The sequence below is a fragment of the Thunnus maccoyii genome, chromosome 14, assembly GCF_910596095.1.
Source record: "Thunnus maccoyii chromosome 14, fThuMac1.1, whole genome shotgun sequence".
NCBI lineage: Eukaryota > Metazoa > Chordata > Actinopteri > Scombriformes > Scombridae > Thunnus > Thunnus maccoyii.
In genome coordinates this window covers 27,825,712-27,897,800 of record NC_056546.1, presented here as the reverse complement: position 1 = coordinate 27,897,800, position 72,089 = coordinate 27,825,712, and the positions used below count along the sequence as shown (strand labels likewise).

At 39.1% G+C, this 72,089-nt stretch overlaps 1 protein-coding gene and 2 long non-coding RNA genes across 5 annotated transcripts; 1 reads left to right on the top strand and 2 right to left on the bottom strand.

Annotated features, from left to right (window-relative positions):
• Nucleotides 1-36,797: 36,797 nt before the first annotated feature.
• On the bottom strand, nt 36,798-42,858 carry LOC121911327. Of its 2 annotated transcripts, none has more exons than XR_006099831.1 (3): nt 42,704-42,858; nt 41,739-42,502; nt 36,798-41,305 (listed from the first exon to the last, which is right to left on the bottom strand). It is a non-coding gene; the product is annotated as an uncharacterized LOC121911327 (long non-coding RNA). The 2 variants fall into 2 exon arrangements; XR_006099832.1 differs by having other exon boundaries at nt 36,798-42,316; nt 42,406-42,502.
• Nucleotides 42,859-47,466: 4,608 nt separating this feature from the next.
• LOC121911945 (parkin coregulated gene protein homolog) lies at nt 47,467-49,293 on the top strand. 2 transcript variants are annotated; one of them, XM_042433918.1, is made up of 2 exons: nt 47,467-48,897; nt 48,930-49,293. In XM_042433918.1, exons 1-2 carry the CDS (start codon nt 48,286-48,288, stop codon nt 49,017-49,019), a joined length of 702 nt encoding a protein of 233 aa, XP_042289852.1. In that variant the 5' UTR covers nt 47,467-48,285; the 3' UTR covers nt 49,020-49,293. The 2 variants fall into 2 exon arrangements, with proteins under 2 accessions (XP_042289852.1, XP_042289853.1); XM_042433919.1 differs by having other exon boundaries at nt 47,822-49,293.
• A 15,561-nt stretch (nt 49,294-64,854) lies between these two features.
• On the bottom strand, nt 64,855-71,644 carry LOC121911306. Its single transcript, XR_006099826.1, has 5 exons — nt 71,608-71,644; nt 67,393-71,069; nt 67,176-67,264; nt 65,574-66,709; nt 64,855-65,458 (listed from the first exon to the last, which is right to left on the bottom strand). It is a non-coding gene; the product is annotated as an uncharacterized LOC121911306 (long non-coding RNA).
• Between the last annotated feature and the right edge of the window lie 445 nt (nt 71,645-72,089).

Below are 72,089 nucleotides of genomic sequence, written 5' to 3'. Positions count from 1 at the left end.
AGATGCAAGTCAGCAGCTGCAGCAGTCAGGGAAGAGAAAAGGCTGTTGACTGTCTGGTGCTCAGCTGGCATTTCTGGAAAGATGGAGAAAACCTATTCTATGATAGGGTTTGGACAGAGTCACAGAGTAGCTCAAAAAGATTTGTATGTAGGATTTACTTAAATGTATAACATACCTGATAGAATACAGAAGCTATTTATCCAAAGTTACATAAGTCACTGAATTGCAGTTATCATTTTGCCTCTGAATTAACAGGACTAAGAGTCTGTTTCTTAAGAGACAGTCCCAAATGGACCAGCCCCTAGTTATGCTGCTGTAGGCCTAGACTGCCAGGGGACTTTCTATGATGCACTGAGCTCCTCTCTCCTTCTCCCCCTGGATATATAAACTAGATAGGGTACCACTGTCCAGCCTTGCAGCCAATTTTTCCCAGTGGTCACTTGCAGTATTGCAGGGAAAAATCCCCCTGCAGCCCAAAAAGCATTTTCCCCATAGACCACCATTGTAAAAGAGACGTTTGTAAAACTGTTGACAGGATGCCTCGAACTGAAAACAACATCAATTATGTTTCTTTCTATTATGAACTTTTGATCCATGGAGGTTTTATATTTGTAAAACTTTCCTTGAGCCGAGAAAAGCGATTTTAAAATCTGTGGCGTCATCACAATGTAAAGTCTATGGGCTGAGAGGGAACTCGCAGGTGGGGCCAGCGGGGGAAACCCAACCTTGCATATTCAGTGGGCTGCACAACATGGAGGTAAACCCGGAAGCTAGAAACTTTTTTTTGGCGCCAGCTGAGCAATTCCTGGGTGCCATTTTTAGCCCGGTATCCAGCTCTTAAAATACATCCATGCTCCTCCCCCTCACCATCTGTATGCATTCATGTCCCATTAATGCATGTTACTAACTTGGCTTCTCCAGAGTTTTTGTACTTTTTTGTCTTGCAGGTTTCTTTGGATTGTGGACCTCCTAGTTATGGATCACAGGCGTTCATGGATCATGGTTGTGGACTGCCTGCTGCCGTGGTCCTGCTTGACACCCATGCCTGCTATTATTATTATTAGTCATATTTCTATTATTGTTATTGTTATTGTTATTGTTATTATTGTTGTTGTTGCTGTGCTTCTCTGCCTCTCTCTCCCCTCTCCTTCTCCTTCTTTCTCTCTTAACCCAACCAGTCAAAGCAGATGGCTGCCCACCTAATTCTCCTTGAGGTTTCTTCCCATTAAAGGGGAGTTTTTTTTGCTGCTCATTTGGGAATGTTGGGTCTCTGTAAATTAAAGAGTACAGTCTAGACCTGCTCTATGTGAAAAGTGCCCTGAGATAACTTCTGTTGTGATTTGGTGCCTTAGAAATAAAATTGACTTGACTTCAAACACACTCACACACACACACACCACTCCCTTTCTTGGCTTCCATGGCAACCCACACGGGAACCACACCTGTTGGCATTTCTTACAAACAACTGCAACATTGTTTCAATAGTATATAGAACTTTTCTCGTAGCTCTAGTATATAAAGCTTTATTGAGGCCTTGCTCACAATTCATTCTGTGGCAGCACAATGACCAAATGATATACGGTATGTGAGGCTCTTGATCATATCTTTGATCAGGACACTGGTTAGGAGGAGAGACGCCAGAAAACTGATGGTGAAGATGCATTAGAGGAACAATCCAGTGATGAGGAAGAGTTCCCTGCTGAGGTTGTTGTTATATTCCAGTCAAAAATGGGAATTTCTCCTTTCTCCTTCATCCCCACTTGAGAAGAGAGGTTGGCTGTCGACTGTTATCAGGATGACCCCATGGCCAACAAGATATGCCATATCCCGGGTTGGTGACAATTACTATAGCTCAAATAATCCATAACTTACACTAATTTTACTCAAAAAACAAGTTGCATTAACTCAGGTAAACAAGTTCAAAATATAAATGCAAATCTTGAGTTAATCAATAGAAATTAAGTTAATAAAAAGATCAGTACACAATAATAGATTATAATATAAGGATGATGGTACATTTATAAGCAGCTACAATAGGTCGGTCAAATTTGACTGGGAGCACAAAGTTAGCTAACGTGAAACAAACACAGCAGGAGGGTTAAATACATTTCCTCAAAATTTATAGAAAAACTACATTATGTTTCTCTCAAAATGTAATTATTATTATTATATTTATATTTTAGGAGGCTGTCGTGGGGTGAGTCAAGCTCCAAAAATACTGTCCTACATTTCCCATAATGCCCCTCCATAGCATCATGAGACCCTTCCTGCCTGATAAATGCCACATACTGTATGTTTCAACCTCCATGCCTTCTAGCTCCGAGTCATCCATCCCAAGTCAAGATAACCCTTATGACATCACAAGGGTTACTTTCTCTTGACTTTACAGAGCGTCCTGTTTTCCCAAGCTAAGCTTTGCATCCTGTTATGTGTAAAACTGGTGAAGTGCCTCTTTAAGTTGGATTGTATCATCTGCTAGGGTTGAGAAACAATCCACAGAAGGAAGCCGGCATTCTGGAGGGACAAGTAGTCAAACACACCACAATAGTCTTGTTGAAAAATCAAAATGACTTTACCCTTGAGTGTCTTTAACCATCAAACTAGTTAACTGTCAGAAAAGGACAGCAACTGACACAAGTTCAAAAGTTATAGCGAAATGACACTGCTCATTTAATGTCTCAGTGTAAAAGTCTCTATGGGGTAAATGATATTGACATATTGCCAACAGGGTTATGGATCACCAATAGTTTGTACTCTTGAATTTCTGTTTAAGATGTATGTGATGACCTCATATGAGACAGAGAGCCTTGAGCTGAATTTCAAACTCAACATCAGAAGCCCGCAAATGAGACCAACAGAATTGGATACTTAATCCCAGTGCTGAAGTTAGCATAACTTAGCCGCTGTAATGTAATTTCCCATTTGGCCTATTGTGTCTCAGTCTTTGCAGTCAGCCTGTTGGGGCTCTTGTTGTTGAGGGTATTACACGACTACAGCTGCAAATATCTCCAGTTAAATGTTCCTCTGTTGCAGCTGTGCTGTGCTGGTGTCACCCTGGCAAAAGTGTCTTGTTCACACATCATCAGGGATGAGAGGGTGAGGGGGGCTAACACTGAAGGTGAGATGTAGAGCAGAGGACGGGGACATACCAACAAATGGTGGCAGCTTGTGTTATACTGTATGCACAGTGTGAACATAAAGGAGAACTTACTTAAAAATTCCTAAGCAGGTGTCCAGACCAAAGTTGGGACTGCTTTAAAAAAACATTCAAAGGGGCTGCACTGGTGGTGGTGGTACCAGTGCCGATGACAAAAGTAGATATGCAGGAAGCCCAGTTTTGAGTAAAGCCCGGATCACACAGGGCCTTTAAACAGCAAAATGCTATAATAAAATGAATTCATTTCAATAAAACTGCCATGATCAGTGGATTTTTCTGATCATTGGGGGCAAAGTAAATGTTGTGAATGGTACAAAGTTGTATTTGTGCTATTAACCAATAGCAAACCATCTTGACAGTGCTGACCTTTGAGGGAATGGAGAGCCGGAGAGCAACATGGAAGAAATTATTGTAGCTTATTAGCAATATTGCACCATCAACTTTTATTTAACATTTTTAAAAAATAAAACTGCTCCATAAAAGACGTACGGTTAGCAGACAAATATTAAATAGGACCTTATGGTAGATATATGTCTTTTGAATAAACTGTGTGAACTAATAATCCTGTTAGCTGGTTAAATGACAGTTGACAAGCTAGCTCAAAGATATTGTGACTGACTAGCTCTGCATTGCCCGATAACATTATGATGATGACCCTACATTTTTTTGCCAGAGGTCTCAATAAAATTAATGGGGATTTTTGTTTTTCAGGCCATTCTTATTTTGGTCTGATCACATTACAAGCCACTACATAATTCATTTAAATATTTCATTGAAATCTGTAGAATGTTGGATTTTCAATGTGTTTTTTTTTTGGATTAAATGTCAAATCAAGAGCTAAGTCATATCAGTGGTATACACCTGCCTATTCACAGCACTTGAAGAGTGAGACGACAGACAAGCAAGCAAATCAAATTGACAAACTATAAGAAGGGTTTCCAACTTTAGTCAATGTTGATTTTGTTGTGGGTTGGGGAAGCACATAGTGCCAAAACTGGCATTAAAAACATTACTAGGAATCACAGGTAAAGCACAAACTAAAGGATATATCCATTCAACCAGCACAGAGAGAGTGAAGTAGCCAGGGAGTAATTGAGAGAGAGATAGCTACAGGGAGCGAAACAGACAGGAGAGAGAAATTAGACCACTTTGGCCCTTCATGACATTTCAGTAAAAGCTAGAGTGCAATGACAATGAAAACCTCTTCAACAGCATTGACAAAGAATATTGCAGCAAATGAAAAGATAGTGTTAAGTGCACTTTACAGGAGCTCTCCATTTAGCACCATAAAACTACAACCAGCCAGACGACCAGCAATGTAGTAAAACTAGTATTTTTCACATGAGAGACACAGCCGTTTAACAGGCTGAGTGTGGATGGAGTCTAACCAGCATGGTTTCATCTCATTGACAGTGAAACTTTTACACAACTCTCAAGAGTCTTTCTGTTGAAAAATGAGGTGATCTATGTTGTCTGACATTGGCCGTCTGAATGTTAACGTATCTAACTAGTGTATCACAGTGAGTGTGCCACCTTATATTTGACCGTTGAAAATCTCTCTCATTCACATCTTTGCACTTTTTGTCAAATGTATTTCTTCTCGGTGGTGTCCCTCCCCAAAAAAATGTTAATTGTTTGCTGTATTGTAATAATTACTGGAACCTCAATGACATATATAATATAATCTTTCCAGTACATACCAGGTGTAAAGTGTGAAGTGTAGCTTCACATCTTGAGAAGTTTGTGTTCCGTAGCAGTCAATTCCAGTGGTCTCAAATTGACTGTACTTACAGAATTGTTACCTGATTAATAGAAGATCTGCTTTAGTTTCCTGTGTGAGGATACCAAGCCAGAGAAAGGAGGATTAAAGTAAAGAGACTCACCTCACAACTGAGGAGAAAAGCTGAAGAAAAAGACCACCTTGTCCTGATATTGCTTCAGTGTAATGCCAGAGAAATGCCTGTGTAAATGTCACAGGAACCATCTGGGGTAGCCTATTAACAATATCCCAAAGCAATATCCCACAACCTACCTGATCTCACAGAAATATGTGAAATGACCATGACCTCTTAATATTGCATTACCTGGTGGTGGCATGTAATCTTTTAAAATGATGTAAAGAGGTTGGGGTCATTTCATGTATTTCTGTAAGATCAGGCTATATTTGTCTGTGTTTTCCAAAATCAATTCATTGTTTAAAAAAAAAGATGTTTTATGGTGTGACAACACTGCAGTTAAGGTCTGTTTAGGTTTAGGCACAAAAACCACTTGGTTAGGGTTAGGGAAAGATCATGGTTTGGGTTAAAATGGTCACTTGGTGGTGGTGGTGTGGGTTTAGCAGCCAATAACATAATAATGGATGCATTCTTAATGTAATAAAAGTCGATAATGTAATAACCTACCCATAATGTAATAACATTTCTATACCAATAATATAATAACTTTTTTCACATAATGTAAAAAGTTGTGTGTGTGTGGTCAGGTTTTTGAGCAGCTATTTGAAAGAGGCAACAGTAAGGGTAAGTGTCATGGAAGTCTGACACTTTATAGCTAATAAATAAAACTTAAATAAAGTGATATAAGTAGATTATTACATTATCAGCTCCAGTTATTACATTTTTAATGATTTTTTCAACCCAGCTAATAGTGTAATAACCAGCCAATAATGTAATCACTTATTACATTTTGCCCAAAAAGTTATTACGTTATTGGTTTAGAAATGTATTACATTAATGGTAGCTATTACATTGTTGGCAACAACTTTAGTTATGGTCTTTAAACATTTTAACATCTCCACAACGCTATGCCACAAGCTGGTCACATGTTTACAATGATTAAAGCGTCAAAACAATAATTCAAAATTGCACCTTGTTAATAACAAAAAACGAAAAAGAGCCTTTAAAGAAAGTTACCTTTAAGAAGATTGCCAGGTACTTTATGCTTTGCAGTCTTTCTTCTTAAAGTGTCTTTTCTGGAGCTCTCAGCTCTCAGGGAAACCACCACTTATGTTTGGCTGTCTTAATATGATAATATTAGCATTTCCACCGTGTACGACTGAAAACATACTCTTGCAGTGCTTGCAGAACTCAGCATTTTCATTGCCAGGTACTTTACGAAGGAAAGAGTAAGACTGCTGGAGCTCTTAAGACCTACTCTCTCTTTGGCATGATAGCTAACTGTTAGCATAATGACAGGTTGTCAGAAAGAGCTCCAAATGTCATGGGCTAGCAACAGCCTTGACAACAACACATTGATTGATTGACACACATACAGACAAAGCAGTGTTGAATTCAGATGCATGGTACATTGTTTATATTTTTATATTGGGTTAGGTAATAATGAGTTGGACAGAACATGATAAACGTCTATGTAAGCGCTGAAAGAAAGTATAATATTATAATTACTATTTTAAAACTGGGACAATTTAGTAATGAATGTTGAAAACCAGGACATTTTAGGTTTTTACAGGGACTCCGGACACCCAGCTTGAAACCAGGACGTCTGGTCAGTGGAAGGTAGCAATTAGCAGTTGACAGCTAGCTAGTTGTTGTAATTTTAAAAATATATCCAAAAACGATCTTTCCTTTTCTGTTCTTGCTGATTAATGCTGTTACCTCTTCTTTGGAGTTCTTTCTGAAGATTATTTGAAGGTTATTTTGTAAAATGTGCCACTTTTTAGGTCCAAGTTCGAGATGTATTCAGGAGCTCATTTTCAGTGCAGCTACTCTCTCATAGAACTTTTTTTTCTTTTTTTCTCTGAGAACAGGTTGCCCATAACACATAAGCCCATGTGGGAGCCATTTGCTCATGTATTTATGTATGTATGTATATATGCATCATACAAAACCTCACTGCAAAACCTGGCAGTTTGTCTGCTTTATTATGGGACTTCAGATATGACTGATGACCAGCGTTGAACATCTGCTGCATCAAGCAACATTTCATTTAACTAAAACTACATCTTAAGTGAAAAGCCTATTTTTATTCTGTTCTCCTGTAATAGCAACAGTTCCACATGCAGTACTGGCATTGATTCATGCTAGAATTGAGATACACTATTGCGTCATGCAGTGCAGGATGACAATATATCTAATTGATTTTTCATGTTTCAAAAGGGCACAAGAAGATTTATTGCCTTTGCTTTGGCCATGAGAAGCTGAGCCTCAGGGGAATACACCCATACATCTTTTTCGGCCGAGGTCCACCTAAAGGCTTGGTCTGGCCACTTGCCTGTCGGTTACCGTGGCAACCTCATCCCCCATCCCTTCCTAACACACAGAGGGGGTGAGGGACAGTCTGTTGAATGGCCTGTGTTCTTTTAATTTTGTTGTGTGTGTATTTTTCTGTGTGTGGGTGGTTGTGTTTCAAGGATCGTGCAAGCAACAAGGGAGGAATATGTGGAGAAAGATACAGATACATGTAGGAAATCATTTACTCAGTAACACTGTATCACTTATGATGCAAATGCACATATATGACATAGTTTCTTTTCTTTTTTTTCCTGGTGGTGTTGTTTCCATTGGCCTGGTTGTCCCCAGCTTGCTGTTTCATGTAACACACAGCAAGAGACAGCAGAATGTTGACACAAGTGTGAACAAGCCACCAGCAACCTCTGACAAGATTCCCCACTGAGACTGATGAGTGAGACTCTGCTGAATAGTAGAGGTCTGCTTTTGTCTTCTCATGTGTCCTTCTCTTGTCTTTTCCTCACTTATCATCTTTCTTTTTCTCTTCTTTCCCTTTTTTGTCTCCAGTAGAGCCTATTTTCTCTTCGTGTCTCCGTAGCCTCAGGCCATCACAGCGAGTTGTTGAAAACAGCCGGTGTCAACAGAGGTGCCCGACTCCCAGACAGCATTTCAGCCAGATAAACCTCAAGCACGCCTATCTGAAATTACTGACACCAGACAGACAAGGACACACTCATAGACTACAGATGTCATTCGTTTCATTTGTCTACTTTACCACTACGTTACCACGGTGTTGCCGCGGCGGTAAAAGAGGGGGCAGCACTAGATTGTAGAATTGTAGATGCTAGATGGCAGCAGAGGATTTTAGGATAATACCCCCTCTGACCACAATATAGTTGCAATGGCAGAGTGGCACTGCCTGTAACACTTTGTGAAATGGACATTTTCCAGGGTGGTGTGCAGAAGCATACCACAGTGAAGAGCCTTAGTGTCCTCAAAAGTTATATTAGCAGGAAGACCACACAATCACCATAGCAGATCCACAGACAGGAATCCTCAACAAATAGTACATATACATGTACAATACACGATATAACCATATGACCTGGGCAAGGTCACATCTCATGCTACATCTCGCACACTCAGGTTGAAACTACAGGTGGGTAGGAAGGTGGTAGGTGTAGAACGTTGCTGATTTTCAATTTACAAGAATTTAAGCCCTTAGACAATTGCAAAATCTAATGTTAGAGAGCTAACAATGATTTCAGAAAATAATAATAATTAGTGATAATAATTATAATTATTATTAATTTTGGGGGGGAGCTGAGATGAAATTAAGGTGTATCTGAGCACCCCTAAAGAGTCTAAAATCACCAGTGGTTGAAGCCTTAATTAATGACCATCGTGAGCATGAAGGAAGCTTGTCTGATAAACTTTTGAATAAATGTCATCATTTAACATTATTAAAGAGAGAATTCTGCTGCCTGTTGTATAATGTCCCTCATGCACAAATATTGGATGACAGAATATTAAGTTGGGACTTTTGTTTAATTCCTATGAGCACACATGCTGCATGTAAAGCATTTCGCTGGGTATTCATTTATTCAACAAACAGCATTCTAGTCTCATTATTACTGGGGCTGTATGAGGGAGTTTTTTACCTCTTCTGCTTCAGTCACACTGCGAGGGGAAAAAAAAATTGTAAACTGATTTGATATGAGAAGATCAATCTCCTCAACACCTTAAAATTGTCTCTTTCACTGTGTTTCCTTGTTGATTAAACCTGTGTTGTGAGTAAGAGACGATGATTGAGATATTAAATTCATTACAGTGATGTTAGAAGAAGTTGGAACAAGATGCACATTTCTTTGTCTGAGCATGTTTCATCTTGTGCTGCTGCAGCCTTTGTTAATCTGACGACATTCAGTTTAGACTTGTTAACAGGTCTGTCCGACCTAGTAAGCCATCTTCGTGACTTATTCAGACATGAGACTAAAGTTAAATTCCCATCAGATTAATGTAAAGGGGTTGGAAAGAGTATATGGATTAGCACATACTGTAGCTACTGATGTAAACTACACATTTACATTCATAGCTATAATAGCCCTACTACTGTTTAAAGCTTTTAATGCTTCCAGTGTTATGACAAAAACTGAAATGTAAGCATCCAGGTCCTTCAGATCATTTACTCCCCAGTAGCAGCATGTGGTGTACAGGAAGTATCAATCATGTCTTGTTCTGACATTACTGTCAAGAATGTGTGCTCTCCCTGACAATTTGTCCCGAATGACATGTGCATTGGTGACCAGACATAAAAATGACTAATGGTAAACAAAGCAGTGTACACAGTACATACACAGCTCCAGGAACAAGGAAAATACTGTATTGAAAAGGCAAAGAAATATTGTTTGATGTTGTAATCTCAGGACACTTGTAATAGATGGCTCCTGTTCCTCAATATATTGTTTCTAAGTCTGAGTATAAATACACTGATACCATGTATAAATATTTTTAAATTAATTTTACATGTTTTTCCCTCAAACCCATGAGTATCTGTGACATTGTTCTGAAATCTAGATGCATGAAATAATTTTTCATCTGAATTGTTCAGTACTATTGTAATTAAATGACAATCATAAAATAAAACATGCAGTAAAAACTTGCATTACATGTACAATTCTGGAGTAAAATATAAATAATTATAAAGCAGAAGAATTGAACTCCTGAAGCACGGAGCTATAGCACTAAATCTAGATGACCTTTAGTTTTAATAGCCATTCAACTGCTGGCTGTTGAGGTGGTATCCAGAAAATGACATGGGCTTCATACTGTAGATAACTGGCGGACTTTCTTGGGAAGACCTGGTCTGATTAGGAGAGATGACAAACATCCCACTTTGGATGGAGCTGCTCTCATATCTAATAACATGGCTGAGTTTATTAGTTTACTAAAACCATGACAACCTAGTGTTGAGACCAGGAGGCAGAGCTGCAGTCCTACACACTTCTTTGCGCTTTCATTAGAGCAGTTACCCACCCAAAACCACATAGAGACTGTGTCTGTCCCCCGACCACTTAAATCAACTAAATCTAAAGTGAATAGAGGAGGAGTCATACATAAAAATCTAATAAAAATTAAAATTAGATCTCTGTCTTCTAAAACTGTATTAATAAACAATCTAATATCAGATTATCATGTTGATTTATTTTGTCTCACTGAAACCTGGCTGTGTCATGATGAATATGTCAGCCTCAATGAATCCACTCCCCCCAGTCATATTAATACTGGGTGACTAGATGACTTTAATATTCATGTGGACGTTGATAATGATAGTCTTAGCACTGCGTTTATCACATTATTAGACTCAATTGGCTTCTCTCAGAATGTAAATAAACTCACTCACTGTCTTAACCACACCCCCGACCTTGTTCTGACATATGGCATCGAAATTGAACATTTAATACTTTTTCCACAAAATTCTATTTTATCAGACCATTACTTAATAACCTTTGAATTTCTATTACTGGACCACATGCCTTTAGACAAAAATGTCTTCACTAGATGTCTATCTGATAGTGCTGTAGCTAAATTTAAGGAAGCGATTCCATCAGCATTGAATTCAAGGCCATGTCTCAATACAACAGAGGACCTTTATGCTAACTTTAGTCCCTCCCAAATTGATCATCTTGTTGATAGTGCCGCAGGCTCACTGCGAATGACACTCGACTCCATCACAACTTTAAAAAAGAAGATAATAAAACATAAGAGGTTAGCTCCATGGTATAACTCCCAAACTTAAAGCAAACAACATGAAACTTGAAAGGATGTGGCATTTCACTAAACTGGAAGAATCTCGCTTAGCCTGGCAAGATAGTCTTAAAATATATAGGAAGGCCCTCTGTAGTGCCAGAGCCACCTATTACTCATCATTAATAGAGGAGAATAAAAACAGCCCTAAGTTCCTTTTCAGCACTTTGGCCAGGCTGATAAAGAGTCATAACTCTATTGATCCATGTATTCCTATAAATCTCAGTAGTAACAACTGCATGAGCTTCTTTAATGATAAATTCTAACTATTAGATTCTACAAAATTCACCACCTCCTGCCCTCAACAGGGACTGATTTATCCCCAAACAGGAACCTTAAAAACAGCTGTAAAACCTGATATATATTTAGACTGTTTTTCTCTTATTGACCTTCCTGAACTAACTTCAATGATTTCTTCATCTAAACCATCAACCTGTCTCTTAGACCCCATCCCATCTAGGCTGCTTAAATGTATAATGTGCCCCCTGATGCAAACAAATGGGGAGCAGCATATCATCCAGCATATCCCCTCCACGCCTCCCCCCCAACACACACACACACACACACATACCATCCCATCGCCATTATCACTCACTGAATATAGCCTAAAGCTTACTGTTTGCAGTGTGAATCTGTGCTATGGCGTTGTCAATATATCAAAATGCTATGGAGACATTAGAGACAGCAATAACTTACAAATGAGCTGCACAGATCAGTAAGTGGTTGCACCATGGAGATAAGTTACATCATAACTCTAAGTAACAACTAAATAATGACACACTTGCCCCTACGGTAGGTGTAAATCATAAAATGTCAGAGAACTCACTAATGGTAAATCACTTTTTCTGCCACACAGCATCATTTTTTCGTTAACTGCATGCCATTTTACCATTTGCAGCAGCAGCCGGCTGCTCTGACAGTGTTGGTGCAACTTTCCAAATAGGCATTATTTGGATAAACTGATCACATATTGGGAATCTACATGATTACTTTCTCACCTGAAAAATCACTTAATAAAGTGACATATTAACAGTCCTAGAGCGAAAGCCTGCTAACTTCAGTAGATATCTCTGCAAAACCATACATATAGGTCTTTGACATAACACATTCAGTTGATAATTTTAGTTAATTTGGGAATGTTTTACACTAAAATTCCTACTCTTGATTCAGGGATTTTAGCCAACTATAGACCTATATCTTACCTTCCCTTTCTCTCTAAGATCCTTGAGAAAGCAGTCGCCAATCAGTTGTGTGACTTTCTACATAACAATAGTTTATTTTAGGATTGTCAGTCAGGATTTAGAGCGCATCATAGCACAGAGACAGCATTGGTGAAAGTCACAAACTACCTCCTAACTGCATCAGACAAAGGATTTCTCTCTATACTTGTCTTGTTAGATCTTAGTGCTGCATTCGATACCATTGACCAACACATCCTATTACAGAGACTGGAACATTTAATTGGCATTAAAGGAACTGCATTAAGCTGGTCTAAGTCCTATTTATTAGATCAATTTCAGTTTGTACACGTTAACAATGAATCCTCCATGCACACAAAAGTTAGACATAAAGTTTTGCAAGGTTCTGTGCTTGGACCAATACTATTCACCTTATATATGCTTCCTTTAGGTAATATTATTAGTAAACACTCCATAAATTTTCATTGTTATGCAGATGATACCCAATTATATTTATCAATGAAGCCTGATGAAACCAATCAGTTAAACAAACTCCAAGCATGGCTCCAGGACATAAAGACCTGGATGACCTGCAATTTTCTGCTACCAAACTCAGACAAAACTGAAGTTGTTGTGTTTGGCCCTAAACACCTTAGACACATATTATTCAATGATATAGCTACTCTAAATGGCATTGCCCTGGCCTCCAGCTCCACTGTAAGGAATCTGGGATTTATCTTTGATCAGGATATGTCCTTCAATTCCCACATAAAACAAATTTCAAGGACTGCCTTTTTTTCTATTATGTAACATCGCAATAATTAGGCACATCCTGTCCCAAATAGATGCAGAAAAACTAGTCCACGCATTTGTTACGTATATGCTGGATTATTGCAATTCCTTATTATCAGGCTGCCCTAACAAGTCTCTAAAAACATTCTTTTCCAGAATGCAGCTGCACGTGTACTGACAAAAACTAGTAAAAGAGATCATATTTCTCCCATTTTAGATTTGTTGTACCTGCTCCTTGTAAAATCCAGAATAGAGTTTAAAATCCTTTTCCTCACCTACAAAGCCCTTAATGGTCAGGCACCATCATATCGTAAAGAGCTCATAGTACTCTATTACCTCACCTGGGGTAACCCCAACTGTGGAGCATGGTTGTGGACCACCTGCTGCCATGGTCCTGCTTGACGCCCACATCTGCTATTATTAGTATTAGTCATATTTCTATTATCATTGCTATTGTTATTATTGTCGTTGTTGTGCTTCTCTGTGTGTCTCTCTCCCCTCGCCCCCTCCCTCTTACTATTTCAACACAACTGGTTAAGGCAGATGGCCACCCCCTTAGAGCCTGGTTCAGCTCAAGGTTTCTTCTGTTAAAGGGGAGTTTTTCCTTGTCACTGTCACCAAGTGCTTGCTCATGGGGAAATGTTGGGTCTCAATAAATTAAAGAGTACAGTCTGGACCTACTCTATGGGAAAAGTTCCCTGAGATAACTTGTACTGTGATTTGGTGCTATATAAATAAAACTGACTTGACTTGACAAAGCCTGGTCCACTCAGTTTGTCTGGTAGTGTGTGTGGGCAACTGTCTTGGAGTTGAAGGAAAAGGTGAAGGATTTTTTCTTAATAAAACTGTAACAGCCATGTGTATTTAGTAACAAAAGATATCGCCTAATTAAGTGCAGATTGAATCACTATTGTGTTTTTTGCTTTGTGAAAAAGTCAAGGGATTAATTTAAGTTCTGTCTCACACCATTTGTGGTCTGTCATGTAGTTCCCATGTATTTATGTAAGCTAGGCTAGCTAGAGCAGCTGCTGGCTATCTTGTCAGTCTGGTGGATTACAGGGAGGGCAGTGTATGACAAACGGAGAGGGATTATGATGGAGAAAGGTCTGTCACTGCTCTCCATGCTGGTGACAGCTTTGAGTGTCCCAGGGTTCGACTAAAACTGATTTATAGCCGTTACAATTTGATAAGAGTGAGTGGTTCAAAATGAGCATAATTAACATTAATCTCTGTCTCAAGAAAACTGAGAGTCAAGAAAAATGAAAGAAGAAAGGTCTACACGTTAATTAGCAGTGCAACGAACTTGTGTGAAATGGTGATTAGCTTTTTTTCTGGCTTTGATGTATATAATAAGACCAAAGCTATGAAAAAATGGAAAATTCCTATAAATATCTGGTTAAATATTTGTAGAGATGCACTCATCTATTTCCTTCACAAATTGTCCTTTTGTAATTTGTACAGAACACAGTGTAACAGCACAACAACAACAACAACAAAAATCCTTCATCGAACACCATAATGTTGGCTCCCCACCGGTAGCTATTCATAGTCAATAGCATCACAACAACACCAGACTCATATCAAGTGAGACACCAGAGCAGAGGACATGAACACAACTGTAAATGAAAAACATTGCGTATACTGATGTATTTGTGCAAACTGACTGGAAAACAGGAGATGTCATTTCTCAGGACAAGAAAGGATCCAGTCACTATTTTGGAACTGTAACTGGACAGCACTATAATGAGTAACACTATAGAATTTTTTAAAACTGACCAAATAACATGAACGCCATCAGTTTTTCAACCAGTCTGGGGTACTGACTTGTCCACTGTTTAGTGAATTGAAGGGGTGTTGCTATGCAGATGGTGTGTGAGACAGAGACGTAGTAGAGGATAGATATAACATTAGTCTTATGTTTGTATTAGCAGCAGTAAATTAATGTGTAAATAAAAGGGAAAGTGAAATCCATTTTATTTTGTTAAAATAAAATGTTATTAAAATGTTATTACTTTGTTAAAATAAAATGGGTCCTTTTCTAAAGGTTTTTCAAATGAAGTAATTGTAAGGGGCTTCATTTTTGCCTTTTGAGAATCTTATAATGACACCTAAAATGGAAAAAATAAGGGATTTGTAAGTGTATGTTGATTAAGGTCTGGACTAAGGAGTTTAATGTCACTTCAACATCAACTTTAATCTGTGGGGATGGAATAAACAGTCTGCTATTTTGAGTGGTCACTTGCATACTAACCATGACCTTTGATTGGCTGTTTGGTTTGGTTTACCACTCACACTTATGAAAAAGTGTTAGGCATCGCAGCAAAAGCCTTAACACTTTGACACTTGACTTTTTTAGGTGATCAAAATGTTACAATTAACTTTCATGAACCGAAAACACTCTGAAATAGCGATGGCTACATCTACGCCTATACTCTGTGAATCTGGGGTTACAACATTTTTACATGACATAACCAACGTTGTCGCTATGGTAGCGACTTGTCAATCATACTGTGGCCATGCCCTAAAGCATACCCTGCTTCATCATCAAATGTAAATGGGACCATAATTTACAAAATGAACATCATGCCGTATTGAGGAAGACTTGAAACTAGTGATTGAGAAGAAGTATGGTCATTTTCTTATAGACTTCCATACAATTGCACTTCTTTTTGCAGCCAGTGGAGTCGCCCCCTGCTCGCCATTAGAAAGAATGCAGGTTTAAGGTACTTTTGCATTGGCTTAATTTTTCAGACCTGGAACCACCTGCTTGGTTTACATACTGTGGATTTTGGCCCCCATCACTTACACGAAAGCACATTTGAAGGGAATCTTTTAATAGCCAGTATGAACAGGAGGAATGATTACAGTGAGGAAAACCTCTTTCACTGTTCATATGGACACCTGACTGTTGATTTAAGACACACTTGAAAAATTGTGAACCTGTCCTTTAAGAGTTGTAAGTACAACAGTGCTAATATGGAGATGTTTATCACTTTATCACAACTGCACAAATAGCTGGCTGGTCTGCAATAGCAATATGTATAAGCATATAAATACTTCACTCCAGTGTACACAACTCTGATGCAAATATGAAGCACACTAAAACATAGGTATGAAGAGCCAAGCATCATATGATACTATAAGTTAGCTGCAGAAGTGCTGGGCAGTATCATGACATTAATTTCTGACTTTACAGTTTATTACTGTGTATTTTTTAAAAAAAGAAAAAACTCTGTGAAACTGTGAAATATTACACAAAATAAATAGGTGATTAAAACACATCTGGTGACACTGTAAACACTAATTACAATCTGTCTGCACCTTGAATGTTGTCTTTATTATGCAGTTATGCAGGGACTGAATATGATGTATGATATGAACACTAATGCCCCATATGGAGGCTATGTGCACAAGCATGAATGGACACAAACTCACCAATAAATAGGAGGTGTTCTGGTTATTGCTCCGGTGTGATGCATTATGTGGTCTTACAGTCATCCCATTATGCCCTTTGAGTCAATATCAATTTATTTTCAGTGTTTGTTTGAACCTGTTTAGATGTACAGATGAGAGAGTGCTGTACTGTATATAGATAATTCAAGCAGTGTAAAGGAATGTCATCAATCTGTATTTGAATTTAAATACTCTCCGGGGATTGCTGGAGATCTAAGTGGAAAGCCCCTCTCATCTCACATTTCAAGTAGGGTAAAGGAACTCTTTAAAAAGCATCGTAAATACTTTTCCATCCTCGTCTGCCACATTAACAGGTACAGACTATAAAAATATGACAAATAATACTGGATGTGGTTTCTCCAGCCTCCCTAAATTATGTCCTGTCACTCCCCCCATCACTACATATATTTTGTAGCACACAGACGTGAAACAGGACCATTTTTCCAAATGATGGATATGTTAATCTTCCTTTATCCCAATTCTCTCTGTAGCCCATTAAGGTTATAGCAGAGCCCCTGACCCTGACAACCTCTCATCTGTACCTCTCACTACTCCTCCCCCCACTTCAGCTTTCCCTCTGTCTCTGCTTCTCCCTGCAGACTGAGTTATCAGCATCACATTCTGTACTGAGTTATGATGTGGTGTTAACCCTTGAACCCTGCCATGTGAAAGGTCATGGCGAGGGGATAAATAATCCCCCCAGCGAGGACGATATTTCCAGTGGGCTGGCATGAGGCCAATACGTCAGCGATCCCTCAGGAGAAGATGGAGCTTTTTGTACACAGAAGGTACAACAGTGAGGTAATGCACAGGTACTGTTGCTATGTCCGTCAACTTTTCCAGACTAGCATTGTACATATGCAATTTACAGTGATATCAGTGGCAGATTAAACTTTCAAAATTTGTGGTGATTTTTTAAACAATGGGTTCAGACAGAGGCAGACAACTGTGGCCAGCTAACAAGTCAGTCTCAGGCTAACTTGTTTCCAGCTAACTCTCATCTTAAATATGCATTTCATGGCTAAATATATGATTTCATGCTAACTCAGCACTTTGTAATGATGCAAAAAAGACTGAGGCAAAAGCTAACGGGTAAATAGCATGCTCTCCAGCTGTGATCCATGTAGAAGGAAATAGACTAATTGTCAGCGTTATTCTTGTATTGCAGGGTAGATTTTGTTAGCCATAATATTCTACTACAGTATAATAAGAAACTGAACTTTTTCAGATGTTTATTGTAGAAATACACAGCAAAGTTACTGGGAAAAATAACAAAAGGTTAGATTTGTGCTTTATAATAAGTACAGTATATTGTAAGTATTATCAAAGAATGTTTCACTTTTTTAAGAGAAAGAGCTTTGAGGATGAACGTTATATCAGAAAATCTTCACTAAATCCAATAAAGAGCAGGACCTAAACTCTGATATACTGGTTAGCATCTGGGACTGGAGTTACAGTGGCTCCCATTCATTTCAATCATCATCATTATTAAAAGTAAGAAATTTAACCAATAGTAGTGCTAAAACAATATCTTATATATAATGAAGGAAATCAAAGTTTTCATCCAAAGTCATTTAAAAGAGTGATGAAACTGATCACATTAAAGTAATTTAGCAATATTAACTTTATGAATGCGCCTTTGATTGCCATTTTACAGATCGATTTGTAGACCGCATAAAAAATCACATCACCAGTGTAGCTGATTATCAACCTTAACAATTGTACTATATTTAGATTCCATCTCTCACCTTTTGTTTCCATCTACACCTCATCATATAACCAGCTGACTCTGGATAAACGTGTGTACACTGGTTTTTGTCTGTGTGAGGTGTGCACATTCACCACACATTCTATTATAAATACCTTTATGTCTGGGAAATGGTGCATGCATGTCTTAGTAACCCATAACCCCACATAGTAATACAGTTTACTAATGATATGCTAACAATTTGCCCTGGAAGTAATCACTACTTGATATTCCATCTATCAAATCTGTTATCTATTTACCTACTAGAGGTAACTAAATAGCAAAGTATGCTAATGTTAGTAGCATACATTACAGCAGACTAACTCTCTTGAGTCCTTTCTTTATACTTAATGTATACTCTTGTATTTTTTGGTTTTGAGAGGCAATAAAAAAAGTCACAACTGTTCAAACTCTTTGGATCCTGAGCATCTCTGTTACTACAGACTCCTGCAACCTGCCTCAGCATGTGAAGTTTGTCAGGCCTGCCATGCACATGGCTGCTGAGAGGTTTAGCAGTCAGTTACTCTTGTTGTAAGGCAATAAAGAACTCTCCTACATTTCAATTCAATACCTCTACAAATTATGCTTTTGCAAACTTTTTGCACTTTGAGATATTAAGGGTTATTTGAAGCATTTCCTAATTAAAACACTTCAAATGGACTTGTCATGATCAATCACTAATGATACATTTCTGATATATTAACAAAAGCCAGAGGATTTATTGAAAAGTAAAGCATGTTTCAGTGAGCAAGCTTTTTTCTCCTCTTTGTCCCTGACGTTCAGTTTTATAGGCCATTTTAGGACACGACTGACGGCTCCTGGTACATCACATCTCTTCTCCTTGCTGTGAAAACAAACAGCTTGTAAACAAGAGTCACAGTGCAAACATCATCAAATCAATTCTCTACAGCCTTCACTCCAACATCATGAACACTCAACCGCAGTCTTGTGTTATTTCCCCGGTGAGAACAGAGGAAATTGCAGTAATGAACAAGGCCAAACAGATTTCTTGTGGAAATCTCCTTCACTCTGTGTATGAAAGCACCTAAAAGGCAGAACTATGGCTCCTTAATGCCTCACTTGCTTCATTAAACAGAGCCCACTAATGAAAGAACAGAGAGGTGGCGTATTTGAAAGTAATTGAGAACACTGTTATTGATCCTGTGACCTTTGCCCTCTCACCTCATTGTTAAATATTGATCATCCTTTAGGTTTGAAGAGGTGTTCTTATAGCTTTACCAATAGGAACATTCATTGTATTCATAAAAACAAAGCACAGCAAGTGAAAAAGGTATTAGGACATGGTTGAGTTATTGGTCCATATAGAAACATTTTGCTCAAGGCAGTGTTCATTTTGACACCTGATTTTGATTTCTTTTTTTCTGAAGAAAATGTGTACTATTACTTTTCATCAACTTTTAAACATTTGATTTGTTACTTTATCTCATTTTAGTCCACAAAAACTACATTTTAGCCTACATTTTCATCATGTATGCGTATATCATTTTTATGTCTTCTAATAATTTTGAGGCTGCAGCTGTCGCCATCTTTGTTGTGTACAGTTACCATGGTTACAGGTGTTCTCGTCCATCTTGAGGTTGGTGGAAAAAGCGCTGTTTACTTTACACAGTGTCCATGTCACTGACATTCCACAGATGCATGCAGGTAGTTTAATAAATCTAATGCATTAAAAATTCCTAACACTATGTGTAATTTTTCACCTGTTAATTCCACTGTTTAAATGTGTCTTTCGCTGCCTATCAGATGATCTTCTGCATGTCACTCTGGTGTTTTCTCCACTTCTCTTAAGCGTGTCCTTAGTCCTGTAAATGAGCTCGTCAGATGCTTTGATGACAACGATCACTGGATGTCTCAAAACTTTCTACAACTGAACAAAAGTGATAGTAGGCCCAAAAGTACAGCGCCAGGAGATCGTATCCATGTTATCATCATTTTCTCCAAAGCACAGTGAGCATGTGTTTGTGTGTATGTGTGTGCCTTTGTGTGCACCTGCTGTAGTCCATGTGTGAGTGCTGTAGTAGGAATAGGACAGGGGTTATAAAAACTGTATTTTATGTGTGTGTGTGTGTGTTGTATGGGTGGCTGAAAGGTTATTTTATTTATGTGGACTATTTTATACACTGTATGTGTTTTTTTATCTCATTCTTTTAATGTTTTATGTGTTTTTCTGTAAAGCACATTGAGCTTACTGTGTATGAAATGTGCTATACAAATAAAATTGACTTGACTTGACTTTGTACATTCGTCTATCTTTCATATTACCGTTTATTTTTTATTAATTGATGAAAAATTTTACACATTTTGTGATAGTTCTTACTTTCAATCGTTACTTTTTATTTAGTTTGAGTCTTGTCTTCATCAACAAATATTTGTCATCATAGTTTTTGTCGATGAAATAAACACTTCTACACCACACAGACACTGCCACTTTTTGAATACTAACAGGAAATACTGTATATCACTCATATGTGTTGATTATAAGTGAAAAGTTCTTTACATAATGCCTTACTTCATGTCTTTTGTCCTTGTCTCTCTCATCCACTGGCTTGATTATATTTATTTCCCTCCTTTTCACCATCAGAAATATCTGAGAAACAGCTTAGGAGGTCTTTTCAGAAGCAAATCAGATACTACTTTGATGTCTAATTTTCCAGCCAATACAGATAGTCATGAGTGTATCCTTGACATCTGTAGGATAATAACTTATTAAAAAGTCTATTCATTATTCAGTTTGGTTTATAATGAACTCTAATTGAAACAAAGTATCCATCTGGTATGGCCTCACTCTGGCTAGTCCTCCATGTCAAGGGTCACTGCAATCGATTTTGGACTACTGATCCCCTGTAGGCACTGTCCATCCATCTGCATACAGATTTATAGGTTTATATAATGAGGTCAAGAACAGAGTAGAACAGTTCTCCGCAATCACGTGGTTCATACTATTTCACAGGGCTCAAAGTGGTTCTAATTTTTATAGAAAAACATGTTTATCTAAAGGTTTCAACATTTTCAAGACTAAAGTGCAGATGTAAATTTAGTGTAAATAAATGATGACGATGATGATGTACTAGTCAATCTAAGGGAATTTAATATTACACAGGAGAAAAGTGTCAGTTTAAATAATTTTCAAACTCTTTAGGATGCAAAGTTTAGAAGCCATTTCTAAGTAAGACTGTATGGCAACTTAAAGATGAATATTTTCCCATTTTTCCAAGAAAAACACCTGAATTTGTTCATTTTAGTTAAATCCATATAATCTTGTATTTGTTTTGTGCACTGATATGTTCGCTTTAACAGGTGAACAGTAGTTCATTTTTTTCCAACTTTTAATCACGCAACTTCATTGTCTTCAACGTCTGTGTCGACTGGATTTTTTCAACTGCTTGCAAACACATTCAGCATAACTTTGATAATATGTCCGTGTTGTGTTTACAGCTTATTACACTGCCCCTAAGTGGCAAATCCAAACTTAAATCTTAGTTTTACTTTTTTTGTTTTATTTCCTGTGTTACAATACATAATTTAAATTTGCTGGCATTTTCTTGTCCATTTCCCACTTTATCATGGTCCCCTGGGCTGGGTCATGACAAAAGATAGAAGGATGAGGGATAGTGATATATAGCACATTTTAGGCCATAGTGGGTGACTTACAAAGTTGAGTAAACAGCAGCAACCTAAATGTAATCAATATCTCCTGTGAGCAGCTTTGCCTTTAAAACAGCAGCAGTTCTCCTTGGTACACTTGCAGGTAGGTTGTTGTAACCATCCTGGAGAAAGAATGTTCTTCTGTGGATTTATTATTTAGGCCATCTCAGGTGCTCCTTCATGTAATTCCAGATTGACTCCATGATGTTAAGATCAGGGCTCTGTGGGGGCCAAACCATACCATCTGTTGCAGGACTCATCATTCCTCTTGTTGCTGAAAATAGTTCTTTATGACTCTAGCTGTATGCTTGGGGTCATTGTCATTTCATGAATAAATTTTGGACCGATCAGACACCTCCCTGATGGTATTGCATAATGGATAAGAATCTAAACATCTAGGGTGCCTAAAACTTTTGCGCAGTACTGTATGTTGGACAAAAGAGCCTGTCAAGCAGTCCTGACCAGTTAGCTCATAGAAGGAGGCAAGTCATTCTTTCTTGGATTAACCTACTCTCAGCTACGATGAATCTGTTTCTCAATGAAAGGAGTTTTAATGCTACACTCACAGCATTTTCAATCACAGCAGGTCAAGTAGCATTTCTCCAAAAGTAAATATTCTTTTATATCCGATGACTGACAAAGCTGGTAATAAAAAACCTGAGAAGGTTAGCAAAGCAGGTATGAGCCAAAGGTGAAAAGGAAAACCGCTTGTGAGAATGTAGCGTTCACATGAGATGGAAGCTCAACTCGCTCTGCGGGGTGTGAAGTGAGAAGGAGGGAGGAGAGAGAACCAGAGGGAAGCAGATGTGTAAAAAGTGTGGAGCGAGAAAGAAACAGACTGAGATGAACAGGGAATATTCTAAGATGTGAGAAAGAATGAAAAGAGAGATGTGAGAAAGCTACCCAGGCTCCTAAAAATTACTTTAATTTGCAATTAATTTGCAACAGCAAATACATTTTGAGGGAACCAAACAGCCTTTAGTCTCAGGTGTCATAGCCCTGTACTTGGCATACCCAGCCCCCGGCCTCCTCCATGCCACAAATTCTGTTCATGATAATAATAAAACATTTCCTGGACTGAATAAAATGTTGCCACTAAACATAATCTAGGAAGCAATTACATCGCCAGAATGTATTCAGCAGACGAAATTAGTAAGTGTTTTTTGTAGGAGACATGGTTGCAGAAAGAGAAAAATGAATGCAGAGACAGAAACGGGACCATATGGAGTGTGGGAATACAGTAGAAATGATAAACTGATGGAAAGATATATTAGGACTGAAACATTGTAGGAAGACAAAGACGGATAGAGGAGGGAAACAATTTGCATAAATCAAGAAAAGACAAAAACTGATATTCCAGCTTTGTTGTTTTACTATGGATTGACTGATACTATAAAAACTGCAGTCTACATTTTTCATCAACATTCTTAAACCCCTCCCCCAAGCGGCAATGGCCCAATCCATAGGCTCTATATAAAGATGGACATAGTGAGGTATTGCACTGGAGCCAGTTTGAAGCCCAGAGTTGCTGCTGCCTAAACTCATCGGTTTGTCCTCGTCCTCAAATCCCTTCCTCATGTTAAAGTGAAACATACTGTCTAAAAATACTAACAATACAGCATAAATATAACCTTTTTGTTGTTTGTCCAAGAATTATATTGTGTATTTCTATAGTAAACATCTGAACAGTGTTGTTTAAGAAAGAAATAGTCTGACATAATTATGTACTATCATAATAAGAGCGCTAACTAGCTCTACCTTGCAATACAAGAACAATGCTGATAATTACAGTATGTCTTTACATTAATGCATGTCATTTGACATCTGTAGCCTTACTGACAGAAGACATAGTCAAGGTAGAGTAGCCTGTCTGTGCCAATGCTGGCTTTCATAGAAAAACAATGAGTGAGAGTGCTTCAACACCAAAACTCCTTACCAGTTTACAAAGCTGACATGAGAATATAATTTGGGCAAAAAGAGTGAAGAGTGCTTCTCAGTTAGTGAGTGTGCTTGCAGATCTGTGTTTTCAAGGTTGATTAGATGGATTTTACATCTTCCCATAAGATGCAAAACTCATTCCTTAAAAGTCATTGTGTATCATTTACTGCACGCTTAACTTCACCAATGTGCATTCCTCGTTTTAAAACACGGAAAATTGTCAATTTGGAGTTATTTATCCTGAAAAAACTGCCGAGCAGAGCTGAAATCCTGTTAAAACTCTCATTAAAGGAAGCCTCAGGAAAAACATAACAGCCTGCAGCTACTGTAAATCTGCAGCTACATGACAGAACCATGTACTCCATGACAGCTTGCTGTGTAGTGTATCTGTGATTTCATAATAGGAAAGTGAAATGGCCCATGGCTCGCTGCCTGCTGCAGGTTTTCTGTTTGTTACAATCTACCAACCTGACATATTAAACTATCCAGTTATCAACACCTGTTAGAGAACGGAGGTTATTATGGGTGCAAATTGTTATGGGCCCTCCTGCCTACAACTAACAGTGAAATATGTTGTTTTTTATATTTTAGTGTATGCAGTATTCTTGAAAAGGCCCCTCAGCTTGGCAGAGTGAGATGCTGTAGCAGTGCTGGTCACCCTGTGCCTTTATAACCCTGTTTGTGTCAGCAAAGGCACACACACAATCTCCCAAGGGTCTTTATGACTACGCTCAGCTTCATAGATCTTCATAGATAGGCTAACATAGATCACAGCATGAAGGCCGGTCTGTGCCGTTATTTCATTGTGTGTGTGTGTGTGTGTGTGTGTGTGTGTGTGTAGACATTAAGGGAGAGTAAGAAAGTGATACATAAAGAAATGACGAGGGGGTTGAGAACAAGATTGTTCCCAAGCTCCACCAAGCAGATGACCAGAGGCCATAACTCCTGCACCGATTAGCCTTTACTTGTTTTACTGGGGGCTCATCTAGTATTTAAAGGGCTGATACTGAAAACAATAAATGAAGTGTTTCCCTCATAACTCAATAGAGGGTAGCCACACCAGCTACTGGCAAAGATGGGAAATAAAAATATGATAAATTACATCATAACTGTGCATCCTTTGTGGAATGGAAACAACAATATATGAACATAAAGTACTACATACTGTACAATACACCTTTTACATCATGCTCTCAACCTGTGCGGAACAGAATTCCTCTTAATTTTTCTTTTTTTTTGCACTTTGCTGCACCCAAAAGTGTTCTGATACCAAAAAGCTGCTAGCCTATATGTCGCTAACATACGAACATGACTGAACCGGAAATACTTTTCCCCACACATTGGTGCTAATGTAACATTATGTATGCTAAAAAAATATATGTATACATATATATGTAAACGTTGAAATAAAGTTTTAGATCAGATTTTTATATTTTTAAAATATTTTATATATTTTTAAATATATGTTCAACATTATTTATTGTAGGCAGTTAAGGTTCTTTACCCCTCTGTCTGGGCCTAGAATGCCTGTGCATGGATCCATCTCTGGTCCTGTGCTCAGTGACCCATTAGGCTGTAAGATCTAGGACTCTTCCAAACAAGAAAGCACACTGTTAAACACTATCATCTTTTTTTGTAAACCTTTTTATTAATTTTGCACATTGACAACCAGGTACGTTCAAAGGTACAAAAGAAACAGGTTGTAAAAGGTTGTAAAGTTTCTGCAGTGGAAAAGTGTTAACGCATTGTGTAAATATGGTTTCACACCTGAATATTATGGGTCATCAGGTTGTTTTTGATTTATCATCGCACTCCAACTTAGCATTGGACTAATGGTGGAATTTATTCTTTCAAAAAGGATCAAAATCAACAGAAAATTCCATGCATTCTTCTTCCTTGTCAAAACCTGGTACCTACATTACCCACAATGCAGCTTGACTTGATTCACTTGCCTGTATAGCTTCAGGTGTGTTATGCTATGGTATGGTGCTATGGTATGCTTCAGGTGTGTTAATGTAGCCTGGAGCTGCTAGCCTCAAGCAGAGATGAGGAGCTACAGAGGTCTGGTAACCTCACATCTTTCTAACTCCACACTAAACTTGTAGTCTTCAGCCCCAGCTGACGCTGACTCACGTGACATCACTTGAGGCGATTAAGTGGTGTTTCTATCTGCTGTTCAGGAGGTCTTAGTCTTAATTTTAGTGATTATGAAACCACTCTTTAGAGGGAGTTATCATCCCAATAAATGGGAACATCATGTGGGAACAGTGTTTCCTATGAAATGGCTCCATATTCTTTGATCAAGATGCAGAGCAATCATTAGATCTAATGATATCCATTTAATGGCTACTGTCCCTCTGCAGAGCTGCCATTATGTTTAACAGCTGGCAGCAGACAGTGAAGGCTTATTTTACCTTTCCCTGAACACACTGCACATGTGAAAATAGACCATAATAGTTTGTCATTGGTCAGGATCAAGACTATAGGTTTTAAGGTCCTTGTAGCAGGATATGTGATCTCGTCTACTGACCTTGGATACCTCAGCCTCAACATGTCACCCATAATCTGAATACCAGCTTTGAGAAATTCATGAAGTGAAAAGTTAATGAACAGTTTGTGTAAAACTCAAAAGCTACGTTAGATAAATCTGTGGCTTTTTCACTGGTGATCCTGTCATTTTGCCCAACATTGTAAACTTCTGATGCAGCAATTAGCAGCAGAACCAAATTAGTCACACAGAGATAAATTACCCTCAAACCACCACTTATGCAAAATATGCAAGAGAAACACAATTATGTTCTAACACTCATACATTCTGCAATTACAGCAGTGCTTCAGGGATGACATAACAACTGACATTCCCACATTTATTGATCTGTTGGCTGCAGTGAGCAGCACAGGGCTTCTTTTTGTCTCTGTTTCTGTCTCTTTCTCTCATTCATGTCAGTACTTTAGCTCAATGCTTTGCAATCCAACCAACCAAAAACATAAACCACTTTTTAAGTTGGCAGTCAGTAGTTTAGTTTTGACAGCTTTGATAGCTGCTGCTTGTCATATTTCAATGTGGAATAATCTCACATTTAGCTCTTTGTTGCGCTGATCAGGTATTTTCAATTCATCAAAAATATGGACAGAAACATCTAATCAGTGGTGGAGTACTCAAATCTTTTACTTAAGTAAAAGTAGCAATAACACAATGTAAAAATACTCCATTACAAGTTAAAGACCTGCACTCAAAAGTTTACTTGTACAGACTATTATTAGCAAAGTATACTTAAAGTATTAAAAATAAAAGTAGTCATTATGCAGAACAATGTTGTATTGCTAGTGCACTAAGAACACTGTATCAACCAGTTTTTATTTTAAATCAAGTTGTATTAATTTGGACCAAGTGTATATTTTAGTCTGCAGTGTCTGAATTAATGTGAAGAATACAAATATCTTTTTTGACATTTGTTAATACCACACAGGTGTGTTTGCAATATAATATATGCTGTAGGTTGGTCTGGGTCATATATTCTATAACACCTATGTATCACCATTGAAAGAAAATCTTTTAGCTCCTGTCACATGTTACAGTTTACATGATAAGCTCCTCTTTCTTCCTTTATGTGTAGATGTCAATGCATGATTCCCTCATTGTCAGGTCTGGTCAGTGAGCAGAATGATATTATTGGGGTAAATAATTGAAGTATTTTGACAGAAGCTAGCTCCTAATGGCCTTAAGCTGACAGCTGAAAGCTGCAAGGGACTGTGGGGGAAAAATGAGAGGCAGGGATACTTGTGAAAGGTTACCAGTGAGGTAACCGAGGCAAACAGCTTAGGCAGCACATTTGAAGGTTAATCTTGTTGTATAGGTGTGTCTGCTAACCAGTGTGTGTTCATGTGTACTTTCTGTGTACATATGGATCACTGTGTGATAGACTTGTAAGTAATCTGATGCCATTCAGCCAATTTATGCTAACAGAAAATGACATTGATGACAGGGTCTAATTCATGGAGCTGGCCCGCTGACTGGTTTGGAGGCTCTGGTATTGATCCATCCCCACACATGCTGCCTGTTGTCAGAGCTTCAATTTGCTGGAAATTAGCTGGATGACACCTTGAAGATGTTTCAGGCTCCAGGAATTGCTTTTGAGAGTGAAGGCTTACAAGTGAAAGCTAAATACTAAACACAGTCAGGCCCTCCAAGGCTCTTCTCTGGCACAGACCTTCTCTTTACTAGTCAGTACTTCCATATACATGCATTCCTCCTGTTTATAGACAAAATATGGTGTCACCTACACCCATCACTTGACACAGTCCTTACCTCTCTGAACAGTTGAGGAATTTGTTTGGCCTTAAGTGACATGACCATATGCTGCACTGCGTCATGTGTGAATCAAGCAGAAAATACCATGGCTTGAGGCTGAAGCCCATGTGGAAGTACTTTCAAGTGCCAATGACCACTGCAAGATGCTCCAACTGACTCCCATTCAACTTTTCTAGAAATACTAAGTCATTTTTTTCAACAAGTCGTTATGGTCTTAATCAACAAATTCAGACCCTTTACTAAGTGTGCTGGTGGTCATTTTGGAAATTATTGCTCCATTAATAAGATTTTAAGACTTATAGTAGCTTTGATGTCTGCTGTGTGGATGATGATTGACAGTTAGCTCAACTGCTGCTCTCTCCGGCTCCAGGACTCAAGTGAGTCAGACTACTGTTGCAATATTTCAGTAAGTTTAATGTTTAGTTTAATGTTAAGTTTACTTGATAACGATACCTGCCCTGGTAGCACAATTTAGCTAGAGTAGCTAACATTAGCCCAATGGCAGTGCTCGGTGTTCCTAGTAAGCTAGCATTAGCTTGGGTCCGCGGTAGCGGGGTGTGTTTCCATAGCGTGAAAGGCAACAACTTGCACTCCTTATTTGGAAGGTCCTGGCTCCAAACAGAAGAGATGGTGCCAACCACAAATGTATATTATTGGTTGTCTTTAATTTAATTCTACTTCTTATTTTTCTTCATTTCCATCCTATTTAACATCTTTTGTAAAGTGTTACAGATGAAGGCCACAGGCTGAACAGAGTTGCGTTGACAAAGCTTTTTCTAATACTGCAAAGTGTTGATGGACTGGTCAGAGAGGGTTCACCTTTTATTTTATATCTATTTCAGTCCAGCTTTTCTCAAAAAAACAATCCAGATGATATATTGTAAATTCTCAAACAAAAGCCAATATTCATATAATGGCCAAGCGAAAAAAGCTGACAGCAACTAAAGAACAGATAAAAACAGTGTCTATAGTGGCTCACAAGGTTTATTCAGCATAATGTACATTTTCATAACAATAATTCCATCAGTACAGCAGAGTCGTGTCGTACCACAGTGTCATTTCTTTAACAGAAAAAAACTACCAGTTGCGTCCACTTTGCGGTTCCTTCAATAGCTGCCAACAATGAAATTCAACATTTCCTGCAGATATTTCACATTGAAAGCCTGTCAGGAAAGGGAGGAATGATGTCCTTTAACTAGTAGGAAGTTAAAGGGCATCATTCCTTAATGTGAATGACTATAATTATATGCATATCACATGTATTGTAGGTTAAATGGCTATTAGAGAACTGCTGGATTCCAATAACCTTGGATGAAAAGAGCAATACCTGTACACTGACTCCAAACCACAATGTGTTTTTAAAGACAACACTTTAATACCAGTCAGATCTTTGTCTTGATGCAAGGATCAGATGATAAATGCTGTCCATTTCAACACATTTATTTTGGTTTAAGGTCAGTGGTCCAGGATTATTCACTCCATCAAGGCTTTTAATGTGAAAAATCTGTGCAGGAAAAAGCCGAGTTTGTATTAACATCAAATTAAAACAGGAGCAAATCAGAAGACAGGGAGATGTCTGGCTAAAATATGATAAAATATATTAGAATATGTTAGAAATAAAGATTCAATGCAAGCATACTTCAAATAAAGGACCAGTTGCAGTTGAGGTAAATTTGAGAATTTACAATAAAACTGAAACATTGATCTTTAGCCATACTGCAAGTGGTGCATTAATTTTCCATTAATTTATGGAAAACTTATCAAAGCCAGAGCTCTTGTCTGCAGAGAGACATTAAATATAAATCAGTGGTCTATTATTCATAAACTACTAAACTATTTGTCCTCTGTGTTCACAATGAAGTCCAGCTAATGCAATGCTGTTAAAAGTCATACACATAAAAGCTTTATTGTCTCCACTTGTCTTTGTGAGACTTTTATGACTTGTGCAGTCAGTGAGCTTGCCCAGATGGATCGTGAGATACTGTGGTTATTAAATTTGGGTTTATATTGTTGACAGTGGTCGTACTTGAGCAGTGAGCAGCATCTCATGTGAGTGCACAGGATGATAAAGTGACACTGACAGACAGAATGAAATGAGATGAAGGATTGAAACAGAGACAGAGATGGAGAGAAGGAGAGAGGAATAATGGCAGACAGAGACAAAGAACCGTTTTCAACAGAGGGAGGACAACAGCGATCATTACTCAGATGTCCTGAACCAGATATTTTAGTTTTATCACGTCTCCCTTTGGTTCTTAAGAGCCTGTAAGTCTAATGGACCTGTATACAATTCTCCATTCTTTTCCATGTGTCAGTTTTATAGATTGCTGTTTAAATGTTGTTTTTCTAGTAAATAGACTCTATGTACACATTCATTTAGTTCTGTGCAGAAACTAATGACTGAACAGAGGCATGTATCTGCCCATGTACCATTTGAATAGTAACACAGCTCTTCCAAACCTATTTGTTTCCTATTTTCTTCTCTTAGCTTTCAATTTTTGTCACACCCATCTTATTTTTGCCGCACTGGTACATTTGCCCTTTGTTGTCATATTGTTTGTTCTATATGCATCCAGGCCACGTTTTTCCTAGATTTGTCCTTTGTTTTACCCCCTTCTTTCTGCTGTGCTCCAGTGATGCCATCATATTATAGAGCAGCTGTCGTGGATAGTTAATGAATCTCTTTGTACCAGTCATTAGAAACAGAGTCATCAGTTAAACATTAACTCTGCAGAACTGCAGTGAATGGGTTCAAACAGTACATTGGAAATACTCCGTATATGAAGGTCAATGTCTATTCTTTGGCAGCCAGTGAGCTTAAAACTGTTACATTAACAATGTATCAAATGACTATCTGTAATGTGAAGGGCATTGCTCGTAGTGACAAACCTACAGAGAATTATCACGAGTCTTCAGTTTCCCTCAGCTCTATAGAGCATTTTAGCATCTTTCAGCTCATTGTTTTGGTTTACGGCTTGCAATTTTTCTGTTTTGGCTCAGTCTCACTGCTCTAAGAAAGCAGCTGGTTTTAGTGAAAAAGCTCTGATAAACCTGAGACAGACAGTTAGTAACTAGCTGGTGAATATAGTGGAGCTAAAGAGCCTGATATTTTTCTCAGGAGTTGGTGGAGACCAAAACGGAGCTAAAAGGAGAGTGAATCACGGTCATATATGCCTCCAAATAAATGCTAATGTTGTTTGCTAGATAGGCAACTGTTTGCCATAACCATGTTATAAGGTCATAGCATGTCGATGTTGTATTTACAATACATATTGCTGCCCCCAAGTGGCCAAAAACTCAGTTACTGCTGCTTTCAAAAACAGAGCAAAACAAAAACAATTCCATGAGCAGCTTCTTATCAACACAATGTAACAATGCAGAAGATTAGATGTAATCAGCTGCAATAGTGATACTGAAATAGTGCAATATTGAAAATAATGTAAAATATACAACATCTCAAATAGATAGTCACACTCAAATGAAAACAATTGTGTCTAAATAATATTCAGCATGTAAATGCTCAGTATTATTATAGTATGCTCATTTGTGGTCATGATACAGGAGGCTATGCTGATAAAATCAACACACTCCCATTGTTTTGAAATGTGACAACGGTTAACAGCGTGAAAAAAATCTAAAGCAGTTGGTTTTCCCTATTTTTGCAACTTGATTTGGCAACACGCATTTGTGTTACTGGCAGGCAGGAAACGCACTGTTCTAACTCCTGCTAGCATGTATAGTACATTATAATGACTGCTGAGGTAGCTATTTTCTACAGTATTATCAAAGAAAATGCCCATTATATAAAAAAATAATATCACAAGTAAAAGAGGTACTACCAAACCCAGGGTTAAATTTCATTGCATTTCATTGAATAAAAATTCCTGAGAATTATTATAGAAGCAGTTTACTATAACATTAGTTCAACATGACGCTAGATCCAGATGTTGCTAAAGTCGAGCTGTCTGCTGGAAAGGTGAGACAAGGTTTGTCGAAGCAGCATTCAGCCCATGGAGCTAATCAAGTCCTGGTTCATTCATTGCCACTGAAACGACCTCTTTATTTATTTGTAAAGAAAGAATCCAGTTGCAGATGTCCAATAAGCTGAATAAATGTTTGCCTTTTCTTTGTCACAAAGTCCTTGTGACACCTAGTGACTAGTTCTTTTGTAGCAGTAGCATCTTTTAGCATTGTTTACAGGTGGCATTATGAGCAAGTGATGGTCATGCTGCTTGCATTATTTCAGGGAGCTAAGTTAGGTAAAGTTAAGCAAGTCTGAGTGTACCGCCACTTTCAGCAGCAATGACAATCATCCTTCTCATTGGCTACCTGGTGATTCCTGAGGTGTGTTTAGACTGAGCATGAAGTGAATTTTGGCTTTGCATTATTTCTGTGAATTTGACCACTGCAGTGTCTGTGTTTATTTCCCTCAAACAGCCAAATGTACTAACTGTACAGACACTAGCTGTAGGTGATTGATTGATTGAAATTATTTGATGCTCCAAAACATACAGATTTACAATAGTAACAATCATTGAGGATTAGCAATTAGGAGGTAGCAATGGCGCCCCCAACTTGTGTAAGAGGAGTGTCTCCCATGGATCCCACCAGGCAGCTCCAACGCGGTTTTGTCGTCCACATGGTGTCATACCCCACCGAGAGCGTTTCAGAAGCCGAGTGTTTTGACAGTGGTCAAGCCAGCTGCCTTTTAAATTCAGTTGCTCTGCTACTACAGTAATTACGGCAGTCTAGTCAAAGCCAAACGAGAAGTAGCAGAACAACTAAACTGACCAATTTTGTTGAATTACTCAGATTTTGTTGATCATTTTGCTTGATTTTTGTGCTTCTACTGTGGGTAAGAAGGCTATGTAGTTAAATGGTTTCTTTATTTGTCTGTTTTAATTGTGTTTATTGTTGATATACAACTGGGAGTCTGCAGGGGGTGTTTTATTTTGAAAATTGACCGGATGCGCTGTGTCTGACTTCCTGCCCAGCGCAATCTGCTCTGTGCAGCTTGATGCGGCTTCTGTCAAAAATAGACTGGGTGCATATGTTTAGCAGAGTGGAGTGGAGAGCTGCTTATGGGATGCTTCTAAAACGCGCTGTGGGGCGTCTGGTGGGATCATAAGCACTGACTTGAGTGGTTACGATAAGCTCCAGCAGCCGCATCGCAGCCAGAACATGATGCAGCCACGTCTGGTGGGATCAAGTCTTCTGTGTATGAGTGTTTGACTGATCTCAAAACTCACCAGGAACTCCAACTCTTTCTTCCTCCTCTTATCCCCCTATTTCATCTTTCTCCCTTTCTTCCCTTTAGACCCCTCTCATTTTCTTTTCAGTTATAATAAGCTCAACTGTTTTGCCAAGTTGAAACATTTTCAACTCGCAGACACATCTTTGCCTCACTTCGTTCTGCTCAGAGTGTAAGCTTCTTTGCATTGACTTTACGTTCAATAGTGCTGACCTTCAAAATTCACTTCACATTCAGACACCTTTACAGATTTTTCTGTATGCAAGCTGCAAACTTGTAGCATGCATTTTGCATGGATTATGTTTATTTGGTCAGGGTGTTACGACCATGACCCTTTTGATTATGTTTCATTTTTGGTTGGTAAAGTCATAAATGCATTACCACACTGGCTATAATCATAAAAAGTGCACAGTATTGGACCCAGAAAATTTTCCTTTATTATTATTTGTATTCCCTATATCCAGTATATATTATAACTGATAATGATAAAATTATATGAAAATGTTTAATGGGTTGAAAATGTACACATGCACTTATTGTGGTACATGAAAAAAACTGAAAGAAAAAAGAGGTCACATAACAGGGAAAATAATAGAATGTTTGGGGGAAAAAACAGATCAAGATAAGCGAAATGAGAAAGAGACAGAGGATTGTGTGGCTCTTGCTTCACCATTGTCATCCAAGCAAATTGAGATGAATTGTCTCAACACAGAAGAGAAAAGGCTCAGTAACATTTCAAAGGAACTGTGGTGTCAAGCACATGCAAGTCCCCACCATCGTGCCTTAGATCTTCTCTCCCCCATTTCTTTATTTTCCAGCATCCTTCCTGTCATCCTTCATACCTCATTCAATCATTTTAACTCTTGTTCTCTTTCATCTCTTTGCCTGTCTAGTTTCCCCCCTTCCTTCTCTCTTTCCTCTCCTTCTCCCTCTTTTTCTCTGATTGACACTTTGCTAAGATGGTTCTTTAGTCACAGGCTTTCATCTGTGGGAACATTGTGACCAAGGGCAAAGAAGAACAACCTTTTAAGCCAAACCTACCTTATTTTGTCTGTGTGTGTGTGCGTGTGTGTGTGTGTGTTGCTGTTACACACCACATACACACCAATCACAGGTGAGGAGATGAACAATCCCTCATGTGGAAATCTACTGTGGGGTCTCATACACTCACTCTCGATCAGTGTGTTCTGTTATTTTCATGTGTGTGTTCTTGCACCTTTGGCGTGATACTGAACAGCTTTCAAATCTAAGTATAGACACATGTAATAATAAAGATCCCAGAGGTTTGCTTTGTAAACGAGGATGCATCAGATGGTGAATTGGCTGAGAGGAATTAGTGTGAAGCTCAGAGATTCCTTCTGAGAATGATGCATGATGGGATGCATCATGAGGCTGACAGCTACACTGAAACACCTTACTCTCTCATATGTCAAATGTTTTGCAGCTGAATGCAGTTTGCTGTTGTTTTGCTTCTGATTGAGTGAGTGGAGCTGTTTCCAGTGTTTCATCATTTTCTCCACATTTCAGCGCACAGATTGGTCCATAATGAAAAACTGCAGAGAGCACAAAGGCCTCAAATTGCATGTCTTTAATTAGCAGAGGTGCACACACACATAGAGCTCCACAATAACAAAGCAACTTTCATGTATTTTGGTTCTTTTACTTCTCACACTTTACGTCTCACATCTATAACATAATCTACTGAAATGTCAGTATATAGCTATTATTGTGCCTCAGGCAGGTCTGAAATGTGTTAATGTCTGAATCTTACAATAATGTTCCTCAGATGTCACTGAATGTATCCGCGAATTTCACAGAAACATCAGCACTGATGTTCTGTTTGTTGTCCACAGCTGGCTGTGTGTCACAGCTGGCTGTAGCATCACACAGCAGCTGAAATGATAAGTGTGTCTCCAAACTGAGAAAGAGGCTGTACGCATTTATGCATGTGGCACAGCAGCATTAACACTGGATTGGTCAGGATTTGATGGTAATTAAGGTTCTGTGTTCTGCTGCACATCTACACAGGTCAGCTATTACACACAGATTCAGGTTTATATGGTGGAATTGCTTGTAATAAAACAGAACTTATGTATGAATCCTGAGCTCCATCAGAGCTGTCAGGACATTTTTATTTTTAAGTAGCTGAAAGTCAGAGATGAGCCTTCCACACCATACTTGATCCACCCTCAATGTCTGACCGAAGATTTCGTCCTTGATATCATTCAATATCAATTCAGTATCATTCAAGCCTCACAAACTTGAAGATTTGAAGAGAGTGAGCGAGAGAGGGAGTGAGTGCGCTTCAGTTACCACCAACTTTCTAAAGACACTAATAATTTCACTCTGTGTGTGGTTATTAGCACTGGTCTTTGTGAATTAGACTGTTTTTGCAATGAGGCTTATTTGCACAGAGAGGGGCCAATTTTGCACCAAATGTATGTATATTGTATCTAATTTACACACATGCAAATAGTAAAGATGCACCACTTGCAGTGCAGTTTGGGGTGCATTGAGGTTTCTTTTTGTCTCATTTGCACAGGTTTAAGGGCTGCAAAAGCTGCCCCTAAATCTTTAAAAACGGGTTACAAACATGATGTTTAATTTCCTTAACATACAAAATAATTTCCTCAAACAGCTGGTCACCATAGTGTTTAGCAAACAATATTCAAACAGGAGAAAATAGTGCATTTGTTGAGAACTATGTTGAGCAGCCGATTCATCCATATTTGGCGCTCTAGTGAGTATTTCTGGCAGCAGGACGGAGTGTGTGGGTTTAAGTCAGAATAAACTACAATGTGTGTGTTTATAGTAATGAAGGAACATATCACCCAGTGCAATGGTGTGGCTCACTGATATATTTTTAATAATTTTTGGACAACAAGGGAGCTCTATGGTACTCATGGAGTATGTTAGGCCAACAACAAAATTGGCTTTGAGAGCTGATGAGTGATGTTATTTTCCAGGGTCACAGTTGAAAACAATTTGATGGTAAAACTAAAATGCACTCCAAGAGCGTACATTTGAGATGTACGGCAGTAAATTTAATCTGCCGCTGTGTGTTTTTAGGCTTAACCAGCACAAACACCACAGTGTTGTTGATAGAAAATCGATCACTCTGCTTGTTCGTGGATTATCTCTGGCGTTGTGGTAATTGAGTTTCGGGAAAGAACATGCATCACGTCAGCTATTGTTCAATGGATGGTTAGATACATTTTCTATGCTACATTCAATTCAATTTTATTCATATAGCACCAAATCACAACAAAAAAGTCAACTCAGACAGCGGTAAGGAAAAACTCCCCTTTAACGGGTAGAAACCTCAAGCAGACCCCGGCTCTTGGTGGGCAGCCATCTGCTTTGACCGATTGGGTTGAGACATGTATGAGGACATTTCACTGGCAACACTGCTTTTATTTCCAGACACAACATGGGTGTTTGATGAAGACTTAAGCCTCAGATCTACTGAACAGCTCTGGAAAACATGGTGTTTATGTACTTGACCTCACCAAGTTGGCAGGCAAACAAAAGTCTTGGTAAGAAGATGTTGAAGAAGGCAGCAAAAACAAGACATTATCATTCATTCAATCATTACTTTTCAAAATAATAAGTTGTCTGTTACCATGACACTTCCTATCTTTATTGACCTAACCACTCTAATGTTCATGGTAATTTCTTCACTCTGTCTATAGTTTACATTCCTTCCAGCCTTTCTGCAATATATGGGCGCTCATTTCTGAACATCAATGTATTCTGTGGTTTCATTTACAGCCTAATTAACTGCTATAGAGTTAAAATACTGTAAGTGGATTCTATTTCTGTCTGTGGGTATCAGGTGACAGTGGGCAAAGTGGACAAAAGGCATCATACTTACTGTGATGGGTTGTCATGGTGAAAGTGTAGGAATCATAAGAATTAATGGCAGAAAAAGGCTTCCTGTGGTGGTTAAAGGCACTACCCACCCTGACCTTCCTGAGGACTGTGTGGGTGTATTGACTAAGCTTGATAGGCTTTTTTTAACAGAGGACATTTTGACATGTCACAGTATAGAATAGATGTAATACATTATAAAATGAATGATGGCTGAATTCCATTCCAGTTGCCTCAGTTTCAGGGTCCCACTATTGTGCATGATGGCTCACTGTCACACTGTCATGATTTACTGGAACACTTGGAATAGAACAGTGGTATTGTTAGGGCAATTTCAAACCAATAGTAGGTCTGCTTTGGTCTGAATCAGTTGATGAGTTGGTAGCGTTTTTCCCCTTTGTTCAGTAAACACAAGAAGAAGCTCCTGAAAAAGCTCCTATCTGCCAAATACCAAAACAATACATATTTCGTTGCGCTAGTCCAGTTTGGACCTCAATTCACTATCTAGCTGCTAGCAACTGATGATTTCGCTCATCTGCAGCCCAGTAAGCAAAGCACACCTGGTTACAGGAGCTGTTTAGCTCAAACTTGCAGAGCACAGTTGTTTTTGTCCACACCTGAGTATGACTGCTGTGTTCAGACCTGCCCAAAAAAATCACACAAAGGGGGAAATTAAAAGAGTGTCTGACTCAATCGGACTAAACAATGCAGGTTTGAAAACACCCTTAATGTTATTAGTAACACCTGTGGTTTTTTTTTTAATGACAAGTCAAAGTATCGGCTGTGAAAAAGGCCTATTGACATTTCTTTCACTTTCTTTTAGTTGTGTTTCAACTATCAAGGCAAGCAAGTTATTCATACATCTACTTCCAGCATAGCTCCACCCAATTTTAACCAGGGCAGAGGTCCAAACTGCAACACACACCAGTCATATAGAACGGGAAAAAAAATCTCAAAATATTGCAGGAAGAGTTTTCTATGCTAGGCTGATACAGTGATAAAATCAAAATGCCTCGAAGTGCAATGGAAACCGACTTAGTGAATAAATCATGACGTACATGAAGCGTGAAGCTTCCACTCAACTGAGGAGCTGAAAACATCAGATCAGTGTTGAGTGATAAGGAGACTGCAACACTCCTCAAATTAGTATATGAAACAAACAGAAATGTCATATTTCTTCCATCGTGTTTTCTACATCGTTTTTCATTGTTTGAGGTTTGACTGTAGCTCTTTTAATTATGAATTAAGAAACCAGCAGGGACACAAAGGCCTGCAATTATGAAATACATTAATTCAATGGCATTTATATTACACATTTACTTATTATTACTTACTTGTGCTGTATAGATCAATAATTCCAAGTAATATAGTTAAGTCAATTAATGTGACCCGCAGTTAAGTGGCAAAAAATCAATGAATGGATTAACCAATTACACAATTAATAATTTAAGTCCTTTTAACCTTTTGCTAAAACTGAAACTAAAATTGATTAGCTTATTAGCTATTGTAGCTTGGTTGCACCAGTCTCACTAGTTTATGGATGTAGAATGTCTCCAGACAGCCCACAAACACTTACAAAAAAGTTATAACTAATATTTCTGTCAAGACTTTTTAATACTGAAGCTTTTTTTAAGCTGAATTCAATGCTTTTCTGCCTTTCAAGAACTAGATACCCTATTCAAAACCTAGATGATAAATAATTAAAAGTAGGAAAAAAAACACCCCATTCCTCATGAATTGCGTCAACAGAAACAATGAACAAAGACACCTTGTTACTAAATATGACAATACAAATGTCACAGACTGTAAAGCATCTAAAAACTCACTATCTGAGGCCTTTCGATAACCTCCATGTCAAAACAGGAAGATGTAAAGGAGGAAACGTCATCACCTACTTGCATTTTATAGTACCCTCCTCCTCTCCCCGGGGAATCGTTAATACGTTAACACAGCATTTTCTGCAGGCTTCCACCATTTAGGATTGATTGATATGGCTGGGATTACCACCCTAACTGTCGAGGTGGGTTAATGAGAAGAAGGAGCCCACCCTGCCTAACCCGATGCTGTCTGTGAAAGCCGGAGGCAGTATGTAATGGATGATGGCACCTGCCTTCATAATGGCACCAATAAGAAGTGTGTGGGTGTGTGTGTGAGAGAGAGAGAGAGAGTGAAAGCAAACAGGGAAATGCATGCATGCGATCATCTGTATGTACTTTCTGCAGTGGAGCTAAGTGAGGCGACTTAGACATGGTGATAATGACACGCCATTGCTTTTTAGGTAGTGCTTTAAAAATAGATACCAGGCCTGGGATTTACCAGGAATCCAGCTGTCACAGACACCCCAAGCTTGTCAATTTAAATGTGTTGTTGACAAAAGAAGCAGCTTAATTCATTGTGTGTAGTTATGTGGCTATTTTTATCAAACAAGCTTGTAAGTCAACTGTCATGGTCTGCTGCTCAGTCCCTCTCTGCAGGGACACTCTCATCCCCAGTTCTCTGCATCTCTTCTCCCTGGCCATGTTCTCTCTTCCAAGTCCCCAGACCTGCTATTCTAAAGTTGTCCACCAGATGCCCATGGACCCTCCTTCCTCTTCCCATCTACACTCCTGTGTCTGCACCTGCTGCCCATTCCCTCATTAGTGCCTCTCTACTTATACTGGTTGTTCTCTGCCAGTTCATAGTTACTTCCATGGACTCTTTTGTTCTCGCCAACCTGATCCTGAGGCTTTGACCTGCCTGCCTGCTCCCTTCCCCTTTTGGACTTTGTTTTGCTTGATTTTGTTTTGCCTCATTCAACCAGTCTGTCTGCCAAGTCTGTATTTAGGTCATCTACCTGGCTGCCCCACTCTCACACGTGACAGTAACATCTTGTTACTTCCATCTCAAACCTGCTAAATACAAACTCTCACTTTTATTTTCAACAAGGTTATCACTAAGCATTCAGCATCTCTCATTTCCCCACTTGTCATTTTTTATCGTTGGCACCTTTGCTTCCTTCAACACGAGCACTGCTGGTTAATCCTGCATTCACACAATATTTACAGAGTGGGAAGAACCTCCTGTTATTGTGACTTGAGTTTTCACATGTTAGACTTGTTTGAGATGAACTGCGCCTCAGTGGACGAGATCAGGCGGCAGCAGCAGGGGGCGGTGACAAAAAGCTGCAGACAAGTCGGACAGTTTCCAGCAGCCTTCAAAGAATATACAGGAAGTCAAAGAAGTAGTCACATCTTGTTAGATCTGATCCTGATTGAATCAAATGTTTTCAGATCAATCTACTCAAGCTTATATTGAATCAATCACGGTTTTGACGATGTTCTGAATGATATGGTATCAACTATTAACATGACTTGGAAATACCACTCTAAAAACTGTGGTTACCTTGATCTTGTGAGGTTATCGGTGCCCAGGCGTGCATGACATCAAAGCAAGTCGGGATCAAGTCGGACAAAAATCTAACTGACATGCATTGTGCAGTGATTTCTGGTGATCGATTCTGTGCAGGCCTGGCTCATCTTGAACAAGCCTGTTGTTCTTTGATGGTTTCCCTGACTACGAGCCTTGTAGTCACACCTGTAAAATAGCCTAAATTTGCTGCTTTTGATGTGACACACATTTTGAGTGGAACCACATTTTAACACATAAAAAATAAATTTTGTTAACATTAGTTATGCATTAATACGGTTTCTTATTTAGATGTAACTTCCAGACACAGTGGCTTGGCAGCCATTTTGCCACAGATTTTCCACCACTTCTGTACTTTTCACCAGGGGTTATTTCAGAATTACGAAGAGGCTGACGTAAACAGTTTTTGTGTCTGGACAGATCATAATCACAGTCAGAACAAAATGATGTGAACGTGGCATAAGCTTTGAATGCAGTAAGTGTACAGATGACCACTGTGGTTGACCTCCCACATCATCTTCACCATGAAGTCCACCATGTTGCTGCATTTGAGAAAAGAAAAGGTTCTATTTCAAAAATCAATCACTTAGTCCTGTAAGGTTCCATCTGCAAAGCACCAATCAATGCTATGCCAATGCCAATGGAGGACCAATCAGGTTCTGCCTCTTTATCATGTGACCTCACTGCTCTGTGACTGTGATTAAAGGAGCTGAAAAGATCATGAAATATTGCTCAATCTATCTATCTATCTATCTATCTATCTATCTCAGTCTGACCTATCAATGTCAAAAACAGTTTAATTAGTTTATTTAAGAGGGGCCATACACAACACAAATGTTGGGCCAGAGTTAGCTACATAGCTAATTTACATCTGTGGTCAGACATTAAAGCACAAAAAGTGATACATTAAACTATATTATATCATACTGTTTTGACTTGTTTTCTATATCAACGATGCAAGCCGACGTGTACTACCTGCAGTCACCAGAGAGGATCAGCCCACCCCCCATCTCATTCAGACCTCTGACGAGCCCTGCCTGTTCATTCTGCCATGTCTGTACGATGGTAGGAATTGTGTGCAGTTGTTGATGGCAGAAGAAGGTGCTGGCACTGATGCACTGAAGCCCAAACAGCTTCAGCATTCTTATGGTCTGGGTAGCCATGCAACCCAAAAAGTGGATGGCACCAAACAATAAGAGGTTGCAGGCAGGCATGTTTCGGTGCAGCATTGGCTGGTTCTGCCAATAATGCTCATGCCCACATGTTGCACAGACCCAAGAGATGTACATGAAAGGCAAAAAATTACCATTACCATAAAAATAATGAAGTATATAAATAGATCAAAACAAAACAAAACAAAACAATCAATAAAAACATACAGATTATGAACTTCTTTTTCTATCAGAATTCACAAATATTCTCTAACTTGCTTTATTTTTACATAAGTTCCCTCCTGCTGCTCTATGTTTCCCTGGGTTTATGCACAACAGGCATAACAAATGTTAAACAAGGACATCAGCTGGCTTTGGCACACAATGAACTTGTCAGCAGCACTGAAACAAGAAAAAGTTATTATTTCTGACTATGAGACAATTTAGTGACACATAATCTATCTAATCTAAATTAAAAGAAGAAGTCTTACTTGAGGTCAGGGTGAGATTCCTGAAGTGGCTCTTTTGACAGTTCCTCGTCAGATGACTCACTCATTTCCTCCTCTGGGATCCATTACATATCACCAGCTTCATCCATGAAAACAGAGAAAGATTCATAATCTCTGTGTATAAGACTGACCAGTGGAGTTAATGTTTGTTTCTCAAACCGGAGTTGTACCATCCTGCATCATACTGAGAGGTTTTTCTAATATTTTGCCCTCCTACATTATGTAAATGGATGTGTGGCATGTGCAGCTAATTCTAGATATAAGAGTAATGTTACACTACCTGATAAACAATGTAAAGGCTTGAGGTGACACTGTGAACCAAAGTGAAGCACAGATGGTTGAGGAGCTAGTGGAGAGAAGGCCTCTTCCTCTGGGTTTACATGCACTGCAGGGTTTACATGCACTGCAGCACTGGCTGTAGGTGCATCTGTAGTATCTCCCGAATCCTTATAACACACCAACATTACACCAGATGAAAATAAATTACGAATTTATTAGATGTGCAAACAGAGTCACCAAGCTGTAACTAGACTTCAGGGTTCTAATGTTAGCAAACTGTGATTACCAATTATACCTTCATATGTAAACAGTATATTAACAAAATGCATTGCTAATGCTAGCTAACGTTAACCATTATGCCTTATTAGCTGGGGGGGTTTACAAGCCAGCTAAGTTGCCTTACAACAATTAACACGCATCACACGTTGTGTCTCATTATTTAAATCATTATTTTGACTAATTTGGAAGTTAGCAAACATTAGAAAACACTAGGCCATTAGGCCCGCACGCGGCAGAACCAGAAGCTGATGCTGATGGCGGACCTGATAAAGCCACTGTGTGCACTGAAGGAACCACACCAGCACTGAGTCTCACCCGTTCCTGGCATCAGCATCCCATCCTGAACTCCATCATATCGCTGGGATGATAATCCTCCAGTCTAAAATGAGCGCCACATATGACCGTGTTTTTCTTAACAGATGCTGAAGTGAGAGCCCGTCTCTTCACCTGCACAAAACGCACCCAAGCACGGAAGACAGTTCCTTTTCCTGTTAGGAAATACATGGGCCCGATGTCCTGACAGGTTGGAGTTTGTGCAACCAACACAAACGCAATAATTTACCGTGATGATGATAAATAATTGCAATTCAATTATTTTGAATCACTCAAATATCAGCGAGGATATGGTCCATACATCCATGATATGGTCATACTTGACAAATACGTAATGACATTACAAGAGACTGCAAATCGATAACAACATGTCATTGATTTTAACCCTCTCGATCCCCCTTCTCACTCCAGCTGAATATTTCCTCAAGTGAGGACGTTACTTTTAACTCCTTTGTAAACGTAAACGGACTGGGGTGGATGTGGAAAGCTGAAATTGTGAATTCTGTAAACGTAGACCCTCCAACTTTGGTAAAATATTTAACGTTAATAACGTTAGTTAATGACGTTAGCCTAATGTTATGTAATTTGCAAGCTAGCTTGCTTGTTCACCTGGCATTTAAGGTGGCAAAGTAACATTAGGATATATTGTCCGTATGTCACAGATTGTAAAACGTGACTTTTTCATTGTGTGTATTCATAATTATTATTGCAGCCAAACTTGTAACCGTAATGAGAGGAGCAGTGGCACGATGGAAAAAAAGTGAGTTAATGTGCCACAGAAATAACATAACGTTACCTAGAAAGTTACCAGGAGGCATGTGTGTGTAAAAGGCAGAATGGGCCTGTGGCCTGCTAGGTCTCTGTGTGTGTGTGTGTTGGCACTGTAGTCTATAATTTTGCCTACTCCAGGAAAATTTCAAAGAAACAACCTCTCACTGCAAATTAAGTACAATATTTAACGGGGGATGTAACAACTTCTACAGTTTCAACAGCCATGTTCATATTCAGCCTGTATTGTCATTAGATCATCATACCATTGAGTTATAGCCTTCCTATGATGATAACTGTTGTATTAACCAGCTCTAAAATATTTATTTAATCGTAGCCACAAAAGAGTCTGTTTAGGCTGGTTTGGGTTTTGCAGCTACATTGTCATCATCTTTTCAAATTAGCTGAAAATCATATTTTCAAAAATCAAATTGGTTCAAAGTTTGATTATTGTGGTGTAAACGATACAAACTATATAAATGCAGCAGTAGTGGAAGGTTAGTGTGTAGCCTGAGTGAAATCTTGTTCCTTGGTAATCTGTGTTTAGGCAGGTGAAAGACAAATGCACAATTTGTAATTTGCTCTTGAAGTTACTCTGATATAATATAAGATACATTCAGGTTGTTAGTAGCTGCTGATACTAACTCTACCTGCTGCTAACAGGGTTTGTCTGTTTAATGTTCTTTTTCTAATTTTAACTGTCCTGTTAAGTCAATTATGCAGCTAAAATGTTATTTTTTATAGGTCAACCATAAAAAGTATCTGGTAGTTCATTGTGTCTTTGCTGTTTTTAATTCTGAAATAGCTGTGGCAAGCAAACTAAGCATGACATTACAGCACAGTAGCGTTAATGTTAGCTAATGTAGGTTTGAGTTAATAATGTTAGCTTATCTAAGATAGGTAACATCAAATGTAACAAATGTAAAACAAATTTATATATGGACAGCATTGAATGAACTATTGTCTCTGGCTATCTTTCAGTGTGAGTAATGCTAGTTTCTAGCTACATTTCTAGCTAACACTATAGCCATTTTCAGAACAGAGGTTGTAACATGCATCACACACGGGCAGTGCATTAAAAATCTACAATAATAAATGCAAAATTGAACTTATATGTAAGAAAATACATTAACTAGATAGATCAGTGGCAGACAGGTTAAACCAGAACAAGCTCTCAGTGTGCTTAAATCTAAAAGATGATATTGACTCAGCCAGCATTTTAAAGCCACACTAAAACCAGGTCTGCCAAATGTGTCCTTAAAAATATCCTGTCAACCATCTCCAAAGAGCTCAATGTTCCTGTGACCACTGTTGCCAATATTATTAAGAAGTGTAAGGCCCATGGAACTGTAGCCAACATCTCTGGACGTGGTCGCAAGAAGAAAATTGGGATATTGAACAGAAAGGTTGCTCTAATGGTCGAGAAAGAACCAAGGAAAACTTCAATACAGATCCAAGCTGATCTTCAAGTTCAAGGTACAATAGTCTCAAGTCGCACTATCCTCCACTATCCTTCAAGTCAGACTGGACTTTGCCAAAATGCATGTTGACAAGCCACAGTCCCTCTGGGAGAATGTGCTTTGGACAGATGGAACAACATTAGAGCTTTTTGTTAAATCACACCAACCCTATGTTTACCATGCCTACCATGAAAAATGGAGGAGGCTCAGTGATGTTTTTGGGTTGCTTTGCTGCCTCAGGCATTGGGTGCCTTGAATCTGTGCAGGGCACAATGAAATCAGAAGACTATCAAAGCATTTTGGAGCAAAACATACAGCCCAGCGTCAGAAAGCTGTGTCTTCCAGCAGGATAATGACCCCAAACATACATCAAAAAGTACCCAAGAGTGGATGAGGAGAAAACGTTGGACCGTTCTGAAGTGGCCTGCTATGAGTCCTGATCTAAATCCCATTGAACATCTGTGGAAAGAGCTGAAACTTGCAGTTGCAGTTTAAAAAAGGTGGAAGGGTACCAATATTTTTGGCCACGTCTGTAGATACTTTCCAACACTGTGTGATGTGTGATTCTGTTGTACATCTTTCAGCTCCTTCACACGAGCCTTAAGCCTGGTCTTCTCCTCATCCTTCCACCCAGTTAAAGTTTAAATTCAGCTTTAAACAAAGGAAAGGAATGAACTATTGTCAAGTACATAGGAAATATGGACTTACTATGGATAAAGAACTTAAGTGTATGAAATATATGAAGTTGACATGAGCAAAGATTAAATGTGACATGTGCATAAATAATTAAATTATTTAACAGTGGAGGTTGAATGCAATGCACAATCTCTAGTCCAGTTTGATGAAATATATGAAAGTGACAAGTGCAGGGATTAAATGAGGGATGTGAAATGTAAAATCCAGTTTGACAGTCATCATCCTGTTTATGTGGCCATGGTCTGAGGATGCATGTGCTGTCAGGATGTGACAATGTCTCCTAACCCTGTGGAAAGGGAAAGGCATCTGTGCTGAAAGTACTCCAAGGAAGTACCATGCCTGGTCTCAGTACAGTGTTTAGGGAATCTAATGCCACTGACAGTGACCTAAAAGATACCATGACTGAGTTCTTCCTCGCACTGTATGGGCAGAGGAAGGCCAAGTTGATGAATAACGCTCGCTACCAGATCTACACATGGAGTAAAAGGCCACCTGAACTTAAAAAGCTTCATCAAACTGATGTAAATGTGATGCTACACATACTGCGTACTCATATCCTGGCAATGTTGTGGAGGGCTGCAGATCAGAGGGAGCCACTTGCAGAGGCCAGAGACATCACTAAATTTGGGTGGGAGGTTGCTAAAGGAGGGGCTGTCATGCCCGCTGTCTCCACCCAGGCAGTGGCTCCAGTTAATTTGCTTTGATGTCACCAGCTGCAGCTGCAGCTGCAACACATTGAAGGCCTGCTGCCAAAAAAACTACCGCTGCCATGAGCAAGTCTCAGTTGCACTGACTATTTCAAGTCTAAAGGAGGTGAGATTTGCTGCAACCCATTCACAATACATGAAGACGAAAACAAAGTTATTAATCTTATTCATGGTTATGGTGATACGTGCATGATAATGAGGCTAGTCATGTTTTCTAATATTTTATATGCAATTATGAAGTACATTACCATTAAAATAAACTTACTCTGGGAAGTCTGTGGCGATTTTTTCCTTTATTTTTCCGGATAATGAGCTAATATGCTAATTACGCAAATTGCCCAACATGCAACTCTTAGCAACCAAGTTGAATTTCATCCACATCCCCAGTCATATTGTGCACCTATTTAATATATGCCAAAAAAAAAAATCCATTTCTTTGTATTCTTATGTCAGAATCCAGTCATGTTTTCTTCCTGCAAAACAAAATATGAGGTGTGCTTACATAGGCTTGAACCAACCAATTTCAACCAATCATGACATCCACATATCAAACAATCTTTTTAGCAGCACAGAGCTAAGACTGATTATGACACGCCTACTTTTCAACATTCAAATCAAACTCCTCCCAGTGTTATGTCCCGCCTGTCTATCCTGTTTCACTCGGAAAATACGTCACAACACAGAAGTTAGATATTCTCGGAATGCTGTTTCATCTGGACTTTGAATACTTTTTCTATATTGCCACTTTATAAGGTACACCTAGATAAAACTAATGCAGAATAATACAATAGCTCTGCAGTAAATCCTACATACTGTACATAAAGGTTATAATGTTCGGTTTTTATTTAATCCTTTTTAGAGAGATGATGATTCTTTTTTAGGTCATTTTGGAGGCTGCAGTATGTGGTGCTGTTGAACTGTATTGGGTTCTACTCAGAGGTGTTTCTAATATTTTACCCTAATTCATAAATGGGATGGACACAATGAACACCTGAATGTACAATGCAAACAGTATTATGATTGTCTATACAGTCTTGTTCTTTAGATACAGAAAAAAACTTAACCAGCAAAGCAACAGTAAGCAAGGGGGCAGGGCAGAAACAAGATTCAAATAAAGCCTTTAGAATGTTCATGCATGTTTTGACGTCCCCACATAGACTTTTAATGTCTGGCTTCAAAGGAAAACAAAAACACCTTCACACCTCTGATAGCAACTGTTACAAAAAACAACAGGCATCATCATCACATCATCAGAGTCATAACAAGTATTAATTAACAACATTGCTCTTAGTTTTTGGTTTGGATTCACTACATTATGTAACAAGAGAAGACCTGCAGATATGTTGAGGAACAAGAAGGAGCTGAAAGCCCAAGGCTTCACCTTGAAGGCCACCATCAAGAACACCATGGTAGAGGGTCCCCCGGATGCAGGGGCTTTTCAGGAGCGCCCTTCCAAACCAACAACCTTTCGCTTGTTCTATGAGCGTGGAGAGTTCCCGATGGCACTGCAGCATAAACCTGGAGGCAACCGCATTGTATGGAGGGTGGAGATTGAGAAACTGGACTACCACCACTACCTGCCTCTGTTCTTCGATGGCTTATGTGAGACCATACATCCGTATGAGTTCTTTGCCCGCCAGGGAGTCCATGACATGCTGGAACACGGAGGGCCCAAGATCCTGCCCGTCATTCCCCAGCTTATCGTCCCCATCAGGACTGCCCTGAACACGAGGAACCCTCAGGTGATGACCACCACCCTGAAAGTCCTGCAGCATCTGGTGACATCTGGAGACAAGGTGGGAGAGGCTCTGGTGCCATACTACAGACAGATCCTCCCCATTTTCAACATATTCAAAAACGTGAATATAAACTCCATAGATGGCATTGAATACAGCCAGCGGAAGAGAGAGAACATTGGTGACCTGATCCAGGAGACTCTGGAGCTGTTTGAGCGCCATGGAGGGAAGGATGCCTTCATAAACATCAAATACATGGTGCCCACCTATCAGTCCTGCATGACCAGCTGAGGGTCAGACTGATGAAGCACAGACTTGAGCACAGATTGAATAAATGATTAAATGTTGCATTTAGGAACTGAGAACTTAATTATTAGATACAGAATGTTTTTGCATGTCACAATGTTGCTATTTCAGTGTACAAAGAAATCCATAGATCACGTTCTACTGTGTCCTAACAGGAAGTGAGTGTCTGACTATCGCGTTGCATTAGATGCTCTCTGTCCATACTGAAGCCGTAAAATATGCACTTCTGTTATGTCATGTAAACAAACCATGTACCTATCAGCTGTGCACTCAAGATCACACTGGAGACGTAACCACTCAATTAAAAGATGGATGAGTACTTGCTATCCTATGTTTGTACTTATAAACAGAAAAAACATGTTTTATATTATGATATTTGGATGTTTTTTTACTGGAAATGACAAATGTGACCTGCCTAACTGGAGGGTAAGGCTAATCCCACCTTAACCCGGGCTGCCCCCAAGACCACCTACTCTATACAGGTCAACACACAGATAAGTGTAAAGGATTAAAGAGACGTGGCTTTGAGTCCAATTGTATCAAAATTTATTTAAAAAGATCAATTTATAAAAATGACAGTGGCGTTGTAATACAACCAGAGATCAATTTATTAATATAATAAAGTTAATATCTGCCAAGTAGGTATTTAAGAGTTAAAATGCCTCACACACCCGCACAATCATGCTGTCTGTGTCTGTGCATATAATAAAAAAATATATATTCAAAATACTCCTCACTCTAAAGGAAAACAAAAAAAAAACCATATGATTAACAAGCCAGGCTGACTGGTACAGCATAACCGCTTTTTCCCACGATTATATCACCATGTGCCTTCACAGCACTGCCACCACTGCAAACACACACGCACACACACACCAAACTAACACCCCTAGGTGCCGTGTAATACTTATCTGCATGCAGGTGCACAACAACCCATACGGCTAGAGCCCCCACACAGTACAGCCCAGGTATCTGAAGCTAAATAAAGGGGCACAGAGACAGCATTAATACACCTGACGAGGTCCTTCAGGCACAGTGGGTTCGTCAGATAACACAAGGCAACCAATCCTACAATCAGTCAAAATTTACCAAACCGAAAGAGGCCAAAACAACACTAAATATAACTAAACAAAAGAAACCAAGAAAAGAGAAAAGATAATAAAAAAACAAAAAAAACTATAGGCAAAACAGTAGCAAACTATCCTCTACCATAATAACCCCGGCCAATTATGGTGCAGCTCAACTGCTCCTCCGCACTGGACCCCTCTACAAGTGAAATCTGTCTCCCACGGATCTGGGTGTTCAAAAGCTGGGGTTGTCTGCACCTCGAACAGAAAGACCGAACTCCCTGTCTGCCAGCTGATCACCGGGGACTATAGCACTCTGCCGCACGCGACGGGAAAACACTTCTCTGTGTGTGTGTATTCAATGAGTATTTATAATGTGCCCGGATGGTAATTGAATGGGACCTGATTGCGCTGATGGCGTTTCCCTTATATGGAAAGTAACATACTAACAAAAAGGGGAAGTGACATCAGTGGCTGTGACCAGCCACGTAAAAGTGACTACGCGGGGCTAGGCAGGTAAAAGTGAGGTGAAGGCAAGACTAACCCCTCTACACATACAATATAGTCAACAGCAAGTAGGTTGTTATTAGAGATGGTCATTTACCTTGAAGGCTAGTCCAGCTCCTCATTTCAACTAAATGATCAGTCTTTCCTCGTCCATGCCACTGTGTCCTACAGCGCTTTCAACGCAAGCAACAGGAGGTAAATAGAAACAGGATGACAAAAGTTCAGCTGAAAAAGGCGCCTTGACCCTTAATATCTAAACAGTTGTATAAATTCAGTACTGTAAGTTACAAGCAAGTATTTTTTTTTTTTCAGCACAACATGGTCTATTTAAATATGTATGCTGCAGTGATATCACATGACAAACATAATAAGTTATAAGACCAAGAAGGAATCAATTTTTCACAAAAAACAACTATGTGCAGATGATTACTATTTTCACATTTGTAGCCCAAGGCCTTTGGTAAAAAACAAAATAAATAAATAAATAAATAAATCAAATCTGTATTCATAAAGTCTCTATTACACAGAAAAACAAAACAATTCAAAACACACCAAGAAAAGAATATGGACAGTTTTTATGTTTTTTTATTAATATGGAAATCGGCCTGCCATGCCACCTCCAACAATTTCTCTTTACTAATAAAATGTTTGCAAACAGAATAAAACAGAACAAAAACACATTTCGATATATGCGTAATGTGCACATGCTCAAATGGTCAAAGTGCGCATGGAGGTAGGAACGTAGCTCAAAACACTTTTTCTTGACACATTATTTACTCTCTGAAGGTTGCTTCTTTGTTGCAGTAGATTTATAAATGCTCAGGACACAGCATAGATCTCTCCAATCATGTTTGTAAATCGGCAATACGCCATTTTGTAACCATCATTGGTTCAGCTCTTTGCGGTTCGATTGACCACCCAAGAACACAGCTTGTAATTGGACAAGAGAGAGTCAACATGGCTGCCAGTAATCTCATTCCCCAAAACACTCGAGTTGAAAAATAAGTACATAAATGATAGTTTTTATAATTTTTTGAAAGTGTCCAAAAATAACACAGTGGTTCCTCGATGGATTATAAAAACAAGTGACAGCTCGTTGTAATGGCTGAACGGTGCACTGCAGGGCGGTTGCTGCACAGAGATATTATTAAAAGTAACTAGTGCTTTTGCAGTTGTAGACTGATAAGACCCCAGAGAGTTAAACCATTTCAGTTCCATGCATTATTTATTAATTTAGTGACAGCTTCATTTAGCCTGTATGACAGCTTTCTCCTTAAATTGATCCTGCTTGATCCTTGTCCTGCAGCCATCTGATTTTTGAGGTTTTCTGACATCACAAGACTAGACATTGCTGTTCTTTAACCCTTAATCAAAACAAGATAATCACTGATAAACTCCATAACCGTTTCAACCCAGGCATTCAAAATAGACCATCACAACAATCACAATCACGACAATCACACTTTTCAGGGCCTGCTGCAGAGAGTCTAGTCTGATGACCAACAAGCTCAGCTTTGGTCTCATCAGGACATAGATCCCTCTTCTAGGTGAGTCTTCTGCTAAACTGTAGCCAAGATGTCATGTGAGTTTTTTTATGAGTAGCTTTCTCTTCGTGACTCTCACATAATGCTGCAATTGATGAAGCAACCATCCAGAGAATTAAACCAACACTCAGTCAGCTTGGAATTCCTTCCGTTATCACAGGTCTCTTGGTGTCCTCACTCACTCATCTCCCTCTGACATGCTCACTCAGTTTTTGAGGACAGACTGCTGTCAGCAGATTTACAGCTGTGCCGTACTTTTTCCATTTCCTGACAATTGATTTAACTGCACTCCAACGGGTGTTTACTGACTTGGAAATGTTTTTGTATCCACCTTCTGACTTGTGGAGTTGCTTGGAGTGTTTCTTTGTCTTTATGGATTTGCCACAACTCACTAAGCATTAGACCTTCCATATACAGGTGTATTAATAATACAATTAACTGAAACATCTTAACTAAACACAGGTGATTTCCATTTAACTAATTATGTGACTTCTAAAACCAATATGCTGCATGATGATTTAGGATTATGCATACATGTATTTTATATTTGTAATGAATCTAAATCACTTTGTAGGTATGTTGACATCACTGTTTACTGTGCTGCAGCCAAGCAGCTAATTAGCTACCTAAAACTGATGTTAGCAGGTAGCAGGCAGCTGTCTGGCTCACTGTGACATCTGCCTATGATGGAACACGTTACTGTTTTATGCAAAGATTTGACTGGCTGTATGGCTAAAGTGTGTGAAAGCTACTTTGACTCAGTGTTGCAAAACAAAAAAAACATGAAAACCTGAATACTTCTTTATAGGCACTGTAGATGCCACAAGCTAACATGTTTTAAAGCCTGTAATGTTTAAATAAGAAAAAAACCCACTCATATCTTTATGCCTTTCAAATTGTTTTTACTATGGCATCTGTCAGACTCAAGTCAGTCTGAATTGCCCAATTGAATGTAAATTTGATTAAGTCAGTGAATTAACTTAGGTTGAGAATTTTGTCAAAATTCATCAACCAATCAATTCTCCTGAGAGAGTGTCATTGTGCCCTTTTCCACAAAGAAAAATAACTGAAGCATATTGTAAAGAGCAAAGAGAACCCACAGCGTGACTGAGCTGTAGTCCTCTCACTGCTGAAGCAGAGTGCAGTCGTTCGCTGACCTTGCCCTTTAAGCAGACAACATTCTAATCTGAGCAGGTACAATTCTCCAGGGATCTCCAGGAACCTCTGCCACTTCCTCTCCCCCAGGAAGGAATATCAATCTGGGCCGCAGCCTGGAGTGAGAGGGTGAGGTTGTGGATAAAGAGACAATGATGTTTTATTGTAGATGGGGCTGGATCAGCATGTAGACCTGGGGATTACTGCCATATTTAAGCCTTGCAGCTGTGGCTGTTTTTTATTCTTTCTTTCTTTTTTTTTTGTCCATCTGTGTTGAAAAGAGGCAGATTGAGTTTATGAAGAAAGAGAGAAAGACAGTTGACCAACGCTGGATTTGGCATTTATGATTACAGTTACCATTATAATTACTAGGGCTGTAAAGGCATATCATGGCAAATACTTTTTGACACATAAATGTTACAATACGTATTGACTTGAAAGCAAAGCTCTGTTTTCTCTCAAAGTCATGACACTAGTGTCACTACAAGACAACAAGCAAGGCACTTAAGATAAAAGTGAATTTTCAGCTCAATTCCAGTCGCTGGATTTGTTTTTTTCTTTTCACCACATGTCAATGAACTGACATTTCACAGCAAGCAGCAACTCTGTGACACTTTGAAAAATAACAACTCCAGTTTGTCTTATCTTTCATCAGATTCTGCTTTCTGCTTCTGTCTCTGTACAGTAAAACAGTCCTTAATGTTTATTTGCGGAGTCAATGCAACTGAACAGCAGCGCTGACATCATCTGCTGCAGAATGTCCAAAGAAGTGCATAAATGTGTTCTTTACCTCAATGAGGACATTCTTTTTTGAGAATTTTTATTTTTCAGGATATATAGATCTAATTGTGAAAGTTTACTGTTTCAAATCTACAAGAAAAAATATCACAAAGATAAAAAGGTAACTGAAAAACCAAAATTGTATCAACCTAATTAAACCAAATCAGGTGCTGACTATTTGAGCTAGCAAGACAAGTTTGAGCTAAAGGGCTCCTGTAGCTAGGTGCACTTTTCATACTGGGAAATTAACAGTTGCTAGCAACTAGACAGATAATTAATTGAGGTCTGACCTGGTCTAGCACAACAAAGAACACTGCATTTGGCCAGAGGACGTTCTTCCTGTGTTTCTGTTCTTGCTCCCACCCCAGACACATCTAACCGTAGCAGAGTGAACATTGGCACGTAGCTTGTACTGATGCATTTTGATTTGCTTGGATTTTTCTCTGTGTGAACAGAAAACGCACTGAGTTTACCAACTAGATTCTGACCAGAGCAAATCTGTTATAGGTTTGATAACACCCTTTGTTTTTGAGAACTAGGATGCCTCCAACATGTACTAAAGCAGTCTTGTGAACTCAAGTGGTGACCGCATATAACTAAGGAATAGAAAACGCCATCACGCAGATGCCATATTTTTCATGGAAAACAGCAAATTTTCCCCAAAAGGTGCCATTTACAGCCAGGTAAAGATAAACAACACCTTTTTACCTTGCTATGCTGTTAAGTAACACTACCAACATGCCAGTATGGTTTGAATGATCATAGTTGCTCACAGCTCAGGTCAGTGCAAGTATAACCAGCCCAACCAATACATGACATTATTGTAGGCTTTAAAGAAGTGCTTCTGTACTAACTTCTGTTCTTACTTCACTAATAGCACATTGAAGTGTGCTATACAAATAAACTCGCCTTGCCTAAAATTATTATGTGTTCAAATTACCCCAGTATCATGTTTCAGTTTTTCAGAGTGGTCAATCTCGACTGATCGATCTATAGAAAAATACATTCAGTTGACATTATGACAGTATCGTGTGTGTTTGTGAGAGAGTATAGGGTGGAGTCATTTGACAACTCTTGCAAAATAGTACTATTAATGGACTCGAGGTCTACAAAAAGTCACTGAGACTTCAAAATCACCAGAGTGGAGGTGACTTCCCCACAGTTTTATTCACCACTACATCAATGGTCACATTACATCAGGTCATATATGACACACCTGCTCCCATCTGCATCTTTATTTACAACTCCTGAACATGAGACAGCTGGAATGGCACTCCATTAAATGTGCACTCTCCATGTTGTAATCAAAGATTTCCTGGGCAGTAACGATTGGATGAGAAGTGTTGAGGAAAATGTCAACTCTTGACGACCCCAGCCTCAAGACAAGTCTCATTTATTTTATAGATTATTTTTATAGCTTGTCTGCCTCACCTGACAGCCTTGTTGGGAGCATGACGGGATACATGGGAATGAGGAAGAGCGTGGGGATGAAATGTGACAAACCCCAGGGGCTGGATCTGATTCTCTGCTCTTGTCACCATGAGTAGAAGCGAGTGATGGAGAGAGAGAGAGGCAAGACAGGAAGGAGGTTAAGATAAACTTATAGATGAAATGGAAGGAACATGTAGCTGGCAAGATGCCTGGATGGGACTGAAAAGCAGACAGCATGTCACCAAGTGTCCATCTTAAAAGCATCAATGCTACTGTAAGTTGCATTGAAAGGATTTTGTATGAACTGTGTGTGGAGCAGATTTTTTATTTGAAGAAAATAAAAAGTGTCCTCTCTGCTACATATCACACGTCTCTCTTCCTCTCTGCATGACTGACCCATGAGCAGCCGCAGTGTTTGAATGGCACCGTTTGTCATGATTACCTTCTTCTCAAGTCACTCAGTGCCATGCTTGACTTAGCATCAGAATGTTAAGTGCCCCTCGAGCAAACACACACATAAGCATGCACAAAATACAAGCACACATACTCGCTGATGCATGGAGATCTACAATATTTAAGCAGGAGCTAAGTGTGTAATGATACATGATATATTTTGACAAGATGTTAAAGTTGTAAATTTACACTGATAAAATAGCAGTGTGTCTGATTACTATGAAACAGATGTGTGTATTAAGGATAAGGATAGTGTAATTCTATATCTTCATTATTAACAAATCCCTGAGTCTCTGGCACAAGGCCCCAATCTATTCACTCCCACTGCAAACATTTTTTTTTTTTTTTTTAAAGTATATAGTTTTATTTTTTAACAGAATAGTTGGGAAATATGCTTATTTGCTTTCTGGTGGAGAATTAAATAAGAAGATTGATACCACTCTCATATCAGTCCATTAAATATAAGGCTGCAGCCAGTTAGCTTAGCTTAGCTTAGCACAGATACTTGAATCAGGGGGAAACAGCTAGCCTGGTTCTGTCCAAAGGTAACAAAATCCATCTAGCAGCACCTCTAATTATACCTTGTGTGTTGAATCTGTACAAAAAACAAAGCTACTTAACCCCAATATGAACCCAGTATATCAGTGTAACTCCAGTGGTGTGACTATTCATCTAACGTCTAGTAATCACTCTCCTTTGAGCTTCTGGTCTCCACAGAAGAAAAGTATCTTTGACTGCTAGATGGTTCACCAGCTATCACTAACTTTGTCTGTCTGCTGTTTAGTGTTGGGCAGGTAGTGTGCAGTGTACAGTTGATTTATCAAAGCATTTTTGTTGAAAATGATGAGAATGAACCAAAACAGTTAAATTGTGAAGCAATGAGAAAGAAAGCTTTAAAGGGGAACTGCAGAGTTTGTCTATTACCGACCCCTCTCACATTACAAGTAATCATTTAATCCATTATTAATATAAAAATACTAATTAGAGCATAATCTTAGAGGTGGCAGGTGAGAAAATTGTTAATTTTTGAAGGCGAAGTCAACCTATTTTGTTGCCTAGTTTGAAGGACTTGTTGTCAAACCAATGTGAGCAACCATGGAAGATTTACCCGAGGTTTTAAATTTGACCCTAACTGGCAAAATAAAAGCCACAAAGCAAAAGTGTCTTAAATTTCTTTAAATCTGTCCACATTTAATGAATACACAGCAAATAGCATTAATGCACTGATAAAAACATGTGTACTGTACACCTTGCCACTCCATATGATACGCCAATTTCCTCTGTGGCTTAATGAATTTTTATCTTCTCATTTTATTAATCTTTGTTGCTTTTAGTTTCCATCATGCTGCTTTTGTTGGCATTTAAGTTTGCTATATGTGGTCATATTGTTATTTTCTTTGTGGGTTGTGAGGGGGGTGGTTTGGTAAATAACTGGATTTATTTTTCCATGGAATATGATTATACAAACAATCTACCTCAGATACTTCAATTAATTTGTTTGTCTGATCTGTAAAAATCTAATCTAATCCATACACAAAACCATGAAGAGAATGGATAATATTCTAATCCTCTATGTCCAACACAATAACTCAAATCAAATGGCTGCTTATCTGCAAACCCTAAATCCCTTTTAAACCAGCCAACACTTATTCATTACAGCATGCCCAGCACTGCTATGTTTATGTGTGTGGAGCATATTGCTGTAGAATGGTCCTCTGTAGACAATGTGCTTTGCCTTGCTGCTGCATTCATGAAGTGCCAGAGTGCAGTCTGAGAGACAGGAGTCACAGAATGATCATGGAGCTGCAGAGTAAAGCTTGCGTCTGTGTCAACATCAGACAGCTGAATGACCCCAAGACCTTGTGGCAGGCTAAGACTGGCAATTCTGGCAAATGAGAGATGGGCCGGCCCACCTACTGGGCAGCAAGGCCACCACCAGCAATGGGATTGTGGAGAAAAAAACTGACTTGCCAGCTGGCCTGCTTGATGTTGGAACAGCTCATTGTCAATAGGCAGGTGCAGGAAGTGGTACCAACCTCCTCCTACCCCTTCAAGTGGACCCGTCCATCCATGTAATGTCAGAGGTCAAGCAGGAAATAATCAAATGAAATCAAGACAGAAAGAGCAGAGTTCAAATCAAAAATACAAATGAAACGGATAATGGTTCAAAAAAGCAAAAAGGTGAAGCAGAAAAAGTAAGAGAAAAAGGAAAAAAATCTTGAGGCCGATGCTGCAAAATGATTTAAGTTAAGACATTTATTATTCAAAAATAATGCTGCCAATGCCACTCAAATTCTGCTAGCTGATGAAGAGAAGTAAAGAAGAGGAGAAGAGAAGGAAAGAGTCTGGACAAATGAGCAGCACGCTGATTCCAGTGGATAGCAGGAGCAAGAAGACGAGCGAAAGGTGCATGACAACCTCCCAGCAGGTGATACTGCTAACGTTAGCTCATGTACTGACAGTGTTAACAGTGGAGCTAGGCCAGAGGGGATTCATCATACTGAGCACAGCTTTTCAACTTTAAAATTCATCAAGAACAGATTACGAAGCACTATATCACACGAGCATCTTGACAATTCATGCTTTTGGCTACAGAAAAAAAGGCATTCTTATGACTTTGGACACTGATGGAATAATTGACAGGATGGCAGAGAAGATGCTGTTCTATTCTATTCACTGCTTAAGGCCCGCTGTGCTATGCTGTTTTTTAAATGATGTCAAGGTGAGAGTGTTATTATGGCTCAGCTGATTATCACTCTGTGTCTTCTGCAATACGGTGCAGGCGTTCTGCTTTTCACAGCCTAACAATAGCAGTGAATGAACATTTAAATAGTAAAAGTAACATTAAATCCTGACTGTTGAGCCTGATGTGTAAATTGCATCAGATCAGCTGCAAACACAATGTCAGATGATTGACTATAAATAGAGCGCTGTTAACTTATGTCCAATTTCAGACCGTCATTAGGCTAGGCCTTTAGGAAAGCTTTTGTCCAGTGTGAGAATTAAGTTTTGGCTGTTTTGTTTCATTATGACACTATTGCATTTTGTCACAGACTACATTCTTGAAATATGATTATGTCATATTTGTTTTATTTCTGAAGTTACAGAGTGTAGCATAAGTTTGCTGAGAGTTGGGTATATCAATTGTCAAATGAATAAAATCCTAAGTGTGCCTCTTGGGGTGCCGACTTTTCCTCTGTTTCTTGGCTATATATTTATTACGTTACTTTATTAAACACTGTAAGTAAATCTGTTTTTAGGTTGCCAACATGGTATCTGTTGCTTAGCCCATATGTTATCAATGACTGGATATTGCTTTAAGTGTGTATGTTGGGGAAAAATGGGGCCAGTCCAGATGAAAATTGCCAGGGCTGAATTTTGTTGCCAGTTTGACCCTACCTTGGGGCATAAGCTATGGGGAAGTTCTGAGCATGTCCACCACCAAAAAAACCAGGCCCTTTGCTGGCAGTATGGGCTTTATGCCGGCACTGTGAAATTGCTGGTCTCAGCCAAGAAACTAGTGATGTGGGAGGTCGAGGAAGAGAGAAAACCCTGTATAGCAACATATGAGAGGAACTTTGATTTTACCGAGCGCCATATCAACTTAACGTGGAAGTGAACTGAGCAATAACCAGTGAATCTGCTCACACATTGTTGGTGTTTCTGAAGGGCAAAGTGAATTTTCACCTGACAGATGTTAGCCATTGCTGAGTAACTATGTGCCTATGGGGACCAGGCCACATTTGGAGGTGGTCAGGCTTGCACTGTAATCAGATCTCAGCCAGGTGTAAATTTCAATCTGTACAGCATGACCGCGTTAATAAGAAAGAAATCTACCCAGCAAGTTGAAAGGTCACCTTACTCTGCCTCTTCCTGCTAGCTAAAGCAAGCCTGAAAAAAGCTACAAGAAAAAGTTACAAGTAGTAGTAGTAGCTTGCTCTCCAAAATTGTTAAGTTAGGAGAAAGTGTCTCCAAACTTTTGACTGGTACTGTATGTATATTTAATGCCTTGTGTTGCCTCGGTAGTGTGTACTTGCTGTCACTGCATTTTGTTGCTGCTCCATACTCCTGCCATGTCCATGGTCCTTGGGGAATCTGATGATGTCTGTTTTGGGGAGCACAGATCCAGAGTCACCACCAAACCTTAACCAGACTGCCTCCTTTGCTTAAACAAATGCATGACTCTTGCAACTTCTATCCAGTACTTTGGGAAAGATACTGTATTTTTCATATATGTATGAGCACTCAGTCATTATATGTAATCAATAAGGTGAGGCACAGCTGATATCATAGACAGACATCTTCCAAGAAGGCCAGCAAGCCATTGTCCAAAAAATTTCAGGAGTTATGCCTTGGCTTCAAGCCTCACTAGCCCCTTTTACACAGCCCGTTCAAGGCAGGAATCCTGCGCCTTTAATCCGCCTCTCTGTTCTGTGTAAAATGTAGGGACATGGAGTGTTGGCTATGTCACAAAGCCAGATCAACTGTGTATGTAAAAGGGAAAGCTGGCATGGCGGGACAGGGGTGTGATGTTTTGAAGACGTGTTATGTGTGCAACCCGCCACCAGAGAATTTAAAAATATCAAACAGTTAGCAGGGAACCTCCAGCAACCAGCAAATGCAACTAGGACGAGACCACCTGCCACATAACAGGGTTGGTAAAGGATGGCCTGTTATTAAAAAAGCTGGCAAAACAGCTTCAAGAGCACGGCTTTGCTCAGAGCAAGGCCCAGGTCATGACCAAACTGAAAAGCTTGTGCAAAAAATACAACCAGGTCAATGATCATAATGACAGGAGTGGTAGAGGACAGGTGGAATAGCTATATTTCCACTCTGCTAATCCAGTTGCATTACTGAGCAACATGGAGGAGCCAGCTCCTGCTGAGACCTGTGTCTCATTCGTCTACCCCCTGCAGCAGTGCAGACATCGCAGACGCCAGCGGCATGGACACGCATGCCAGCACTAGAAATGGCGAATCTGCACCTCATGATCTTCAGCAACATGTTCAGACATTCAGCGTGAGATGCAGTCAGGCCTCACTTCTGCAGGACCTGATTTCACGCATGCACCTTATTATTCTCCACCACCACAGTACAACAACACCCGCCACCATTCAGACTCATATGACTCTTTTAACCCACCTTCTTCCTCCTCCTTCCTCCAGCAGGTGGACTGATCTCATAATAATCCAGTCTGTGTTGTGCTTTATACTTTTGCACATGTTCATAGTCATTTGCACTGTTAAATAATGTTGGTCCTTGTAAATAGTTATTCGCTGTTCACTTCCTCATTTCATATTATTTACTTTTTCCTTTGCACTATTTGAGAGTTCAATTTAAATTTGTTATGCCACTTTTTAGGTAATACAACTCCATGACTTTGATCCCTTTAGTTTCTTCTATTCATTCTATACATTCAACATTCAACATTCAAACAACAACAGCAATTTCCAGTGTATTACCTGTACAGTTTGAAAACATGTAATAGAGATACCGTTGCATCATTTAGCCACAACCTGTTATCTCACAGATGAAAAAAAGCTTAAAACCATAACCACAATTTCCAGATAAAGTGTATAACCTTAACCCTTTGAAAATGGACATCCAGCGGGCGGCCCTAAAACTGGCCGTGGGGGGTCTCTGTTTACATAGTCCAAATAGATCTTGTACAAAACCCCCTGTTGCTGCTACAACTTAGGGGGCAGGGAATATGGACTAGATCCGCAAGGAAAACATCCGGACAAGTTCAGTCCAGTTGTGTACCGAATTCTGTCCTTCATCCATGGACTTACTGTTCGCCTTTGTTTGTGGACAAGTGTGTGCCTCTATGAGCTAATACTGCAGCTCCCTGGGAATGCCCCATTTCCCCAATTCAAGCTCCACATCCTCTTCTTACAAAGTGTTCAGTTAAAAGCTATCAGATCTAAAATAAAAACCATAACAGCTAGAGCTTTCATTTTTTTGCAGCTGAAAGAGTCGTGGCTTCAGGAGTCAAAGCTGTGGTTGTAGGAGTCATGGCCAGGGCTCCTCAGCACTCTCCCCCCCTGCACAGCCTGATGGGTGGAAGACAAAGAATGAGCTAGACAGTCTGCCTCAGCCTCTCCCCAGATTCCTCCACAAAAGGAATCCCGGTGTGCAGCCACCTCTGTCATCTGGGCACACCCCAACGCCCTTGGAGCTGTTCAAGGTATTTTTGGATCAAAAAACTATTCAAACAAGATCATGTCCAGAGATAGGTTCCTCTTCATATCCTGGAACATACATATGAGTGACCCTGACGAGGATGCAGTGAATGACAGGAAGAAAGGCAAAGAGGATTACGACGGGCTGCACAGGCTCCACCCTTTGTATGACAGTCTGTGAACGGCTTGCAAGGCTGTCTACCACCCTCATCAGAACCTGGCTGTGGATGAGTGTATGGTGGCCACCAAAGCTAAAATTGGGATGAAACAATACATTAAATACAAGCAAAAAAAGTGGGGCATAAAACTTTTTGTTTTAGCGGATTCAAATGGCTACACGGTGGGCTTCAACATATATGCAGGGAAGGCCAAAACAGTCAGTGGGAGGGGACTAACCTTCAATTCTGTTGAGTCGCTGGTAAACAAAGAATACCTGGGATCTGGTTATCACATTTATTGTGATAACTGCTACACCAGCCCGGCACTCTTCAGGCACCTCTGGGACCTTGGCATCAGAGCTTGTGGGACCTACAGGGATGGCAGAGTGGGAACCCCAGCAACCATGGTGAATGCCCTGACAAGGAAATCTCTGAGAGGATCCATACGGTGGATCAGAGATGGACAACTCCTGTTTGTGAAGTGGATGGACACAAGAGAGGTGTCTGTGTGCTCCACAGTGCACACTGTATGTTCAGGGGAGACAGTGATGAGAGGGAGGAAAACCAGCAATGGCTATGAGAGGATGGCAGTTCCAAGACCTCCTGCTGTGGGGGAGTTCTAGTTCTAGTTATATTAGTTGTGTTGAGAAATATTTTGTTCATGTTTCTACATTCAGGATGATTTTGGATCAGTATGTTTTGTGTGTTTATTCAAATTTGAAAAAAAGTCAGTTTTTTGTATTTTTTTTATTTATGACACAATTTCAATACTTATATCAATCCTTATGGTTTATTAACTTACATAACCTTTTAACTTAGGTTGTACAGATTTTAGGGATATAAAGCATTTGAAGATCCACATCACAGTAGGCAAAAATACCAATGTAGGCACTGGCGGACCATTTCTATTGCAGAGTTCAAAGGGTTAAAAACAATTTCCAGATAAAAAAAAGTTTATAACCTTAAAAACAGTTTCCAGATTTAGTGAACCTGCAAAAGGACCTAATAGTGAACTTAGAACAATAAATTCAAGCACAAGCCACTGATATTATGATCACATTTGCCTGAGGAAGAACTTACAGATCAAAATGTCGCCTTAAAAAGAATAAAACTATTTATTGGGGGCACAAGTGTGCAGACCTAACACCCACAATGGCAGGGTGGACACAAAGTCAACCACAAATGACTGAATAGCTTACAGAGTGGACATAATTGCTTCACAGATAGCTTGGTGACCGTGTGCTTGTACACCCTGATAAGCAACTTGGTCAGGCTTGGTGAGATTGGTTTCTTCAGTGTTCCACTGCAGCAAGAAGTGTTCTTTGTTAATTTCACATATATTGTGTAGAACACAAAAGGCAACAACAACATCTGATACAAAAGCAGTGGAAATGTCATTTTGTTTGGCCAGCCACCTCCAACAACCTTTGAGACGTCCAAAAGCATTTTCTACCACCACTCTTGCTGAGCTTAAACGGTAATTGAAGCTTCACTGCCGTTCAATTTCCACCATTGTTGTTTACGTCGCAATGCAGTCTGGGTAGTGACATCAAATGGTCACACCGGTCTTGGTCCCATTCTCTTGACCCTGCTGCAAGATAGATGTGTCTTCTGTTCAGCCTTTTCAATTTGAAACCAAGTGCAATATTAGCAAGGACAACATAGAAGACATTACTCAAAATGTACATCAAATATTCTGCTTTCTGTCAACAGCTGTTCAAGGTAAGCATATGGATCAAACTTTAATATAACGTATTCCAATGTCAATAATTTCTGAGATTAGCATCCACCACTGTCATATGCTTTATAGATTATGAGAATATACAGTAAAATATATTAACAAGGTGTTTACAGGTTTGATTATATTTACAGATATCCCATGCATCACAGGAGAACTTTGAGGCAGTTTGCCTCAAACGAGATGTTTCATCATATTTTACATAGAATAAAATGTATTTCATAATAGCTAAAGGTATCTTGTATAAATTGTATCATGTATTAAATTGTTATTTGTTATTTGAATTCTTGTACATTGTAATCTTTCCTGACCAGCAAGATTAAAATAAATGTAATTACACCAAATAGCATCCTTGCATTATTTTGCGCATGTATTTGATTACAACACCTTATCATCTCTACAGGTGAACTAAGTAGTGTTTCTATATCAATAGTATTTTGTATTTGCCTAAGTCAGTAACTGAAGTCCTCAGATGAAAAGTATTCATGTGAATTTGGAATTTTACTTTTTTACCTCAGGTGGCATGTTGGTCATTCAAGACTGTGGAGGACTGAAGGTTGTGTAGTTTCAGCTGTAACAGTTTACTGTGCACACAGTAGACTCTAAAAGTTGATGAAAAAAATTCTAACTGGACTATGCCCTTCATGTGAAGGCTTCAGTAGTTTTGCAGGTTGAGGCAAACAACTTGTATCATTCTTTCATAACTGTAAACTTTAAACAGTATATTTGTTTCAAAAATTGTCATTTTAGGTCTAACAGATATGCGTCATGGTGGATGTGTGTCAGGCTGGGGGGAAGAATTCACAGTCATCATGTGCAGTTAACAATAATAAATGTCTACTCTGAAACAAGTGGAATCTATGCAGGGTTTGAAGATATAGATACTGATCATGCAGAAGTAGATGAAGAATGGAGAGATTTTAATGATATTTAAACTGTTTAATTCACATTTCAATGCATTTCATCAGGAGCATGAGTTATGCACAGCTCTACAAAATAGGGTACCATACAAAATTGTTAATGGTTTAAATGAAAATATTTTTACAAAATGTACCCTGATATGAAAAATATGTAGATGTGTGTCCTTGAAAACACTGACCTCCTGACTAGAATTTAAAATTAAAGTTAATGTGGATTTGAACAATGTTGGTGTTCACATCATGTGTTTGTGATGATGCAAGTACTTGAAATGTGAAAACTGCTGTGTTTGAAAAATTATCTTTGATCTGGATGGTCTCTCTTGTGGAGCCATGTGTTGGGTTCAGTCACATGTCCATGCCCCGGTTTGAATCTGACACAGAGGAGAGAACATCTGCCACCAAAGCCATCATGTAGCTATAGTCCTTCTTAACAGCCGCTGCTCTTGTTCTGAATGTTTTGTGGGCTTTGCTCCATGAGATTTTGAACTTGGGTTCACCAACATTCTCCCCGTCTTGAAAAACAGTCTGTTCAAAAACTGAAATATTAAAAATAGGTTAAAAATAGATAAAAGGTGACAGGAACAGTTTGATGTACAGTATTCAGTGACACATATTACTTACAAAGGAGGGGAATGATGACAGTTCACTCACCTTTTCCTGGTTCACATTGTTGTTATGATCCAGAGCAGCAAGCATGGAGGCATGGATCATCACATCATATCCCAAACGTGCTGTCTTCAGACGGTGTTGATGTACATCCACTCCAGGTTGATGTACATGGAGTGGTACAAAAATAACAAGTGGAGTCGTTAGCACTCATAGATAAGTGTATAGCCTATCACTTCTTTAATGATGCACAGCGTAACACTGAGGAAAGCGTAGGGCTGAAACGTGTCTGTTTTTTTGCTGCTGTACATCACAAGTTCACAAGAGCTTTGTAGGCTTCAGATCCTGGCCTCAACCAAAGCTTGCTTCACTGTCTCGTCTCATCAAGTGGTTCATGAGCACAACAGTGATAGTGCCTGTCCTCTGGCCATTCGTGTCAGTTGGTAACATGGTGTATTACTGATACCCACTTCTGTTTCAACACCTCGGTGTTACCCTCTCAGGTTTGTGCACTCCACTACAAATGATACATATATATAATGGATGGAATCCAGTCTCCCAGGCCTTCACATTCCCTCCTCTTAGCTGCAGCAGCCAGTTTTTTTGACATATGCCAGGGATCAAATTCATGATGTTTTTCTGGATTAAAGACCCTCACTTCTTTCACAATTTGTGGATGTCTATCAGTGGAGATGGTGGAGACCTTCACTCCATTTTCTTCTATGATTTCAAAAGCTTCCTTAAAACCTTTGATTTCCATGGTATTAGGGCTTGAAACTTGTTTGCAGCTTATTACCTTGAAGTCCACAACCTTTTGACTCTGCACATCTAAAAAAGTGTACTTGCAGTATTTGGCTAATTGGCCTGGAGAGTTGCACCGGTCATCCACAGAGCACAACTTCCGCTTCTCTTGAGTTCATTTCAGAGTCGTGATTAATGGTTCACCTTTACGCTGGTATCCCACTGGGCGCGTGTGTGCGCGTTCCAGCTCTGATGCGGTTTCGCTCCGTCCTCTGCACGGTATCCCACACCGAGAGGTGGGATAGGACCACCACCTGTTACTACACATGAGCAGAAGGACACAATGAGCCGACAGAAGGAGTTACTCGTTTTCTCCATCCTTTTGAGCTTGTCTGGTGGTTGTGCAGTTGAGGTCCTTTGAGTCAAAATGTCTGCTTCTTCTACAACAAAAGAGCATGTCACCTCAGCATTAATCATAATTCATCACACTGACAGATACACTGATACCCCTTACCCTAACCCTTACTACTTAGTGACTAATATTGATCAATCAATCAACTAGTCCACTTATAGAAAATGAAGCTGTGACTATTTTGATAATTGATTAATCATTTGAGTCATTATTCAAGCAAAACTGCAAAACATTTGCCACCTTCTCCAATGTGAGGATTTTATGTTTTATATTATCATAATTATTATTATTATCACTATATATATATATATATTTATATACAGTAAACTGAATATATTTGAGTTTTGGACTATTTAGACAAAACAAGATATTTGGAGATGTCACCCTGGACTCTGGGAAACTGGCATGGACATGCTTCATTATTTACTGACATTTATAGACAAGAAAAGTAGGCTAATTGATTTACTGAGAAAACAGCCCTGATAACTTCATACCATCTATGTCTTCAGCTGGTTCCAAAGACTTCTCACTGAAGACTTCTGCATCACTTTCACTGACTTGAGACTCCAGTACAGCTCCCACTCTTGAAGACAAAATAACTTTTTTGATAGAACACTCAAAACATTTTGTTAATATTAAATTATTATACTTTTCACATGCTAAAATAGAAAGTAGAACATAGTGTGCATTTTACTTTAACTTGTGACTTACCCTCATCTTCATCTGTACTGTCAGCACTGTAATCAAGGTCCCTGCCATTGTTGTCTGTGTTGCTGAGTTCTTTGTCAGCATCAGTAAAGTTTTTGGTAGGTGAAGTGTCATCTCCTTTGATGAGTTTCCTAGATTTTTTCTTGAACGTTAACTTTGTATTAAAACCCCTGAAAACGGTTTTCATCGTCTGAGCAATCCAAGGATGATGGGAGATATCCACTTTACAGATCATGACTGGATTCTGATAGAGCATCATCTGTGGCACAGGCCTCCTGAAAGAAATAAACAATTCAAAATTGAATCTTAAACCTACAGCCACTTGCCCAAAATTGCAAGTTAACTTTCAGACCAAATTTGGATGAAATTCAAAGAAAAGGCTGCTGAAACAGCAGAGCATCTTTGAATATCAATTACCAATTTAAGAAATATTAGATTTGCTCTATATTGTACCAAAGTTACACAATTGCAAGCGTGATTGTTTTGCTAGCACATGCACTTAGTATTGGGATTTGTGCTGTAGTAAATGTGCTGGCTAAACAAATTTGCTGTTTAGCAACTCTAACGTTTCTCAAACAAATGATTATTGATTGTAAATTGTGGATACTTTATGTCAGTATTAAACAAAAGTTGAAAATTTGCTACTATTTAACTTAAGCAATAAGGAGAGGACCGTATTAACTTTAGTCTATTTAATGCTGCTAAATGGAAAATATTTCTTTTGTGCATGGGGAAAAGGACCTGGCTTTTGAATTTACAAAGCATGTGTTAAAAATGTGTGAATTTTCATATTGGAATCTAGCAGACAAAATATTTGTAAAGGTAGACTGAAAATGTACATAGATTTAGCAAATCAAAAGGAGATTTAAAATAAGTATGTTGATATTAAAGTAGAATACATGTGAAGACATTTATGCATAATCCCAAGGATACAAAAAAAGCTAGAAAAATATCTTAAGCTATTCACTTTATTTAGCCCCGCCCATTTTTTTCTCTCCCAGTTCGAACGCAATTGTGTTGCGACTTTCATTTGAAACGCCAGCAGAAACAGAGTGTAAATGGTGATAAATAATAAAGCTAATTTGTAGCGTATGGAACAAAATTTGTTTACAACAAAAAGCAGTTAGGTTGCGGTAAAATAGTTAACATGGTCAAAGCATGGGAGCACACTTTTTCTATGCTGCGGCAGTTGGACGCTGTAAATGTATTACACCCCAGGATCACCACTAGTGACTGGGAGGATGATTTGAGAAAGTGGCCAGAAGTAACGTACGAGGATATATTCAATCATTTTGTGCTGTCCCTTGGAGTAGATGGAGCCACTATGAAAAATTATAAGAGCACTGAGGCCTATCACAGTGGCAAAGTGTGTCGGGTTTTACTCCACCAAATAAAAGAAGATCTGACATTTCTGAAGGCTGATGTTCAGCCCAGTCAGTCCAGCAGTCCAGTGCACTCGGCCTGGGTACTGGTGACAAACCTGGGAGCAGTAGAGACAGCAGAGTGCTCCTGCATCGCTGGCCTGGGGAAGTCATGCAGCCACACAGTTTCAATTTTGTGGAAGGTCAGAAAGTAGGATTTTTTTTTAAATCTACGATTGTCAAGCATACACCTTGACAATCAAGGGCATAGTGCTCTATTTGAAAGTATAAACTCAAGTTAATTAACTGATAATCTTTCATAATATATAATTATGTGGTTAAATTAGGTTAAAAAGCTATTATAAGCGTTTTTCGTTGTCTTGTCTGACCAGAAAATAGAATATTACAGGAAGACTATTGACCAATGTGATGTATCTTATGAATTGTTTGCAGCTACTTCAATTTAAATAGCATCTTACAACACTGAAACTGTGATAATGTACAATTTATATCTTTTGTACTAAAAAAACATGTTCATATTAAGCAATAGAATAAAATAAAACTTGTAATGTGGGTACTGCTAACATGCTATTTGTGTATCACAGAGCTGCGAGAATGAGAATCATGGAGAATCTGTAAATATCTAGTCAAATCTCATATTGGCAGAGGAGGCAGGTAAGTGCATAGTATGGAGTGAGCTATGTCAGATCTTCCCTACATCAAAACATGATATATCCAGTATGAAATGACTCCATGCACAAAGACTGCATTGTAATACACCATGTTTAGTAATTGCTCAGTAAGCTGAAGCCGAACACTCAGCAAGCAACTATTAAATGTGATGTACTGCAATGCAGTCTTTGTGCATGGAGTCTGACATGTTTCATGCAACTCTTTTTCCACCTGCAACACAGTTATTAAGGATGAATTAAGATTTACTAAATCTTACATGATAAAAGGTGTAATTTCAGTTCTTGGACTTCGGATAATCTGTAATATTCAGTAATATCTCTTGAGTTGTCACTTTCTAAATGATAGTAGCCTAATCAGTTGCACAGGTTTGGGGTCCATTTTTCCAGCCATACAGAATAAGGCTGGAGATGTCACAGTAAGTATAAGTCTAATCATATCACTTCGATCCAAAGTAAGTCTATTATTAGGATATTCAGATGTCTGCCTTTTTTAATCTGAAAGATTTAGAACTGCTGTATATTGATCCAACCACTCTATTGTTGCTTGAAATAAATGTCTTAATTTTATTCTAACTGTAGTTGCCTCTGTCTCAGGTCCAGAATGCTGTGTCCCAGGGGCTCACTGGTACAACGTGAACCCAGAGGAACCTTGCCCCCTTTATTTCATTCCCATGAGAAGTTGAGGGAGAGCCTGAGCCGCCTAAAGCTGCCTATAGGAAGCCTGATTTACTGATGTTGTAACGCTCAGCTCAGAGAAGAGCCATCCCAGCCAGATTCCCTTCCACGTGGTGAGCATGATGTTCTCACCACCTGCCAGAAGTGTCTGTTATTTTACAGTACCTTCGTTGCACTTGACCTGACCAAGTCTACAACACTGGAGCACATCACCAAGGAGCAGAGTGCCTCACACATGTGGCATGATGCTTGTAAATTTGCATCACTGCCAGCTCTGCCAAGAGGGTTCAAGTTAGAGCCAGTCCTGAGAAGTTCCTCCAAGAGCATCTTTACCCAAGGTTCCATGGGAATGCAGCTACACGCTATGGGAAGGAGAGTGAGCTGGTAGCTTCCCAGTGGCTTGAAGGCTGCAGCTACTCTGTCAGTCACAGAGGCACTGTGGTCAGCGCAGAAGAGCCATGGTTGTTAACAAGCCCTGATGGAGTGCTGAACACTGTGGAACTGTTAGAGATCAAATGTCCAGTCTTGGGAAAATCCTTTGAGTCTCTGGAAGACCTCTTCAGCAGCAAGACCTCAGATGTGAAGATGGTGGAGGGGGCATCTCAATTCCAACCACATGGGCCACGTGGCTCTTACATGCAGGTGCAGCTGGGCATGTTCTGCACAGGGCTGACGAAGTTGCTCATCTGGACCATATCCCAGCAAGTCTTGCTCAGTGTTGCTTATGATGCAAATTTCTGTGCAGAAATTGTGCCAAGGCTAAAGGCTTTCTATTTCAAACATATGCTGCCCCATATTGCCAATGAATTTCAGGCAGGCAGGTTGTTACTGAGTAATAGGTACAAGCAGCTTTGTGAAAGCTAGATCCAAACCCGCCATTAATTTCTGCTCTCTGATTCACTCTCTCATCCTAATGCAGGTACCAATGCAAACTTCTAGGCCTTCTGCACTTCTGGAGAGAAGAAAAAAATAAATTAACAGGTCAAAGCACTTTAATAATAATTTCAACTTTTCATTCATGTGTGAATGCTTGTGTCATCAACTAAAACAAAAATCTACACACACCAATGTCCTAGTTTGGTGCTGGGAGTGGCAAAATTACTACAGAAAAGGAGAAAAAAATAGCATCATAGACAATGCTAACGGCAAAAGTGGTATTGATTCTGAATGTGTCGGAACAACCAGCAAGGAGACTGAGTTACTTTTTTCAGTCCCATGGGTCAGTTAGTTCAGATGACATCCTCCTGTCTCTCATTTTAGGTGGTTTCCAGGCAGGAAAGTGCTGAAGCTGACAGATATTTCCAGAGGAATCTGTGCTTCTGTCATAACAGCGGACCGGGTCACTGACTGATCTGAGTAATTAAGCTAACGTTAACGTTAGCTAAACACTTACTGGAGACTGACTTACTGGAGAATGAACATGAGGACTAGCCCAGACTTTTTTTTCAAACCAAAAACTAACCTAGTTTAACTAAAATGAAATGTCTTACCTGAGTTAGTAATGTGTTTTTTTCTGCTCTATTTGGTCTCTTCATATCTCCTAGCACACACATCATGGTGCTCTCTCAGTTTCTCCTTAACATACGCTGATCCATCATGGTCTGATGAGAAATTTTACAAAATGTTTCAACTCAAAATGGAATTAATCTCTCTCACTTAAAATTACTACCAAAAATAGAGTTTTAGGGAGTTTACTTTGCACTTTAATACTATGTAGAAAATTTTAATAGGGCCCTTTTACTAATTAGTTGAACTGCATTCAACTTCTTTGATTTTAAATAATAAAGAAAACTAAATGATGATATATACTGAGGAAAATATCTGAAAGTCGCTTTTGGAGGGAAACGAGTCAAGAAGAAAAACAGCCCCAGACTTTGACATTCCCATCCCCTGATAGTCATTTAGCTGTTCTTTTCTTTACTATTTATGTCATTCTATTATCATATTATACTATAATTTGTAGTCTAAATTG

Coding starts and splice junctions, on each gene's coding strand:
- LOC121911945 (XM_042433918.1), top strand. CDS start 48,286: ATGTTGAGGAACAAGAAGGAGCTGAAAGCCCAAGGCTTCACCTTGAAG. Junction 48,898..48,929: donor AGACTCTGGAGCTGTTTGAG/CGCCATGGAGGG, acceptor CTTCATAAACAT/CAAATACATGGTGCCCACCT.